This window comes from Vicia villosa, unplaced genomic scaffold (genome assembly GCF_029867415.1).
Source record: "Vicia villosa cultivar HV-30 ecotype Madison, WI unplaced genomic scaffold, Vvil1.0 ctg.002451F_1_1, whole genome shotgun sequence".
Lineage (NCBI taxonomy): Eukaryota > Viridiplantae > Streptophyta > Magnoliopsida > Fabales > Fabaceae > Vicia > Vicia villosa.
In genome coordinates, this window is record NW_026705932.1 from 116,561 (window position 1) to 188,649 (window position 72,089).

The 72,089-nt window shown below is 36.0% G+C and overlaps 4 protein-coding genes across 4 annotated transcripts; 2 read left to right on the forward strand and 2 right to left on the reverse strand.

Annotated features, from left to right (window-relative positions):
- The first annotated feature begins 25,345 nt into the window (after positions 1-25,345).
- LOC131638854 (uncharacterized) lies at positions 25,346-25,970 on the forward strand. The gene is made up of 2 exons (XM_058909399.1): positions 25,346-25,599; positions 25,694-25,970. The coding sequence occupies exons 1-2, from the start codon at positions 25,346-25,348 to the stop codon at positions 25,968-25,970; spliced, it is 531 nt and encodes a 176-aa protein (XP_058765382.1).
- Positions 25,971-35,315: 9,345 nt separating this feature from the next.
- On the forward strand, positions 35,316-37,844 carry LOC131638852 (GDSL esterase/lipase At1g29660-like). The gene is made up of 5 exons (XM_058909398.1): positions 35,316-35,624; positions 36,145-36,272; positions 36,503-36,748; positions 36,833-37,073; positions 37,360-37,844. Exons 1-5 carry the CDS (start codon positions 35,375-35,377, stop codon positions 37,593-37,595), a joined length of 1,101 nt encoding a protein of 366 aa, XP_058765381.1. The 5' UTR covers positions 35,316-35,374; the 3' UTR covers positions 37,596-37,844.
- Positions 37,845-38,079: 235 nt separating this feature from the next.
- LOC131638855 (uncharacterized) lies at positions 38,080-38,730 on the reverse strand. Its single transcript, XM_058909400.1, has one exon. It carries the CDS (start codon positions 38,728-38,730, stop codon positions 38,080-38,082), a length of 651 nt encoding a protein of 216 aa, XP_058765383.1.
- A 3,142-nt stretch (positions 38,731-41,872) lies between these two features.
- On the reverse strand, positions 41,873-43,321 carry LOC131638856 (uncharacterized). Its single transcript, XM_058909401.1, has one exon. It carries the CDS (start codon positions 43,319-43,321, stop codon positions 41,873-41,875), a length of 1,449 nt encoding a protein of 482 aa, XP_058765384.1.
- Positions 43,322-72,089: the final 28,768 nt, after the last annotated feature.

The following is a 72,089-nucleotide window of genomic DNA, read 5'->3' on the forward strand; positions in this document are numbered from 1 at the left end:
CAATTCAGAGATGGTGGAGGGCGTGATAGAAACTTCAGCCCCTCGAACTTCAGAAACTATAGTAGTTCTTCCTTCAGGATCAATGCGTAGGTACGCAAACATCCAGAAGTCAGCAAGCATTTTGGGATAAACATTCCTTTCTAAAATTGTTGGGTAAAATCCCATCCCCTGGTTGTGGAAAAGAGCACGAAGGCTGATGTGATGCCTGCTGAATTCTTCTGGGCAAGGTTTGAACTCTTTTTTAATAAGAGTTCTAATGTTAGCATAGGTTAGGTTGCTGTTGAGTGCCATGCTAGAGGTTGAAAAAGATTGTGGTTGAAAAGAGCACGAGAGGGAAGAAAAGAGTTCTGAAGTGAAGGTTTGAAAAAAGCATGAAGAAAAGAATGGGACACTAACCCTTTATATAGTCAAAAGGAGCGATAAGGAAACGTTTCAGTTTTAATGATTGATTAGACTGCGTTTGGTGTTTCCAGAGAGAAGTTATGGTCACCGCCGTTTCCCGCCCTTGGAAGTTGGAACTTAATCATAAAACTGATGCACGCACGTCTTAAAGAGACGTTTGAGAGGAAATGACGTCAGCAAATAATGATGATTACGGCTAAGGGGAGGAGAAACGTCAAGTCTAGGGCTGCGAAGGGCAATCGAGCCACGTGAGGCATTCATTAAGATTACTGTGGCGTAAAAAGAAATATATTGATAATATTTTGAAGTATTGCTAAACATTACCATTGGTCATCTCAGAGCAAAATGTGAACACATAAAAAGACGAGTTTTGCATACATATATTCTGAAAATGAGCGATTACAAAACAAAGGGATTTACGCCACAAAAAGTAATACAAAGTTCGAAGAAAATTAACTGAAATCCCTAGGAAGGCTATCTTTGATCTTCGAATACTGAGCCTCCCACGAAGACATACGAAGCTCAAGCAATGCTCGTTGCTTCTTTAACTCTTCGATCTCTGGCACCAATTTCTGCGCAGCTTCGAAGTGTTGGATACCTAGTCGCGCTACTTCAGCTATCTCTTGATCATTGGTTTGTTGAATGGTTGCTTGGCGAGACTCAGCTTCCTGTATCTTCTCTTCGAGTTTCTTAATCTCTTGCTTCCAAGATTGTATATTTTTCTCACACTCATCATATTCTTCTTGGTTCTTCAAACGTTCCAACTTAAGAGCGTCACCCTTGTTGGTTGCCTCAGTGGCAGCTTTCCATGAAGAACTATGAGAGGCCATTTTTGCAGCAAGCTGCTCATTAACTTTGTTCTGTCGAAGAATGTTAGACTGAAGCTGGTCGATTAAAGAGCCCAGAAGTACAATCACATCTGAGACCTCTCTCGAAACCAGAAGTAAATCCACTTTCTTCAAGAGTTGCTTCAAGCCATGACATCTCGTGGAGTCCTTACTTAAGATTTCGACGAGGTTCGTTTCGAAGAAATTCTCCTTTATTTGATGAAGGAGGCCAGGGGTGTCCTCTTTGTCTCCAGACTTGGTTTGAACAGTTGGAGAAGCTTCGGACGCAAGAGCTGAAGTACTATCAATGATCATCATGGTTTTGAGAAAGCTGAGAGGATCAGTTTGCCTAAGTTGCTCCAATTCTGAAGGAGTAGGTATGGCTGGGGCAGGCATTGGAGTAGTTTCAGGAATAACTACAGTTTCGAAATTTGAATTTCCACAGAGGTCAGTTTCGATCAACTTAAAGGTTTCTTCCACGACACCTTGATCAGATACGGTGGCCTCACTCCCAGTCGATGGTACAGCTGCATTATCTTCGCCTGAGAATTGGTCCTCCTCACCCATGTTTGCGTCTTTGCGAGTAGGAGGAGAATCATCAGTCGAATGGCTTCCTTCAACAGAGGATACAGTATTGATAGTGGCAAGAGGAGGAGCGTCTTCGAGGACTGGTGAAAGTATATGAGAGGTGTGTTGAGGGACATCTGCAAAAATGAACAAATATGGTTAATTGTGGTGTAAGAGTTGCAAGAGAATTATTCGACATAAGCAAAAGACTTCTTTGCTCACCTTGGGGATTACCAAGGACAATGGCAGCGTTGAAGGAGTTGAAATCAGAAGTAGCTGTTCCAATATCATCCTGCAATCATAAGGTGACGTTAACTTAATCATTCGAAATAAAAATTATAGAATTGATTATGTTGTAAAGCCTAGATACCTTAGCTGTATTAGTGGCTGGACTTGAATTGTGACTTTCCATCACGAGAGCATTACTAGTGGCTTTTAGAGGCGATTCTTCAGAAGACCCCTTATCACTCGAAGAAGTGATCTTCAAAGACCCAGGTCCTTTCCCTTTGCCCACAGGTGTGGTGACCTTCTGTCTCTTTTTATGCCCTTGCCTGGTATGAGGGGGAGACTTGTCTTCCTCATCCGAAGCAACGTCTGGAGTAGTAGTTGGAAGAACTTTTCGCTTCGAAGGCATTGGAGGCTTCGAACTCTGAAAAGTGAAAAGGAGAAAAATAAGCGCTATTCGTAAGACATGCAAGTTGGAATATGAAATGTGTGTGTACCGTGGGTTTCGCGTCACTCGTAATAGAATCGCTCCCACTTGGCTTATTGCTCTTCGAGACCTCAGAATCTTTCTGCGCAGGAGTTGCTTTAACCTTTCTCTTTCGAGCAACAGCTGTAACAAAGATTGGAATTATTATTTCGATAAGAGAAAGAAGAGTCAGTCTAAAGGTTAACTAGACCCAAACCTTCGGGTATTAGAGTCAAGACACGAACGTTTTCAAGATCTATATGAAGATGCCCTTTGAAAGTATCCAGGGTATGCTTAGTCAGGACCACTCGTTCAGCACGTTTTTTGGTACTCTCTTGAAGAATTTTGAAAGCATTCCCACACACGAACCAGTCTGGGAAAGGAGGACATAAAGCCACACCAAAATCAGCACTTGGTAGTGGAGGGAATTTTGGAGGATTAAGTTTAAATGCCACTTCATAACGTAGTTCTGGTCGAACAGACGGGGGCAATTTCAACTTATTCAGTTTTGCAGAAAACTTTTCACGTAAAATAACAGCGGCTTCGCGAACGGTCCGACTAAGATCATCAGGCCTGTAAATAGTTTTAAAGAACTTTTGAAAAGCTTGGATTTCTTTAATGTGAGTTGAGGTACCTTTGTGGAAATTATCCTGCACAGCAGTAAAAGCTTCAGTTAGTTCTCGAGTAAGGCCTTCGACATCATAGATTTGTGCGGTATAATAATCTGACCACCATTGTTGAAAATCTGGAGTGGAATAGAAAGCAGGAACGAAAGAGATAGGAGAAAGGGTGAAAACATCAATATATCTGGATATCTTCGTATCACATTCATCTTCAGTTAGGTATAAAGTACGGAAGCACATGTGGTTCCTTTTGTCATACAGACACTTGGGCTTCACTTGGACCAACCCAAACTGTCTCGACACGAGATTTGGCTGGTAGCAAACGAGGATACATTGACCTTTGGAAGGTCGAAGGCGGTGATAGAATAACCTCGGGGTAAGAAAAGCTTCCCAAATAGCCAAAGACTCAGCTTGGTGATCCGGAGATGTTGCAGGAAACTCTCGAGTAAACCATTCAGGACCTACAGTTCTTCGTACAAATGGAGCCATCGAGGAACTGAACTGGTAACGTTTAGCAAACATCATTACATATGCTAAGAAATGTTCACGAAGTTTCCCAGTTTCTTCTTTCGGGGTTAACAAGGCCAATCTAGTCCCTTCGACAGCTCGATTTTTGATTTCTGGAACTTCTTCGTTGACGACGCCTCGGAATGGGAGGTGAGCTTCGAAGGTGGCATTAAGCCACAATTGTAATAACCAGAAGGGACCAGCAAAAAAGAGAGATCCTGTTGTGTAAGTCTTTACAAGATCTACAGCTTCACCAAGGTTTTCGTAAAGAAATCCTAGAATCAATTGGCTCAGGTTCAGTTTCTTACCATCATGTAACTGATTAGCCATGCAAAGATATCTTTTCGCTACTTGTATGGACCTGGAGCAGAAAACACACCTCGAAAGCCATAATGCCAGGAAAGCAATATGTTCTACGTCAGAGACTGCAGCTTTTGCCTGATCATGATATTGCTACGTCAAATGTTTCGCCAGTCGGTCGAAGCCCTGTGATGGCAGCTACGTCGAAAAGGGTTGGAGTAATCATTCCACATGGAAGGTGAAAGGTATTGTGAGAAGCGTCCCAGAAATGGACTGACGCTACTAACATAGTTTGGTTATACTCTAAACCAGTCTTGGACAATTGAATTAGGTCGTAAATCCCTAACTCTTGCCAGAAAGAAGCCTTCTGTTTCTCCACTTTGGCTAACCAAGAATAGTACAGTTCGGGATCTTTTGCTAAAGGGAGTGACCTAAAAACCTTCACAAAATTGGTTACATAATCTAACCTAATTTTCTCTAAGGCTACGGGAGGCGCAGTCGAAGCCCCTTCTGCAGGGTTAGAATCCTCTAAGATTGGATTACCTTCATCGTCTATTTTAATCTTGCTAACCAAAGGCCTAGTCTTATAATACGCAGGAAAGAATTTACTTGGTGAACTATTTTCTCCTGGTAACGGGCCCATGAAAGCATAAGTTTTTCCAGAAAGTTCAAAAGGGATGATTACCTGAGAAGCATAAATGGCGCGTTCCTCCGCAGTATTCAGATTTGGTATGTATTCTTGGTTCCCCATTTGCATAGGTTTCTGAAGCTTCATAACTGGTTGGAGAGCATTTGAAGAAGACGCCATTGAAGGATGTTTGACTTGAGGAAGAAGTTTGGAGGCAACTAAGTACGGTCTTTTCTGAAAAGAGTTTGAAGGAATAGAACTGAAAGGGAAAAGAGAGGAAAAGACTAAGTATTTAAAGGTTTAACGGAAACCCTTTCAAATCTTTTGGGTAAAAACTAAAGGACACGCGGCAAGTATTGATTTAATCCAACGACGGTCGAATAGTCACCAACTCTATTCCTAGGATATAGGAGTAATGATCATAAAGTAAGGTCAAGACGTGGGAATGTAACTGTTGAGGAGACGTTTTTGAAAGCGACAAGACGTTTTGATAATGTGTTGGTTTAGTATTGATATTCCAAAGGATGGGAAATCTACCTTGACTCATTATGTCAAGTGTTGGCTTCTTATCTCGGTTAGACCGTTTCTTTCTTTAGCTTTTATTTTACGCACTAGGGTAGCCTCTTCGTCTCTTGCCGCATTCTTAGATTTTCAAAATCTTCTCCCTTTTTCAAAAACCTTCTTATGTTTGTAAAACCTCTTTTAAAACTTTTTTCTTTAAAATATCTTTTGGCCCTTAGTGGCCTTTCTTCAAAAAGTTTAGACACGACTAATTGTTGTAACGAGTGGCGATACCCCATGATTTTGAAATTGATTGATATAATGAGATCTTTTCCGCGTGAGAGAACTAGTGGCATATTCGTTGATTTCTATCTGAGTTGGAGCCCTTCTTTCATTTGCGATGCAAAGAACTCATTTGTTCTCATGCCTAAGATCAATGGCTGAGTATTTCTCTCCGACGACGATAAAGTGTTTATTCACTTTTTAAAACGTTTTTCCCTTTAAGAGGAACTACATTAGCTCTGACTTCTCCATTGCACCGAGGAGGTATGTAGGCACAAGACTTAATGCTTCGTCGAGCTTATTTTAGAAATAAAACAAACTCTCTTTTTTAGCACACACGATACAGATTTTCAAAAAGGTTCCTGTGGAGTACCACAGATATGAGGGGTGCTTAAAACCTTCCCCTTGTATAATCAACACCCGTACCTAAGATCTCTTCTTTTTGTTTTAAAAATAAACTTTGGTTTTTCTTCGTTCTTTTCCCTTTTCCTTTGGAAATAATAAAGCGCGGTGGCGACTTTCATTGAAATATTGAGTCGAGTCAATATAATGGCTTCGATCTCAGATTTTCCCCGCTACAGTAGAGGTACTCAACGTCGCTTCAACTATGGCCATAGGCCTACAACTTAATCAAATTATCAACAAAAACTTATAACATACAACTCAATCCAATCAACATTGGTCATAAGACCTGCAACTCAGTAATGCCCATAAATTGGGACAAAACAACTTATTCAACTGTACCTGCAAATCAACTTATTCGACATAGTTTCAACAAAAGAAGGCAACCAATAATATCTATAAATATATATGAACTACTCAGAGAATTTTCAACTAATTCCGGTTAACTAATTATACTGCTTAATTTGGCTAATTCGGCTAATCGACACTGTTTCCATCAACTGTTATCACCGCTACTTACTTACACAGCTTCTGTTAATTAACTTACCGATATAATGTTCCTGCTATAACAACTAGATTACTACTAAATTACTGCTAGCTAATTATTCCAGTTTCTAACATATCAATTCCTGCTAAAGTATGCTATTATACTGTTCCAACATTTACTGCTATCAGTACTCCAATCAACCACTGATCCTGAAATTATTACCATAATATCTCTGTTATTTAATTCCCTTGTTATTTACTCATTAATACTGCTACTCGTTAACTGCCATACTACTACTCTAATAATGCTACCACGCCTTTATCCTACTTTGCTATTTGACTGGCTTTGCAGATTAATTACTAAGAGCCTTGCTAATAATTAATTCATATTGCACATAACTAATAATTTGATTATACTAAAATACCAATTTCTAACGATTTCATTAAAACTACGGTTTTCTGCTGAATCTACTAACATATTGCTTCTACTGCACATCCTGACTTATCATCATTATTATCCAATCATTATTATTATCCTTCAACTAATCAAATTATATTACTTTACTAAACAATATATTGCTACTAGATAATATATATTAATGACTAAGTGGTCTTATTAGTTACTAGGATAACGCCTGAACCCAAAAGTTATACGTCACAACAAAACAAAAGTCTGCCCCCCACCATATATAGGAGGCGCCCTCCCCCACTTGCTGGACCATGGGGCGCCCGCCCCTAATGCTATAGGGTACACCACTTTCCTCTTCTCCCATGGGACGCCCGTCAATTGTTACTGGTGGCCGCTGCCACCTTCTGCAAACCTCACCTTCTTCATCTGTTCCCAGAACTGCTACTATGAACTTTTGAGAAATTTCTTCTTTGGTCGATCCAACGAAATTGACACAACAACATTTCCAGCAACAACATAGATTACTTTCTATACTCCCAATATTACTACTTTCAACAAAACAACCTAAGACCACTTAAAATTGATCTTATAGAATAATCTAATAATACTTCTAATATTATTTAATTAAAATAACTTCATCAATTAAAATAATACTTTCATGTAATATGCCAATAATACACCGCTTTGTCAATAAATTCCAAAACTCTCAGAATATATTTAAATATTAGACGTGTGATTATTGGGATGGTTGAAAGATTGATGGGTACTAAAACGGTTTTCAATTAGGAATAGGGGGTTGAGACGTTAGTGAGAAATAATTCCAATCCTTTAATCCTGTAACTGCTAATTAAATGAAATAAAAATAATTAGAAAAATCGAATATTTGGATAATAAATGGGGAGACTAGGTGGAATTTTGTGGGAAGAGTATCTGATGTGGCAGCATGAGGAGAGTGGAAATTTTAGACTTTTCTTATATGATAGATTTGTATTTAAGTTATTCTTTATTAATACTAAGTCACTTTTATTATATTATAACTATATTATAAATAAATTTCTTTTTAAAATATAATCAAAAGAAATTTGGCATATAGGTTAATTCGGATAAACCTATTTTAGTTATCGATTTTTCTATCACTAAATCAATCACAAAAGTTGAATGTTGTAATATCGTTACTTATATTTTGGACGAAAATGACTAATGCGATTCAGTTTCGAAAATCAATGGATGAAAAAGTATTTTTAAAATTAGAGATCAAATTGAACCCCAAATAAAAATATGAGATGAAAAATGATATTTAACTTATTTATTATATCTGTTCAGTGAAATAGTAAAAGGAAATGAAATAAAAAGTATATAAAGGTAAAATAAAAAAAATTTGCATAGTATTTTAAACTTTTAATCAAACAACATTTGAATGAAATGGTAAAATTCTCTTTGTTCTTTAGATTTTGAACATAAATCCTAAGAATGCATTTGTATTAAATCTTTTGAAGGAGAATTGTGTTGCCCTTTGTAATTTTCTTCGGCTTAATGAGTTAGTCATTGAAATTGCGCGTAAGATACTCGCTTTATATATAAAAATTTAATATTTAATTTTTAATTTAATTTAAAAATTTATCAATTAAACATTTATGGAAAAGGAGGGTAACAATTATAAAAGGTGTTAAATAATAAAAAAAATTTGCATGATAAATTAAAAAATATCTTACCACATTAAATAAAAAACAATATTATTGTAAAGAGTTTGTTGTGAAAAACGATGTCAAGAACAAAATATAACAGGGAATTAGGGAAGATAAGAAGAACACAAGGAATTGGTTATAACTGCTATTCTTTTACTTTCTCTTAAAACAAGATTAAAAGTTTACAAGAATAACAAATAACCTCTCTCACCCTAAATTAGGATTTGCAGCTTAGCAGTGATGAGAGACTAGTATGCTATTTATAATAAAACCTAACATACTAACTAATGGGCTTTTTCCACAAGGCCAATTACACAAGCCAACTTAATAAACAAGCTAACTTAACAAATTAGGGTTTAAACACTAAATCTAATTTAACATGCTAACAACCATAGCATCTTCGACACAAGCATGCGAACAACCTTCGACTTCATGCTTAATCCTTTCGACCATACTAGAGTTCGATCCAATATCTCACAAATCTCCACCTTGGATCTAACTCTACAACATCAAGGGAACAAACTAGCTTTCTTCATGCAGCTTTATCAGCTGCATACAATGGAAAAACTTGCAACTTGGCAATGTCTTGGTGATCATATCAGCAACATCGTCTTCAGTCGAAACCTTCAGCACTTGGACTTCTCCACGCTCGATTACTCCTATGATGAAATGCAGCCTCACATCAATGTGCTTAGTTCGCTCATGATAGGCTGAATTCTTCGACAGGTGTATTGCACTTTGACTATCACATTTAACAGTGATACCTCGACCTTGAAGTTTCAGCTCCTTCGCAAAACCTTCAAGCCACAATGCTTCTTTCACATCTTCAGTTAGGGAAATATACTCCGCTTCAGTAATTGATAGAGCAACAACCTTCTGAAGTGTTGCTTTCCAACTAATTGCAGTGCCAAACATAGTGAAAACATATCAAGAAATAGATTTTCTGGAATCCATACAACCTGCATAATCAGAGTCGACATATCCTTCTATTACTGCTTTACTATCTTCACCCAAGGCTCCACCATAAATTATGACTCTATTCAGAGACCCATTTATGTACCTTAAACTCCACTTCAATGCTTGCCAGTTAGCCTTTCCAGGGTTAGTCATGTACCTGCTTACAAGACTTATTGCATATGCTATGTCGGGTCTAGTACAGACCATAACATACATCAAAGAAACAACTATATTAGCATATGGGATACTATTCATATAGGCTCTTTCGACATCAGTACTGGGACACTGATCAATACTTAGCTTGAATTGAGGGTTTGTTGGAGTCACAACTGGCTTCGAATTCGACATACCAAAATTTTCGAGAATCTTCCGTAGATATGCCTCTTGAGATAAGCATAACTTCGACTTCTTTCTATATCTTCGAATGTCAATTCCAAGAATCCTGGAAGCAGCTCCCAGATCCTTCATATCGAACTCCTTATTGAGTTCAGCCCTCACCCTCGTCACATCTTCAACATTGTTGCTTGCTATGATAATATCATCCACATAAAGCAACAAAATAACAAATGAATTACCAGGTCAAAATCTGAAGTAAACGCAGTGGTCGAACTGACTTCTAATGAAACTTATGCGTCCCGTGAACTTGTCGAATCTCCTATTCCACTGTCGAGGAGATTGTTTCAGCCCATATAAAGATCTCTTTAACTTGCAAACATAACCTTCCTTCCCCTTTTCGACATACCCTTCAGGTTGCCTCATCAGGATCTTTTTATCTAGATCACCATACAAGAATGCAGTCTTCACATCCATCTGTTCCAGTTCAAGATCGAACTGTGCCACCATGGAAAGCAACATTCGAATGGACCTATGCTTCACAACAGGAGAAAACACGTCATTGAAGTCGACACCTTCTTTCTGAGTGAAACCCCTTGCAACTAACCTTGCCTTGTATCTTTTCGACGTCCTTCCTTCAATTTCTTCCTTAACTTTGAAAATCCATTTACAGGTGACTAACCTTGTCCCATCAGGTTTCTTGATCAGTTCCCAAGTATGATTATCATGAATATATTTCATCTCATCATCCATGGCCTTCAGCCATTCAGTCTTATTTCGACTCCTCATAACTTCCTTGTAGTCTCTAGGTTCTTCGTCTAGAACCTCACTTGTAGAGATTAAGGCATAAGCTATAAGATCTGCATACCCAAGTCTCTGAGGTGCCTTGATGACTCTTCTCGACCTATCTCTCGACAATAGGTAGTCATCGTCAGTTTCCTCAACTTCCTCAGCATCTTCTGCTTCTTCTTCGACTTCATCAGGGATATGCAATTCAACATCAACATGCTCCACCTCAACAAGAATCTCTACCTGTTCCAGCTCTTCGTCAGATGTTTTTGTACTTCGACCAACATCATCAGTTTACTTAAAAGCCATTTCAGCTTCATTGAAAACTACGTCTCGACTGATGATACACCTCCTGTGACCTGGCTCTAGGCACCATAGCCTATAAGCTTTGACTCCTTCAGGGTATCCCATGAACATGCATTTCAAAGCTCTAGGTTCGACCTTGTCTTGCCTAATGTGAGCATAGGCTACGCAGCCAAATACTCTCAGTCTATCGAGATCTGGTGGATGTCCTGACCAAACTTCTTTAGGTGCCTTCATATCTAACGCTGTCGAAGGACATCTGTTTATCAGATATGTTGCTGTCGAAATAGCCTCAGCCCAGAATACCTTCTTTAACCCCGCACTAGTCAACATGCATCTGACTCTCTCCAAAATAGTTCGATTAAACCTTTCAGCCAAACCATTTTGCTGTGGAGTACTTGCAGTAGTTCTGTGCCTTGCAATACCAGAGTCAGCACAAAAGCTGTCGAATGCCTCATTGCAAAATTCAAGGTCATTGTCGGTTCTCAACCTCTTGACCTTTCTGCCAGTCTGATTTTCAACCAGAGTCTTCCAACTTTTGAAATTCTCAAAAGTTTCATCCTTAGTCTTCTGGATGAATACCCATAATTTTCTGGAATAATCATCTACTATGGATAGAAAATACCTTGCTCCTGATGTGATGGACACCTTGCAGGCCCCCAAAGATCAGCATGGATGTAATCAAGGGATCCATGTGTTCTTTGTTTGCCTTTGTTAAACTTCACTCTGCAAGATTTTCCAAGTACACAGGGTTCACAAAACTTTAGCTTTTCGACTTTGTCTCCACCAAGCAGATTTTGTTTCCCTAATTCGACCAGACCCCTTTCACTGACATGGCCTAATCTCATGTGCCATATTTCTGTCTTCGACAAAGGTTTCGTGGATGCAACATTTGTCGAACCACTTTCAACTTCACCCTCAAGGGTATACAAGCCTTGTTTCTTCACGCCTCTCAAGACTTCATTCGACCCCTTCATGACTCTTAGGATACTTTTCTCTCCTTGGAAAACATACCCTTTCTTGTCAAATTCACCAAGAGAAAGCAGATTTGTCTTCAAATCAGGAACATACCTGACTTCAGTCAACAACCTTATTGACTCATCATGGAGCTTGAATCTCACAGATCCAACACCTGCAATCTTGCAAGCTTTGTTGTTTCCCAGCAGTACTGATCCACCATCTTGATCACATAATTCCTCGAACAAGTCTTTGTTTGTAGTCATGTGTCAAGTGCAACCTGAATCCATAATCCACTCTCTTCTCGAGTCACTACTTGAAACCACAAGAACATCATATGATTCGAAATCATCTTGAACAATGGCTGAATTGCCATTATCCTTACCTCCATGATCTTTCAGGCGTTCAGGGCACACCTTTCTCGTGTGACCCTCCTTCTTACAATGATAGCATCGAATACCAGATGCTTCACCACTATAAGACTTCGACTGGCTTTTTCCCTTATTCTTGCCGAACTTACCATCCTTTCGCAAGAATTTTCCTTTAACGGCCAAACCTTCACCAACAGCCGAAGGTTTATGCTCCTTTCGTTCATTCAAGTCCTTAGAATACAAGGCTGATTGAACTTCTTCAAACGCCAGGGACTCCCTTCCATACAAGAGAGTTTCTTTGAAGTGAGCATGTGATCGAGGCAAAGCGCACAATAGTAACATCGCTTGATCTTTATCATCGATCTTTACATCAATATTTTCAAGATCAAGAATCAGCTTGTTGAACATATCCAACTGCTCAACCAACACTTTGTCTTCAACCATCTTGAATGAATACAAAGCCTGCTTCAGGTAGAGTCGATTTACCAGCGATTTGGTCATATACAAGCTTTTAAGTTTTGCCCATAACCCTGATGCCGTCGTCTCCTTTAATACCTGTCTAAGAACCTTATCACCAAGGCTCAACAAAATTGCGATGTGTGCCTTCTCGATCATAGTCGTCTTCTCCGCTGCCGTTAATGCTGAAGGATAGAAAAACACTTAGAAAGGGGGGTTTGAATAAGTGTAGTCTAAAAACTTGAACGATAAAAACAAATTGCACAGTTATTTTTATCCTGGTTCGTTGTTAACTAAACTACTCCAGTCCACCCCCTTGGAGTGATTTACCTCACTTGAGGATTTAATCCACTAATCTCAACAGATTACAATGGTTTTCCACTTAGCCCGCGACTAAGTCTTCTAGAGTATCCTGATCACAACTTGATCACTCCAAGAACAATTGCTTAGACACAAGCTAAGACTTTCTAGAGTATCCTGACCACCACGTGATCACTCTAGTTACAACTGCTTAGACACAAGCTAAGACTTCATAGAGTATCCTGATCACACTTGATCACTCTAGTTACTTACAAATTAATGTAATCAAATTCTAAGAGTATTACAATGCTTCTGAAAAGCTATAATCACAACAATGATATTTCTCTTAAAGTTTAAGCTTAATCTCACTAATATATTACAACAGCAATGTAGTGAGCTTTGATGAAGATGAAGTTTGTGAGCTTTGATTTGAACAGCGTTTCAGCAAGTTAGTATTCACAGAATTCGTCAGAATCGGTAACCTTGCTTCTCATCAGAACTTCATATTTATAGGCACTTGAGAAGATGACCGTTGGGAGCATTTAATGCTTTGCGTATTCCGTACAGCATTGCATTTAATGTTTCACTCTTTTGTCAACTACCTCGAGCCTTGTTTACGCTGTGTCTACTGACGTTGCCTTTAATAGCTTCTAACGTTCCTTTTGTCAGTCTGCGTAGCCTGCCATCTTGTACTTGCTTTTGATCTGATGTTTGTGTATACAACGTTTGAATATCATCAGAGTCAAACAGCTTGGTGCAGAGCATCTTCTTGTCTTCTGACCTTGAAGATCTTCTGAGCGTGATACCATGAGAACTTCAGTGCTTCTGCTTCTGAACTCAAGTTCTTTTGATGCTTCCATAGACCCATGTTCTGATTCTGCTTTGACCATCTTCTGATGTCTTGCCAGACCATGTTCTGATGTTGCATGCTGAACCTTCTGAGTCAAAGCTTCTGAACGCTGATTTATGCATACTCTTTATATATTTCCTGAAAGGGAAATTGCAGTGTATTAGAGTACCACATTATCTCATCCAAAATTCATATCCTTGTTATCATCAAAACTAAGAATATTGATCAGAACAAATCTTGTTCTAACAAATGCAGCATTCATGGCTGCCTCTCCCTTCAACGCTTCCAAACAACCCTGCTAAACCAGTAGGGCTTTCATCTTCAAGCGCCACAGACCGAAATCATTCACTCTAGTGAACTTTTCAATCTCATACTTTGTTGAAGGCATCTTCTCCACGCTCACCGCACCAATTTGTTGTGAAAAACGATGTCAAAAGTAAAATATAACAGGGAAGATAAGAAGAACACAAGGAATTGGTTATAACTGCTATTCTTTTACTTTCTCTTAAAACAAGATTACAAGTTTACAAGAATAACAAATAACCTCTCTCACCCTAAATTAGGATTTACAGCTTAGCAATGATGAGAGACTAGTATGCTATTTATAATAAAACCTAACATACTAAATAATGGGATTTTTCCACAAGGCCCATTACACAAGCCAACTTAATAAACAAACTAACTTAACAAATTAGGGTTTAAACACTAAACCTAATTTAACATGCTAACAACCCTAACATCTTCGACACAAGCATGCGAACTACCTTCGACTTCATGCTTAATCCTTTCGACCATACTAGAGTTCGATCCAATATCTCACAAAGTTTGTATAAGGTTAATTATCTTCTAAGTAAATGGGTTTGGATGTTTCTCTGGTTAGATCGCCATCATCAAGATTGAAAAGTTGTTGCCACATTTTTAATAATTGTTGTTTTCATCATAACTTCAGAAGGATCCTCTTCGGGATTGTCAACTTAATACCTGCAAGCACATAGATCCACATTTTCCTTTTCTTTTATGATGACAACACTTCTTTCAGGGAAAATGGTAAAAGAAACAAACAAGTATACTTGGAGTGATTAAACTCCCTCTCAATTAAACAGAGAGTACACTTTACTTCCCCTGAGAGTATACTTCCCTCCTTTGTCATAATCAAAAAGGTAATAACAAAATAAAATCACATACATCCCATATAAAAGGAAAATAGTTTTAAAAATTAGGATCAAAGATTTTATTTCTATCCAAGAAAAGTAGCATCCACCTTTAAAATAAACTGGTAGGTAAGCTTTCGAGGTCTTATTTCCCTTGATTCTTTCATGAACAAAACTCAAAAATCTTTGATGCTTTCTAAATTAAAAGGGAATTATGTTTTCTACTCCTTTCTTGATCGGATTTCTCCAAGGGATAACTATTTCCCGTTAGGAGTGTTTTGGACAATTTCTTTTCATTCTCCTTGGGCCTTAGATTAATTTTGGGTTTTAGGTACATTGCATTTGGCACCCCTTTGCTCAAAATTTACTGAAAGACTCAACCACGAGTTAGTATAAAATAAATTTAATTGACTAGGCTATTAATAAATTACTTACTAGAGAATCAATCAGAGTTTTCTGATTTTACAATCTCTATTAAGTGTACCACAGAATCTCAATGTAAACATTGTCAATTTTACTACTTTACGAATAGTTTGATATGAGAGTTGTCCAACTATGGGGCTGATAAATGAATCATTTATCTTTCTAATATGTTCGATGATTTGCAGTCACGAAATGATACTATCACTTTCAATACCTAAGGTAGTACAAAATGATCTCCCATCTTTTGATTTTAATCTGCTTCATATTAAAAGCTTCCTTGCACAACGATTCGTTAGTAGTAATGAATCGACAAAAGCATACACAAGAAAACATATGTTAGATTTGAAAAAGAGTAATATCATCCTTTCTTGTTGGAAACATGTTTTCAAGCAGGAAATTGCCCAGACTATCAAATCGTAGAGATCCATTTTCATTTTTAAAACATGAGTAAGAAGAGTTTTACAAAATCATAAGAATGATCAACATGCACTTCCTTATGGAAGTAATAGTTCAAGAATGCACTACCTTGTGGAAGTAACAGTTCAATAATGCACTATTTACATGTGCTTGAAAGATTTGAGATTCATGATACAAGAGAAAGCCAATAACATCCTTATGGTTTCTAATCTATCTTCATTGAGATCTATGATTTGTTATTGATTGAAAACATTTGTAACAAACATTTCACAAGCATGAAGCTTGTTGCAAAAGTCCCACTTAGGTTTTAATCACTAGATTAGTGCAAGCTTTAGGAACAAGTTCCCAAAAGTTGTTTGTCTCAATTTAATTTAAACTTTTTTGCATCCCATTAGGCCAATGTTATTTGATGATGGCTTCATTAATTTTCTTAGGCTCAATTTATAAAGAAAAAGTCATAAGGTTACATACCTTCCTAAAGGAATGTTGAAATGTAATTCCCTTATAAATATCTTCATTAACATTCTAAATGAGATTATCCTTTATGGCCATCCGTTCTAAGGATGAGTTTGATTTTCAAAATATGAAGAACTAGACAGAACAATAGTAAACAATACAAGACAACTTTTTGTATTATACTGTGTTTGATGGTCAATGGAATGATAATTTTTTCTCTATTTTCTTTATGTTTATGTAATATACAAAATAGTATAAATTTAACTCTAATATTTTTTTATTAATTGATATTATCCTTTATGGCCATCCGTTCTAAGGATGCATTTGATTTTAAAAATATGAAGAACTAGACAAAACAATAGTAAACAATACAAGACAACTTTTTGTATTATACTGTGTTTGATGGTCAATGGAATGATAATTTTTTCTCTATTTTCTTTATGTTTATGTAATATACAAAATATTATAAATTTAACTCTAATATTTTTTTTATTAATATATAAAATATTGATATTTATAAATCAAAATATTAAATAATGAGAAGGAGGAGAAAAAGGATGAAAAGGGAGATTTATATTACTCTACTATGTATGATAAGTCGATGCCCCAAACAAAAATACTATAACTTTTACTATAATATTCTTTATTGACTATAAAATATAAATATCATATTTAAAATCAAAATATTAAATAATATGTATGTGTGCGTGAGAGAGAGAGAGAGAGAGAGAGAGAGAGAGAGATGACATTTTGATTATTTTTAATAATTTGTGCTTGGAAAGAAAATTGTCCCATCATTTAGTAAGAGACGAGAATTAGTCACTCACTATATGTTTTGTCATTTGCCATGATTGATTTAGACATAAAAAACGATACAAAAATGTTGTTCTTTTCAGTCCCTCATTTTTTAGCAAATCAAACACAGCCTTAGATATTGATTATCTAAGTCAACTTCTTCAACTTGAGTCTCTCCATTTGGACTCCGGACTTCCTCTTGTTTTTGATATTTTTGCAAGACGCCCTTTGGTTTCCTAATAAAAGATTCAGGTTATTTGTCCCTTTAGTGAATTTATCAAGTGTGTTTTAAAGATCATCGATTTTATTTTTCAAAATGTCACATTGATCATACTTGATCGATTCGTCCGAGGCTTTATGAGATAAGGAAGAGTTTTGAATTATATCATATTGTCTAATTTATTAATATGATATTGTCTAATTTATCATATGGATGTAGAGATAGTTTGTTCTAATTTACTCATTTCGTTTGTTAGCTTCTTACAAAGTCAAAATAAATGTTGATATTAAAAATGATATGTTACCCCATCGTCTTTATATGAAGATTTCATGTCATCGTTATCCCCCGATATGTATGCTCTCTTTTAGGATTTCTTGAACTTTTTATTTTATTTTGGGTTTTTCTCAGGTTTTGAGGTCAGTTTGATCTTATGTGCAATTTATCCATATTGACGACATGTAGGAATGGACGGGGAACTTTCTTCACTTTCCTTATGGAGCCTTCAGGTTTCCTTTTCATTCTTTAGGATTTTTTTTAATTTACGAAACATCAATTATATGAATTCATTAATTTTACTTTAAAATTCTTTATCTCTTGGTTCCATATCTTTATTTCCCGTGGCTTTTAGTGTGATACTTTTCTTATTTTTTTTGTCATATTCTTCTTTATCGGTGAGTATTTTTAGTTTCATCTCATGTTCCTGCAATTTTCCAAAAATAGTGTGTGTCCATAGTCGATAAATCCTTAGATTCAAAATCGTATCAGTGAATGTACGGTCGATGTGAAGAAGTGTTACCATTGCGGAAAGAGTGGGCATGTGATGGATGATTGCAAACACAAGGCAGTGATATGTTTCAATTGTGGTGAAGAGGCGCATATCAGTACTCACTGTCAGAAGCCAAAGCAAGCACACTCCGGTGGGAAAGTGTATGCTTTAGTAGGGAGTTAGACATCCACTGAAGACAGGTTTATCAGAGGTATATGTTTCATTTCAAGGTCGAGAAAAACACAAGAAACGGGGGATTGAATTGTGTTCTTTATCAATTAAAATTCTCTTTCTTTTCATTAACGTATTTTCTTTCACTTAAACATCTATTGGATTATGCTTTGATGTTGCGGAAGCATGAAGTGTAGAACTACACAACCAATACGATGTTCATTTTAACTTCTAATGGATATCAGAACTTCTGACGTGTTCAGTACAATTCTGCAGACTAAGGCTTGGAAGTTCTAAGTTAAAATGACATGTGAAGAAAGTAAAAGACACATTCATTTTTATCCTGGTTCACCTTCTAACTAAGGCTACCTCCAGTCCACCTTCTTCAGGTGATTTGACTCTCAACTGAGGTCTTAATCCACTATAACCAAACCATGAATACAACTGCACGAACCTCCGTCGTGACTAACCATCATGCACAGCCAACTGCTGTGACTAACCATCTGGACAATGACCCGTTCGGTGATCTCCGCAAGATATGACGTCCATTGACTCAGGCACCCTGTACAGTCTACCTACTATGACTAACCCTGCACAACCAACCTGTTGTGATTAACCCCACATATCAAACCACTATGACTAACTTCTGATAATGAACCGTTCAGGGATCCCAGTAGGATATAACGTTCATCTATCTTCTGGAGAATATAGGTGTGTATCTTAATTAAGCAGATGATCTCCTATTCTCAATACTTATGTTTACGACTCACTGACTAGAAGTCACTTCTGGAGCCTAAACCATCTATCAGAAGTTTCTCAGACGTAACACACTGCGAGCAACAACTCTATGTGTTTTACATTTAAATTCAAGAATAACAAATAAACTTGTAGTCTTCTTTTCTTGAACTTTTGGATTAGATCTTCTTCTGAAAGCAAATAAAGAGCATTAGCTCTTATAAAAATAGCTTCTTCTTCATTGATCTTCATCTTCTTCTTCTCAAGCAGATTTAGATCAACAGCTCTACTTTGATTTGCTTCTTCAGGTGATCTTTATCTTCTTCCTAAAAGCAAATTAAGAGCATCAACTCTTGTATTAATTGCTTCTTTCAGTTTGGTCTTTTCTTATCAGAGTAAGGAGATTAAAGCTTCACCTTTTGACATTAATTCCTTCTTGTAAGACCATCTTGTTTTCTTCTTTAAGCAGATATGGAGCATTAGCTCTCATGTTGATTGCCTCTCATGCGTAGATCTTCATCTTCTTCTTGAATACTGATCATGAGGCTTGTTACAGGTGATGATACATTTAATGATCATATGCAAACATGAAACACCTCTCGAGCAACGACTTAGTGTATTCAGTTTCTCAAATTATTCAATGTGAGCAATGTATGAACTTATCAAGTATTAGTAAACTTCTGATTACTCTAGTGGAGAATGCTGCTTAACAGCAGATTTTCTTCTTCTTCATCTTCTGAGATACTTCTTGTAGGCATGTGATGTGTATCATTTGATTCATCATACACTCCGTGTAAGTTGCCTCTTGTGTAACTTCTGATGTGTCTGTACACATTTTCTCTCTCTGTCTTTATATAGGCATATGATTGATGTATAACAACACTATACCTAATTTCTACACATACAGATTATGTTGTGCCTCTTCTGATGACATCATACTTCTTCTCTTATGCTTTCATGCTCAATTTCTCTCTACAGATTTTTTCCATAGATATTACTTGTTCTTCACTCTGTAAATGTATCTTGAATACATACTCTGATGCTCATTCTAGATGCATACTCTGATACATACTAGAACGCATACTTTCAAGTCTGAAGCTTTGATCTATTTATAGAGCTTGGTATGTTACCGTTGGAATCTAGCCGTTGAGACTTATTTGAATGTTGTCTTGAATGCTTCGTCTGGATTGAGCCTTTTGTGACATGTGTTGTTCTTGGCAGAACCTTATCCTCAACATGATGATTACAGTTGATGGCGTGCTTCTTTGGTTGAGCTTGTCTTTCCAAAGCGCTGCATGTGGGTTGCTTCTTCTTTCAGCCTTGGGAGTTGTTCCTTTTAAATGTTGCAACTGTTTTTCATGTGATGATATTTCTAGTGACTCTTCCTTTGATTCTAAGCGCTTGTATTTTATTTAATTGTTATGTATGCTGAGCTGTAGATTCTTCATTGGTTCACAAGTGACTCTTTTGTTATTTGCTCTTTGAATCTCGCTGCCTTGTGTCTTCAGAACTTCTTGCTTAAGAACTTCTAATCTTTCTTCTTACATGATGTTCTGATCTCAACCAAAGCTTCTTATAGTTGCGTGCTCTTTCTAAATGAGCTTGTTTTCCTTCTTTGCTTGTTTGCTTCTTTATCTGCTGTCTTTGGTAGTTGATGTGTTCTGGATCAGAACATCTGATGAATGATGTTTGGCTTCTTCGATCTTCTGGATGTAGTTGTCGTATTCTTATTCTGATGAGTCCTGTATGAGATTTATAACATAATATCTGCACACTAAATGAAACCATTAATAATAAAATAATTACTCACAAAATATATGCTTGTTTTCATCAAAACTAGATTCTGAACATAGATTCTCAATCTTGTTCTAACAATCTCCCCCTTTTTGATGATGACAAAAACCATGTATTTTGATGGAACATTTTTATGAGAGGATAATAGTTAAGCAAGTAAACGTCATCTCATTTTTCATGTTCAATCAAGCAACTTTAATTTTCATCAAAATGTACTCTTCTTTCTCCCCCTTTTTGTTATTATCAAAAAGCGTTTAAGAGGGTGGGATCAGACTTAGAACTAATTTCTCTGTTCAATCAAGCAACTGATTTAAAAATCAAAGATCTAATATTTTCCTTTTCCTTTTCTCCCCCTGAGATATATAGTCTCCCCCTGAGCTAGATACCCTTATGAATTACTTTCTGATTTATGGCTCCCCCTGAATCACGTAATCCTATTTGTTTCTGATTCAGCCACTCCCAAGTTTAACCATCTCCCCCTGAGATGAATAATCATTAGGATTTATTTGGCAGATGTTTAAACTGTGTATGCACGTATCTTCTGGGAATTTGAATAAATACTTCTGATACACAAGTTTGGCTTTTAGAATTTCAGTTTTATCAGAACATGTTATAATTCCAGAACATCTATTTTTATTGATTCTTCTCTTGTTTATTTTTCAGGATTCAGGCATTTTAGCATAAAATATATGCAATAGTTAAACAAAAACACAGGCTTTCATTATAGGTGATAGATAATATCTTAAAAAAACTACAAATAGATAGAGCTATGGAAATATAAGCAAAGAATGGTAAACACTCTTCTTCCATAAGAATGTAATCATTTTTCTCAAACTCTGCATTTCGAATAATCTGAACTAATTTAGCAGAAACAAACAGAGCTGGTAGAACCTTTCCATGAGGGATGTGGAAACTTTGGCCGTACTTAAAAGCTATAAGGGAGTCCCTTAGCTGATGGAAGATGATTGCAGGAAGATTTAGTGGTCGACCATTTTCAAGCCAATGAATCATGAAACGATCTCTGCTTGACACAAGATGATGAAAAAGTCCCCTAGGTGTTAGGTTTGACAGGACAAACTTAAACAAAACTTGTCTTAGAGGAGATAGGAAACCTACATTGTTGAAGATATGTCTGGCTACACTGTTAGAGACAGGATTAGTAGCGTTCCATTGATCAAATATATCAGGACACATAGCAGATGGGTTAGCCAGATAACCAATTGTTTCAGCAATTGATTCTTCGGAGATGACAAACGGGATGCCATGAATTTTGGCGGAGATGCTGCGATTGTCATTATTGACAGAGGCTTCCTTCGAGAAGGTTTTTAAAAGATTCGGAAAGACCTATCCATGAAGAAGAGCAATATAGTTAGACCAGCCTTGCTTTTCTAGACATTCCTTGAGAAATTCACTGCTTTCAGTGGGACATATGTAATTTTCTTTTAGAATAAGAAGGTATGGTTGGAAATCCATTTTGAAGAAGGAAGACGGTTGAAGAGAAGTAGAAGCTAGGTTAGAGAAGGAAGTGTATTGGATTTAGAAGAATTAGTGAAGAGGTGAAGGCTAATGAGAGCTTAGGAAGTATAAATAACGGTGGATACAGTTTTGAAAAGGAACCCCTAGTTAAACCTAATTACTATTTGCACTTGATTATCCTGACGGTTGGGAGGAGATAGCGTGATACGAGGAGATTTGGAACAGATACCTAGGACATAGGACTAAGAGATACGCCGACTTTGCCGTTTTAAAACATTTGAACACGTGTTTAGAATCCAAGGGTTTTGCGTGTATGAAACACCAAATGTTAGAATTTGATTGTCAGAGGTTTTAAAAGCTCATAAATACTGAAAACTTCAATCATCCTTTTTAAAATATAGCTAATCCTTTTATGCCCTGTTTTCTTTTTAAAACCAATTTGACGAGGACACACTTATATCGAGCATATCAGTAAGAGAGAAAATGATAATGAGGTGTTAGTCATTTGTGAGCATGTAGGAGCAGATAAGTGATGGAGACATACGCTAAGAGCACAAAGATGGATTTTAGAGACATCTACTAAATATGAAAGGAATGTAGTAATTAATGTTAAAAACAGAGATGCAGCATATGCATGGATAATGTGACATATAGTAGAGTAGACACTAATTAAAATAACAGAAGAAATCTATGTCAATAAACTTATTTTGGTAAAATTATAAAAGAGAGAGTTTTAGAAAGATCTGAACATATTGAGTGATAAACCTTCTTTCTTTGTCTTGAAGTGTCTTTCTCGACTTGATCTTAGCTGAATAGATTTTATCATTCTGGCTTGAGTCAGATTTGCTCTTGATGATTTTAAATGTCTTCATTTGAGCAGATGTTCTGCCTTTCCTTGCTACAGAGTCTTCATTTTTAAAATTTTGTTCTATCATATCTTCTTCCTCTGATTGGTGCTGGTGAGTCTGAGATGAGTCAGCTACACTTATTTATCTTTGAATATTTTTATTTGAGCACATATTCTTCATTCCGATGTCTTGAGCTTTGTAGAATATTCTTTTGTTGATTTTCAAAACTCCTTCTGCTAGGTAGATGATATTTAGAGTCTTGAGATCTTTTGCATTGACATCTTCTGATTATACTGAGTGTTTGAATTTGACATTGATTTCAACTCAGTGTGGTTTTTCTCCTTCTAGATCTCTCTACACGGTTATGTGTTTGATCTTGAGATCAATACGGAGCCATGCTCTGATACCAATTGAAGGTGGAGAAAAACACAAGAAAAGGGGGATTGAATTATGTTCTTTATCAATTAAAATTCCATTTCTTTTCCTTAGCGTCTTTTCTTTCACTTAAACATCTATTGGATTATGCTTTGATGTTGCGGAAGCATGAAATGTAGAACTACACAACCAATACGATGTTCATTTTAACTTCTAATGGATATCAAAACTTCTGACGTGTTCAGTACAGTTCTACAGATTAAGGCTTGGAAGTTCTAAATTAAAATGACATGTGCAGAAAGTAAAAGACACAGTCATTTTTATCCTGGTTCACCTTCTAACTAAGGCTACCTCCAGTTCACCTTCTTCATGTGATTTGCCTCTCAACAGAGGTCTTAATCCACTATAACCAAACTATGATTACAACTGCACGAACTTCCATCGTGACTAACCATCCTGCACAGCCAACTGCTGTGACAAACCATCTGGATAATGACCCGTTCAGTGATCTCCGTGAGATATGACGTCCATTGACTCAGGAAACCTGTACAGTCTACCTACTGTGACTAACCCTGCACAACCGACTTATTATGAATAACCCCGCACATCAAACCACTGTGACTAACTTCTGATAATGAACCGTTCAGGGATCCCAGTAGGATATAACATTCATCTATCTTCTGGAGAATATAGGTGTGCTTCTTAATTAAGCAGATGATCTCATATTCTCAATACTTATGTTTACGACTCACTGACTAGAAGTCACTTCTAGAGCCTAAACCTTCTATCAGAAGTTTCTTAGACGTAACACACTATGAGCAACAACTCTATGTGTTTTACATTTAAATACAAGAATAACAAATAAACTTGTAGTCTTCTATTTTTGAACTTCTGGATTAGATCTTCTTCTGAAAGCAGATGAAGAGCATCAACTCTTATAAAAATAGCTTCTTCTTCATTGATCTTCATCTTCTTCTTCTCAGGCAGATTTAGAGCAACAACTCTATTTTGATTTGCTTCTTCAGAGTATGTGGTGCCTCTTTTGATGACATCATACTTCTTCTCTTATGCTTTCATGCTCAATTTCTCTCTACAGATTTTCTCCTTAGATATTACTTGTTCTTCACTCTGTAAATGTATCCTGAATACATACTCTGATGCTCATTCTAGATGCATACTCTGATACATACTGGAACGCATACCTTCAAGTCCGAAGCTTTGATCTATTTATAGAGCTTGGTATGTTACCGTTGGAATCTAGCCGTTGAGACTTGTTTGAATGTTGTCTTGAATGCTTTGTCTGGATTGAGCCTTTTGTGACATGTGTTGTTCTTGGAAGAACCTTATCCTCAACGTGATGATTACAGTTGATGGCGTGCTTCTTTGGTTGAGCTTGTCTTTCCAAAGCGCTGCATGTGGGTTGCTTCTTTTTTCAGCCTTGGGAGTTGTTCCTTTTAAATGTTGCAATTGTTTTGCATGTGATGATATTTATAGTGACTCTTCCTTTGATTCTAAGCTCTTGTATTTTATTTAATTGTTATGTATGTTGAGCTGTAGATTCTTCATTGGTTCACAAGTGACTCTTTTGTTATTTGCTCTTTGAATCTCGCCGCCTTGTGTCTTCAGAACTTCTTGCTTAAGAACTTCTGATCTTTCTTCTTACATGATGTTCTGATCTCAACCAAAGCTTCTTATAGTTGCGTGCTCTTTCTAAATGAGCTTGTGTTCCTTCTTTGCTTGTTTGCTTCTTTATCTGCTGTCTTTGGTAGTTGATGTGTTCTGGATCAGAACATCTGATGAACGATGTTTGGCTTCTTCGATCTTCTGGATGTAGTTGTCGTATTCTTATTCTGATGAGTCCTGTATGAGATTTATAACATAATATCTGCACACTAAATGAAACCATTAGTAATAAAATTGTTACTCACAAAATATATGCTTGTTATCATTAAAACTAGATTATGAACATAGATTCACAATCTTGTTCTAACATCATTAATAATACTCCTCTAATTACTACTATTGATACCGGTGTTAACATTATTTTATTGCTATTGATTGTGTGAAAAGGATGAATCTTGTATTGTCTTCTATGGATGGAGAGATGGTTATTGAGACTCAAGCTAAGGGATCAGAGACTACTTCTCTAGTGTGCTTGAGATGTCCTTTGTCAATCTTCGACAGAGGGTTTGCTGTGGATTTAATTCATTTACCATTGAGTGGTGTGGATGTGATGTTAGGTATGAACTGGTTGGAATTCAATTTTGTTCAAATTAATTTCTACAACAAGTCTGTTTGGTTTCTTGCTCCTGATGAGGAGGAGAAAGTTGGTTTATTGACTGTTAGGTGGTTGATTGAGTTGATGCAAGATGAGGCTCAAGTGTTTTCGTTGATTGCATCCTTTTCGGTTTAAAATCATGCTGTAATTGATGAGTTACAGGTGGTGCGTGACTTTCTTGAAGTTTTTTCCGGATGATATATCAGATGTGGCGCCAGAAAGAGAAGTGGAGTTCTCGACTGATCTTGTTCCTAATACCAGACCTGTTTCCATGGCACTGTACATGATGTCGGCATCTAAGTTAGCAGAGTTGAAGAAGCAATTAGAAGACTTGCTTGAAAAGAAATTCGTGAGACCAAGTGTGTCGCCTTGGGGAGCTCCGGTGTTTTTGGTGAAAAAGAAAGACAATAGTGTGAGATTGTGTGTAGACTACCAATAGCTGAATAAAGTGAGGATAAAAAACAAGTATCCACTTCCCAGAATAGATGACTTAATGGATCGGTTGGTGGGTGCACATATATTTAGAAAGATTAATTTGAGGTCAGGTTATCATCAAATCCGAGTTAAAGACAATTATATTCAGAAGACGACTTTTAGGACTCGATATAGGCTTTTAGTGATTCCATTCGGCATTTCTAATGCACCAGGTGTATTCGTGGAGTATATGAACATGATATTTCATACGTACCTGGATAAGTTTGTGGTAGTCTTTATTGATGACATCTTGATTTATTCCAAATTAAAGGAAGAACATGTGGAGCATTTGAGAATTGTTTTGCAAGTGTTGAAAGAGAAGAAATTATATGGAAAAATGTCAAAATATGAGTAATGGCTAGAGAAGGTGAGTTTTCTTGGTCATGTCATTTCAGGTGATGGTATTGCTGTGGATCCATCCAAAGTAGATGTAATGTTGCAATGGGAAGCTCCAAAATTAGTTACGGAGATTAGAAGCATTTTGGGCTTGGCTGGTTAATATGTAAGGTTTATCGAAGGCTTTTCTAAGTTAGCAAATCCATTAACTCAGCTAACTTGTAAAGGAAAAGCATTTGTGTGGGATGTCCAGTGCAAGGAAAGTTTTATAGAGCTAAAGAAGGAGTTGACGAAAGCTTTAATTTTGATATTACCTAGCCCGGAAGAATCTTTTACTGTGTATTGTGATGCATCTAAATTGGGTTTAGGTGGTGTACTTATGCAAAATTACAAAGTAGTAGCTTATGCATCGAGGTAATTAAGCATTTGTGAACAGAATTATCCTACTCACAAAAGTTTGATGTACTTGTTTGACCAGAAGGAATTGTATATGAGGCCACACAGATGGTTAAAGCTGTTAAAGGATTATGACTTTGGTTTGAATTACCATCCATGTAAAGCTAATGTTGTGGCAGATACCTTAAGTAAGAAATCGTTGCATATGTTTTTTATGATGGTTAGAGAGCTGGAAAAGATTGAGCAATTTAGAGAGTTGAGTTTAGTATGTGAACTGACGCCGGAGAGTGTTATGATAGGAATATTCAAGATTAACAATAATTTTTTGAATAACATTAAGGAATATTATAAGTTAGATTAAAGTTGATATACTCGATGGTTGCGAGTTATCAATCAAAAGAAAGTGATTTTAAAGTAGATCAGGAAGGTGTATCCAGATTCCACGGTAGAATTTGTATTCTTGATGATGTAGGAATGAAGAAGATGATTCTGGAAGAGAGTCATAGGAGCAATTTAAGTGTCCATCCGGGAGCTACTAAAATGTATCAAGATTTGAAGAAGTTATTTTGGTGGCCAGGATTGAAACGCGATGTGGCACAGTTTATGTATGCGTGTTTGACTTGTCAAAAGTCGAAAGTCGAACATCAGAAACCTGCAGGATTGATGCAACCATTAGATATTCCAGAGTGGACATGGGATAGTATATCGATGGATTTTTTAACACTCCAAGAGGACATGACACGATTTGGGTGATTGTTGAATGACGAAATCGGCTCATTTCAATCCGATTAATATCAGTTTTCATGTAGCAAAGTTAGTGGAGATTAATATCCGTGTGATTGTGAAGCTTCATGGAACTCTGTCGAGTATTGTTTGTGATAGAGATTTGAGGTTCACTTCTGAATTTTGGAAGAGTTTGCAAGATGCGTTTGGCTCTAAGCTGAGATTAAGTTTTACATATCATCCACTGACAGATGGTCAGACGGAGAGGACTATTCAGTCATTGGAGGACTTGTTGAGAGCTTATTTTCTTGAGAAGAGAGGTACATGGGATAATTATCTTCCACTAATAGAGTTCACTTATAAAAATAGTTTTCATTCGAGTATCGGTATGGTCGGAGGTGTAGGAAACCTTTGTGTTGGTATGAATTTGGTGAAAGTGTAGTTTATAGACCTGAGATTGTCCTACATACTAGAGAAAAGGTGAAGGTAATTTGCGATGAGATGAAAAATTCACAGAGTAGGAAAAAGAGTTCCCATGATAAGAGAAGGAAGGATCTTGAGTTTCAAGAGGGAGACCATGTATTCTTGAGAGTAACTCTGGTGACTAGTGTTGGACGCGCTTTGAAGTCGAGGAAGCTTACTCCTCGGTTTATTGGTCCTTATCAGATTTCTAACAAGGTGAGAACTATTGCATATAGGGTGGCCTTTCCACCTAACTTATCAAATTTTCATTATGTGTTTAATGTGTCGCAACTTCGAAAGTATATTTCTGATCCATCTCATGTGATTCCGACAAATGATATGCAAGTGCGGGATAATCTTATAGTTAAAACCGTACTGTGAGGATCGAAGATCGTGAAATGATGAGCTTCCAATGAGCTTGCAATGAGAATGCGACGTGGGAATTAGAGAGTAAGATGCGAGAATCTTACTCGAAATCGTTTGAATATTAAGTTAATTTTCGAGGACGAAAATATTCTAATTGGTGGAGATTTGTAACACCTGAATATTATAATTATTATTTAATTATTTTGCTATGAGTTATATGATGAAATAAATGGTTTGACGATGCTCTGTGTGGGGTAGTGACGGGTGTGATTCACATTGAGAATTATTATAATTTAAATAATTATTGAAAATTAGGAAGAATTGTTAGAATTATTTTTAATTATTTAAATTGGATAAATATGAGTGGGAATAATGAGGATTAGTGAGGGTAAATAATGAATATCATAATAGGGGTCTAACAAATAATTGAGTAAAAAGGAAACGGGAGAAAGAGAATCGTATCATTTGGAACGATTGCTCAGAGGGAAAAAGAAGCAAAGAAACAAGGAACTGAGAAGAGGATAGGGCTTGAAGATTCAAACGTGGAAGTTTAGGAACCATCAATCTAAGGTAAGGGAGGGGTTCCAACTTTCTAAGGGATTGTATAATGTTAGGTATGTGGGATGAATTATCATTGTTGTATGATTTTGTTCATGAGATTGTTTTGTGAATGTGTGAACCTAAATGATGAATTGTTGACATATTTGTGTTTGATTTGATGAATTGGTTTGTATAAAGGGTGTAGAAATGTTGTATAACATGCGTATGTAAAGGTTGGAATTTTAAAATATGATTTTTTATTACAAATTTGAGGTTTTGGGGTTGAGAGAAAGGGATTTTGTATTCTTAAAAATAGCAGATTTTTTGAACTAGCAGTGATGTAACCGGTTTCATGGTTGATGTAACCGGTTACCTTGTGTGAAAAAGGCGTGAAAATGTAATTATGGGGGAATGTAACTGGCTACATCATAAACAGAGGCGCATTTTTGTTGGGTTATAGGAAGATAATCGGTTACATGTTTGATATAACCGGTTACATTGTTGTGTTGGGAAATTTTTTTCAAAACTTTGAAAATTCGTAACTTTTGACTCGTGTGTCCGTTGATGCGCCATTTGAAACTACGGGAAGTTAAAAATATTTTCTATCACATAAAAATACTTTTGAAAACAGTGGATGAATATTTATCGTTGATGTCGTGTATTGTTGTTGAGCTGTATGGATTGTATGTTGTATGCATGAATAGCAGGTGGCCTGTATTGGCGTGTCGCATTGATGGACGTAGATATCAATGTTTTGTGTTTGTTGCATTGTTGAGTCGCATGCAATATATGTCGTGGACGTTAGTCCTGTTGTTAGCTCTGATCTTATATGGAATGGATATGGAGTGAGGTGAACCAAAGTGTTCACAATTGTTGGCTCCGATCCTAGATGAAGTGGATCTGGAGCAAGGTGAACCAAATCGTTCACGATTGTTAGGTCTGGTCCTAGATGGAGTGGATTCAGGAGCGATATTGGTACCACATGCATTAAATTTGTGAGTCGGTCTCATTGCATTGCATTGTTGTTTGACATTGATAAATAAGTTGTGTGATTTACGTGTGAATCGTATGATGATTGTTTTGAATGGTGTGAATGTGTGAGAAGTGGAATGTATAACTATGCATGATTGTTTTGAATGGTGTGAATGTGTGAGAAATGGAATGTATAACTATGCATGATTGTTTTGAATGGTGTGAATGTGTGAGAAGTGGAATGCCTATTATTATACATTCTTTTATATTGTTGAGATATCTCACCCTTCCGTATGAATGATGCTTTATACGACATCATGCAGATAGTCGGGAGTAGTTCCGAGGCTACGGAGTTTTGAAGAGGTTGCTTTTCATTTTCTTTCGAGTCGGCGTCATTGCTCTGATACGTAACGCTTGGGGGGTGAACACTTAGTTTATTTTGATGTTTGTTTTTGATGATTTGTTTGGAATCTTATGAACTCCCTATTATTTGAATAAATATCATATGTTTGTTGGATGCAAATGGTTTTAATATTGAATATGATTCTTTCCGCTGCGTAATAAAAGTAACATTGAGGATTATGAAACTGTTTTGATTCATCCGAAACCGTGTTATGCATCTATAAACAACCGAGTAGGTTTTATATGTTTGAAAAGTGTGACATCCTAATTGCATGTTTTATCACATGTTTATTATTTTGAAAAAAATTTACTCTGATTTTATATTAATATTGCCGGAGAAATTAGGGTGTTATATAACATGTATACCCCAACGGCTGCCTCAAACATACCTTGTTGCACTAGCTCGCCGTATCTATCACGCAGTTAAGATAGGTGAAAGCGAGCACTACTCATAAACCTAAACTCCTCTAGGTCCTTCTCCTTAGCAACCCCCAAATATCGCACAACTGTCATACGTGCAGTCTCCTAACTATTGATAGGAGCGATGAAGAAACTACCTGCCAGCAGAATATGGAAAAGAAAGAAGACTTCATCCAATGTGATCGTTATCTCACCAAATAAAAGATGAAAGGAAGACGTCTCCTTGTACCGTTGCTCAACAAAGGCTGTGAATAGTTGACCGTCGAGCATGTTAGTGAACGGTCAACCAATAGTAGGTGATCGCATGGGCGGGCACCTTAAGCAGCATACACTCTTGTAACAAACAAAATAAAATAAACACTTAATTTCAACGTATCATTAATAAATAAAGTCAAACCAGAGACATATCATATACGTACCTCTCCCTATCAATAGGCCCACCAGGAACCCCCCATATGTGTGTATAGACAGGTCTGTCGAAGCAAGAGCAATGACATGTGTATCCACAGGTGGAGTAACCTACACATCATCGGCATGTGTAACCTCATCAGTCGTATGTGGAGTATGCGGCTCAATAATTATCTCTGTAGTAACCTCTGTAGTCACTGCTACCTTTGCCTCAAAAGGATGAGGAACCTCTACCAGATGAGACACGTATGCCTCTACCATCATCTGAACGTCATCCTAAACCATTGCACATGGTACCCAAACTGGCTCATCCACATCATCTCTCGTCCATCCAGAACCAGATCTAGATCCTCTACGTCGAATAATATGGGGTGCACGAGACTGGGCATGATTTGCCAATCGTCTCTTGTGAGAACCGGCTAGTGCCACTCTCCCCGCCCGGAGTTGCGAGTCCTCCACATCACGTCCCCTATCTCGACCCCTACCAACTCTAGCTAGTTCACGCTGTTTACCGCAATCGAACCATTTGTGCCTCTGGTGTTCGTTGAAAATACAAAAAATTGTATAAACTACCAGATTTCAAAAAATATCCGAAAATTTTGGGCTTTCCGAATTTTTCTAAATATGTGGTAAAGAAGCAAAGGGTCTTCGGTTTTTTCTAAAAATGCAGAAAAATGTCTTATTTTTTTTCGTATTTTTCAAAATATCTGATTATTAACTTTAGAATTTATTGAAATGTTTTTTTGCATGTAAGCATTTTAACCGAATATTTTGAAAAATCCGTAAATATTTATGTATTTTTATTGTTTATTTTGAAATATTCATAAATACTTATGAATGTTTTCCGCAGCTTTCAAAATAATCGAAAGAACTTAAGCATTTTTAATGGTTCTTTTAAAATATGCGGTTGAACTTATTAGTTTTTACCGACCATTTTCAAAATATCCGAAAAAGTATACATTTTTTTGAACCTTTTAAAATATTCGATAAAATTTTGCGAAAAATTCGGAAAAAAATGCTATAAAATGTTCAATAATGTGTCTGAAAAATCTGTAAAATTAGAGAACTTTTTAAAAAATTTACAATAATATTTGTAAAAATATAAATATAAAATATGGTAAAAAGTTCGGGTGGAGACTTTTTCTCGATAGGCTTCCGGTGAAAGATATGTTGAAGATACGAGGTATTTCTATCCCTTTGGATGATTTAAAGTGCTTGTTTTGTGGTAATTGGTTGGAATCTAGTTCCCATTTATTTTTTAGTTGTTTGGTGGTGAAAAATATTTGGAGTGAGATAGCTAATTGGGTTGGTAAAGGGGATAGAGTAGATGTCGAGTGTTTGTCGAATTTTATGGATTGACACTTGTTTTTTCGTAGTAAAAAAGTTAAAGTTAGGAAGTTGGGAGTGGTTTGGCTTGCTACCACTTGGATTATTTGGTTGGTTAGAAATGGAGCTTGGTTTCGGAAGGAAGCTTGGAATGTGAACAATACCGTTTGGAATATTAAGCATTTGGTGTGGAGGTGGTCTTTTTGCGGGAAAATTACACACCCCAATTACTCTTTCTACGAGTTTTGCATGGATCCTTTGCATTTTTTGTCGTAGTCGTAATTGGTTTGTAATTCTCTTTTTGTCGGGTTATTCCCGTTTCTTCGTGTAAACAGGTTGGAGAACCCTTAGTTCTCCGGTTATTAATATATCTTGCTTAAAAAAAAAAAAAAAAAGCAAGGGGTGGTGCCAAATACAAATTGGAGGTGGTAGGAAGTTTCCTCCAATTGCCGTTTTGACTTGCATTACACAATCATTATCAACATTTTATATTTTTCATTTTTCATTTATCTCGTTTGACGCCTAGTACAAAAGGTCAAATGGGAGGTGAGGTGTTTAAACTGTTCAATAATTTACAGCACGGATATGAGAATCACGTAGCTATGCGATTTCCAAAAGACCTACAATAATTTACAGTACGGATATGAGAATCATACGTTAGTTATTTTTTGTCCTGATTACTGTCTATGTGTCGTAAATATTATGAAAATTTAAATTTATACATCATAATATAAATATTCGTTTAGTTATTTTTTGTCTTTATATATTTTATGCTCATTATTTGTGTTGATTTTTTGGGATGTTGAGCATTGCTGATGCTTTTATAACTTCCTATATAGTTCTAAAATTATTCGAAGAATTACACAAAGAAATAGATTGACTTAATAATAATGACTCCATTAAATATTCTTTAAAATTTTTTGATAGATAGAAAATTTTTATTATATATATATATATATATATATATATATATATATATATATATATATATATATATATATATATATATATATATATATATATATATATATATATATATATATATATATATATATATATATATATATATATTAATATTAGTTTATAATCATTTTGTATGTTATTAAGACGTGTTTAGATTAAATCTATTGTATAATTGAAATAACATTAATTTTAACATATGAAATCATGATGACATAAAAATAAGAGATAATATAATTAAAATGTATATGAATTTTAAAGTTTGATATATATATATATATATATATATATATATATATATATATATATATATATATATATATATATATATATATATATATATATATATATATATATATATATATATATATATATATATATATATATATATATATATATATATATATATATATATATATATATATATATGAACTTTGGAAAATGCTTGACCAGTGAAGAATACACATTTTAAATAATTTTTTTTTTAAACAATACAAACATGACCCAAGATGTCTACCAATATATTAATTTTTATATTGATAGTAATGTTTTACATTACAAATTTAGATACAATCAAAGTTATCAAATAATTTTGTCAAATTACTCTTAACTTTTATAACTTTTCATAGAGAGTCGAACATATTAAAAGACTGTCTCATTAATCAAATTCTTGTATTATTATAAAAAAATTGATAAAAAAAAGTGGATACATATGTTTAATAACTTAATAAAATCTCTAAGTTAAAAATTAAATTTATAAAAATAGTTGATTTTTTTATAATTTTTTTTATTCAAATTACTTTGTATTTAGTGTTATAATTTCTTTAGTTGATCTTCCCTTGTTAGTAAGATGGATTATTGATAGTTTTGCAAATAAGATGGTATCAGAATATTTTTAAGGTGTTAACAGTCTCAAGTAAAAAAATATGTAATTTTAACCTATAATAAAAAATGAAAGTAATTCTCATCTTAAAACTGATTTTTTTTAGGAATAAGTTAAATAAAACTTTAATTCTAATGTTTTCTCATAAACATATCATATTTAATGTTGAAACTAATGTTATTTACTTAAACATCTTTTAAAATTGTTATTGAGTAGTTAAATGGAGTGATATATAATAAATAAGACCATATTAATAAATAATAATAATAATGATAATATAATAATAATAATAATATTAATATTAATAATAAAAAATTAGAGGTGTCACTGTCTATCACTAAAAATCTATGGTTTTTAATCGTAATTTTTTTTATGGTTTTTTGTTTATCACTACAAATTTTTGTTGGTATATATAAACTTAGGTTAATGCACTTTTTAAATTAAAAGATGTGTAACTATTATTTAAACCAATTTTAAAGGATGTGAGTTTAATTTTTTTGTATGATATATTTTTCTTACACTGAAGTTCAATCAACCAAATTAACCACTTTCTTAAAAATAATTCACAACTTTAATATGTAATTAAATATAAGGGTTAAGTATGTTTTTTTTCCCTATAAATATTTTAAAATTCATTTTTAGTCCCTATTAAAAAAATGACATATTTTAGTCCTTATAAAATTTGTATACATACAGTTTTAGTCTCTACTATTTTTAAAATTTTTAAAAAGTATTTTGAAATCAAGTTTTGGGATTTTTTTTTAGGAACTTTTATAATGTTCTAAACATATTTGTAAAATAATCATTCAAATATATAAATCGGTTTAATAGTAAGGACGAAAATTACATGCATAATAATTTTATGGGATCAAAATATGTCATTTTTTTTTAATAGGGACCAAAATATGTCAATTTAATTTTTTTTATTATACTAAAAATGATAAGAAACCTTGTAAGTCATAAGTTTATTTAATTAAAATATGAGTAATTAGTATTACTATTATAGGATTATACTGGAAATCTTATCCATTGTGATCCATATGGATACTTCCTTGACACTTTGTTTAGATAAGTTTGGCATGTAAAACCCTATATATACCCCCTCCATTTTGTGATATCAACACACACTTCCATTTCTCATTCTTCTTAACATAGCTATTTTGAAATCTAGAGAAATGGCTGGTGAAACTAAAACATTGTTTGGTTTGTATCTTGTTCTCTTGGCTGCATGCTACATGCAGCATTGTGTCAATGGAGAATCTCAAGTGCCTTGCCTTTTCATATTTGGAGACTCTTTCTCTGACAGTGGAAACAATAACTATATTGAAACCACTGCAAACTCTGATTACTTGCCTTTTGGTATCGACTTTCCAACAGGACCAACAGGAAGAGCTACCAATGGGAGAACCAAAATTGACATAATTGGTAACGATTATTACAACTACTAAGGACTTTTTTGATAGGGTTTTTATTTATTTATAATTTTTGAGATTTTTTAATGCCTTCTAATTTTACAAAGTAACATCATCATTAAATTTGTTTTGAATGGTAAAATATTAATAGTATATATAAATTATAAAAGATGAGAACAAGATTACAAGGGATTATGAAGAATACAATAAATTCTTTACATTATTAATTGATCCATATCATCAATAATTACATAACAATGATATGACATAATTGATGAACCCAAGTTAAAAATTTAGATCAATTAACTTTCTTGCTGGCGGAAACACACCACATCGTCGTTGTTCATAAGATTGACTGAATATTTAATTGTTTTTGAATATTATGATATATATTTATATATATATATATATATATATATATATATATATATATATATATATATATATATATATATATAATAATTTTTTTAATTTAATTGGTTTTGAATATTGTGAATTTTATTTTTGCACAAGCTAACATTATAATTTTGTAGGCGAACTACTTGGATTTGAGAAAAAGATTCCACCTTTTGCAAATACCACTGGTTATGACATTCTGAAAGGTGTTAACTACGCATCTAGTTCGGGTGGAATTCTTTACGAGACCGGCAAAAAAACTGCGGTATTTATAATAAATTTGAATAAAATAATATATTTGGAGATTAACTTTGTTCCAACATGATATATAAAAGACGGATTTTACTATTTATAATAAATTTAAATAAAATAATATATTTGGAGATTAACTTTGTTCCAACATGATATATAAAAGACGGATTTTACTATTTATAATAAATTTAAATAAAATGTTATAATGAATACCACTAAAATAGTGTTACACAATCTATGCAGATTAATAATATCTACTTGGGATTGCAATTACAAAATCACAAAATTACAGTGTCCAGAATTGTTGCCGAGCTTGGCGGTTTGGCACAAGCCAAAGATCATCTCTCAAAGTGCTTGTATTATGTTTATATGGGCACCAACGATTACGCACTAAATTATTTCCAACCACAACACTATTCAACAAGTAAACAGTATAACCCTACCGAATATGCTCAACTTCTTATTGACCAATTATCCAATTATCTACAGGTATATACTAAAATTTACTTCAAGTCTAATATTTATCAACTTTAGTTTGATTGCTTATAATAAATTGGTATTTTTGGTGGACAGGTTTTGCATAACAATTATGCAAGAAAACTCGTGCTAGTCGGGTTGGATAAAATAGGTTGCTCACCACTTGCCATTTCTGATGAAGGGAAACCTATTGGATCATGTGTTGAAGAACAGAATGATGCTGCATTAATCTATAGTCAGAAGCTTAGATCTCTTGTGGAAGACTTCAATTCCCTAGTTCTTTATTCCAAAACTATCTTCATAAATACCACGGCTTTAGTCCCTGACAGCTCCGTTGGTAAACATTTCAAATAATTTCATTTCATATTTTAATATGGAAAATGCTAACCAGTGCCTACAGTGTAATGGTTAAAATTTTAAAATAATAAATTTTATTTCGATAATCTGTATATTTAATATCTTGAAATTTGAAATATTAAATTTTCTATAAAATATTATTTTTTTTTGGAATGCTTAACCTTGCCCACTGGTTAGCAACACCCTTTTAATATTAATAATGAAAACGTCTATGATTTAAGTTCTTAAATATTGTAATTTAATGCATATTATTTTTTGTGTTTTAGGTTTTACTGTTACAGATAGAGCTTGCTGTCCCTTAAAAGCTAATGGATTCTGTTTCCCTGACTCAATACCGTGCACTAATAGAAATGAATACGTTTGGTTTGATGGAATTCATCCCACGGAAGCTGTGAACAACTTTGTTGCATTAGCTGCGTACAACAGCGCTGATACTCCAGATGTGACTTATCCGTTGGATATCAACCAACTTGCTCAGTACGTTACTGGAAAGGGGACTTAGTCAGAATGGTATCTTTAAAAAAGCTATGTTTGTTTGCATGAAATAAAGATAATTTTAAATTATCATGTGTTAGTAATAAGTTGTCGTTTTTCTTTTCGGTCAATAAGCAATTATATTGCATAAGAATGTCCTAGTCCTTAATGTTGTCATAATGGCTTGGTTTGCTGGTTTGGTTTGATGTTGGAATTATTTCCTTTTCGTTGTAATATGGTTATTATCTTTAATGGATATGAGTCTCTTTGTGTTTAAGTTTATTTTATTTTTCGTAGTTGAAAAAATGGTTGAACATGACAGTACAAAGCTATGTCAAATCATATGAGTCGTCCATTTTATCGACTTACATTAAATGAAACAAGTTAATTTAAGTTTTTTTTTTTTAAGCAAGATGGAATATATAGGAGAACTGAGGGTTCTCAAACCTGTTTACCCGAGAGGCGGAAAAAAAACAAAAATCCGCCGAAAAGAAATTACAAACCAAATATAGCTATGAGAGGAAAAACAAAGGGTCTTTAGTAAACTCATAGAAACTATATATTGGGTGCGTAATTTCTCCGAAAAACGACCACTTCCATAACAAAGACTTGATATTCCAAACCGTATTATCAACAACCCAACCTTCATTGCGGAAGCAAAAACCATTTCTAGACAACCAAAAAATCCACAAAATAGCTAACCATATCACCCCACATTTACCTTCCTTAACTTTCTTTTTTTTACAAAAGAGGAACCAATCCATAAAGCTTTGTAAACAATCTTCTTCCATCCCACTAACCGGTTTTCCAACCCAAACCGCTATCTCTCTCCAAACCACACCCGCCTCTTTACACTTGAAAAAAGAACGATCACAACTTTCCGGAATAGTACCACAAAAAGCACACAAAGAATTCTCTATCGACAAAGAAACACCCCTACCCATCAATAAATCCTTGGTTGGTAACCTATTAATTAGAAGCCTCCAACCAAAAGCCTTAATATTAAACGGCACATGCACCTTCCAAATTAAATCCTTCACAACATCGAATATATTCGGAGGGCCAAACGGATAGTTAAAACCGGCCAAAAACTCGTAACAAGAAGCAATGGAGAACGAACCTCCTCCCAAACCGCTCCACTCCACCTTATCTCTCCCCTCCATAAGGACATTTCGGCCCAACAACAAAAGATGGAGCATGCCATGCTCGACCACCACCGAAGGGTCGGTATCATCACCCAAAACCACACCGTAATTCCCCCACTTCCACACTCTATATATCAACCCAACCTCCCATACTAGCCACCGATACCCTTTTCAAACAAGAAAACGAAAACAACTTGGGAAAAAGCTCCTTTAAACTATAATTATCCGCCCAACAAGATTCCCAAAACGGAGTGATATAACCATTTCCAACCACAAACCTACATTTCGACACTACCGGGTCTTCCGCCGAATAACTGCCAATCGAAATCAAATCTTTCCACCCCACCGAAAAAGAAGAAGAAGAAGAAAAAAGAGAAGAAGACATACCTCCACAAAATGAATTCATCACCCAATCACCATACCGGGCTTTTAGAACATTGTACCAAGGCGCTTCTTCCCCTTCTAAGATCCTCCACCGCCATTTATTAAGAAGTGCAAGGTTGAAAGTACCAACTTCCCTAAAACCAAGCCCGCCTTTAGAAGTCGGAAGACAAACATTCTTCCAACTAACCCAATGAATCTTCCTTCTCTCATCCAAACCCCCACACCATAAAATATTATTTTGAATCCTCTCCACTTCCTTAGCTACCGAAGAAGGCATCTTATAGAAAGACATTGTGAAAATGGAAAGGGAACTAAGAATCGATTTAACTAGAGTGATTCTTCCTCCCAAACTTAAGAAACGGTTTTTCCAACCCGACAACCTCCTCCTCATCTTAGAAACAAGATGAGTCCAAGACTCCTTTTTCCGCGGATTACATCTCACCTTAATGCCAAGAAAAAAGAAAGTACTCTCTTCCACCTTGCAAGACAAAACATAGGATGCGGCCTCCAAAAAATTAGCACTCACATGTATATCGATCAACTTACTTTTGTGATAGTTAATACCAAGACCTGACACCAAGTCGAACGCCCTAAGCACCGCCTTTATCGCCCACACTTGCCTCCATGAACCATCTCCCACTAAAAGAGTGTCGTCCGCAAATTATAAAATGTCTACCGTGCATCCCCCATTAAAATCAAGACCTTTAAATTCTCCAATGTCAATTGATTTCTTAACTAGACCCGCTAAACCCTCCGCCACCACCACAAAAAGAAACGGGGATAACGGGTCACCTTGCCTCAATCCCTTCTTCACAACAAACTCTTTAGTCGGACTCCCATTCACCAAAACGGATATAGAACTACGAAAAATCAACATCTCCATCCATCTTAGCCACACACCTCCAAAACCCATCCTTGCTAACATATATCTAAGTAAATTCCACGAAACTCTATCGTAAGCCTTTTCAAAGTCGACCTTGAAAAGCAAGGTAGCTCTTCCTTCTTGCTTCGAAAAATGCAACACTTCATTAGCCACTACCACCCCGTCTAAAAGTTGTCTTCCCGGTACAAACGCACTTTGACAAGATGATATAATCGAATTCAAAACTTTCTTCAATCTCCCCGCTAGAAGTTTTGAAATAGCTTTATACAAACAACCTACCAAACAAATGGGCCTAAAATCGTCCAACCCCACCGGATTAGAAGATTTAGGAACCAAAGTCAAGAAAGATGAAATAATAGCCTTTGATAACGTTCCACCTCCATGAAAGTGATTAAAGAAACTCACAAAATCCTCCTTTAGGAAGAACCAACATCTCTTAATGAACAAAAAAGAAGTCCTCTTATTCACCTCATTTCTACCATTCAAAGTGTCAAGGAAGTCCTCCTCCGCCACTTCCTCCAATAAAGCGTCTCCCTTATTCACCTCCTTCAAGCATTCCTCCAATTCCAAGTCGATCTTACCAAAAATTGAGGCGTTCCACCATCTAAGTCTCTCTTTTAACCTTTTCAATTTTTCACATAGCACAAAATCGGCTCTACCCACCACCGTCATCTCCTTCCATTCCGATTCAACAAAAGGAAGAAAAGAAGGAAAAGAGAACCATTCATTATTAAACTTGAACGGTTTAGGCCCCCAATTAGAATTATCCTTCACCAACCAAACCGGACAATGATCCGAAATATCTCTACAACGAACTAATTGACCAACCAAACTCCATCTATCCACAACAACATTAGACACTAAAAACGATCGATTCTACTCATGGATCTCTCGCATCCACTATACCAAGAAAACTTCTTACCTTTACAAGGGATATCCACCAAACCTATGTCCACAATGAACTTACCGAACAACTCCTCTCCACTTGAAAGTTCCCCATCCCTCCTACCTTTCCTCTCCGTGGGATTTTTAATAGAATTAAAATCCCCACCTATAATCCACTCCCCATCACAATATAAATTCTTCAACGACAAAATATTGGCCCACAATTCTTTCTTCTTAGCTAGAAGACAAGAAGAGTAAACGCTAAGAATATAATATAATTCCCCCTTCCACTTTACTTTGATACCTAAAAAACCTTCACCTTTGAAACTTAGTATAACCTCCATAACACCTATCTTCCATAGAGATATCATACCTCCCGACATACCCACCGAATTTGAAAAAGAGAAGCCTATATCCTCCTTGGTCCAAAAACTATGAGCTAAACCTTCCGTCGTGTTTGTGAACTTAGTTTCTTGAATTAAAAATATGTCAGTCTCCCCTTTTTTAATTATATCACATATCCTCCTTCGTTTTAGAGCGTTTCCGCCCCCTCTAATGTTAAAAGAACCAATGATCATTTCAACACAACCGGAGTCTCCTTCTTAGACAAAACACTCTCCACCTCCAATCCTTTTAATTCTTCCATTTTCCAAACAAAGTGCTCCCTTCCTTTAGAACATCCCACCCTTAACGCCTCAATCGCCATTCTCAACTTTTGACCATCTTCGGCATTCACATTTTCCCATTGTCTCGCATTGTTAGCCAAGATGAAGTTGTTCTCGGAGTGATTTCCATGAAGCTCCAATCCTCCCCCTCCGAGAGACCCTCCTCTCCTCAGACTGGTTTCCCGCCCCTGAACAGAAAAATTCACTTCCTCCACTGAAGCAGAAACAACATTCCTGCTAAACTTCAAAGCCTTTTTAATATTACCCTTCCTACTCATCCCCTTCATCCTTCTTAGAAGTTTGTTTTTAGAACACCCCCCCAACTCAGCCACACTTCTGAACTTCACCTTTTTAGAGCAATGATCTTGTCTGTTCCTAAAAGAACACGGAACAGTAGTAGTTTCCACTTCCTCCGACACCGAAGAACCTCTCGCCTGAGGGTTCGTGTTTCCCACCTCCTTACAACTAGAACAGACTCAGCGGCTGAATCTTCGCGCAAAACACCTACCGAAACTCCCCCTTTCGCCTTTGCAGAATCAGAGACAGGAACTAAAACGGTTCCACCCAAAATCTTCACATCCAATTCGAAATCCTCAATAGAATCCCTATGCTCAAGACTACTACCAGACTTCAGAACCGATTGTTCACCCCACGACTCGCAGTCATCAGAATTAATGGATTCAGAGGAAACAGACTCATCAAGCGGAATCGGGTAACAAGAAGAGTGGAACGCAAACTGATGCTCTACTAAAAGAACCAGCTTAAAGACTTTACCATCAAGCTGCAGATCAACAGACTTAGGAATGGTAGAATTAAAATCAATGCAAACCTGAATTCTAGTTACTTCGAATTGACGACCGCTTGCTGTTGCTTCATCCACACTAATGAATTTTCCAAAACGATTGCCCACAGACGAAAAAACAGCTGAATTCCACCCAAGACAAGGAATCCCAAAAACACGAATCCACGCCGCTCTCGAAACGTCCACCACCTCCTCGCTCCACTTCGACATCCCTACAAACCAACTCTTCCACCACCCTTCCTCCTCCCCCAAAAATTCATACAAAGCCCCTCCCTCACATTCTTCCACTAAACACAATTTTGCCCCAAGAGGCGACGTCACAATACCGTAAAAACCAGCCTTTTCGATACTCTTTTGAATGCCATGCCCAGATCCAGGAATGTAAAGTTCTCCTACCCAAGCCTTTGAAAGTCTCCCTTTATCCTCCACAGACGAAGCACAAACCACAGGAACCTGAACAGACGCTAATCCGTCCCCTCTAGCAACGTTGTTCACCACCTCAGTAAAAGATCTTCCATTAAACCTTGCCCCTCCCCAAGACTTGACCAGAGGGTCGTTCACAGGTACGCGGCGAGGAACGGTTCTAGAGGAACTATCCAGATTAACAGGCTTCACAACCCCGTATCCTTGCCTCTCAAATCTTGGAATGTTCGCGTGAATCTTCTTCCCTTCGAAAGCCACATTATCCAACTTAACCCCCAAACCCCGAGCGTCCTCCACATCCGAGAATCTCGCAATTCCAAACCGCTTGCCCAACTTGTTCCTCCTAGGTGCAATTGCAACCTCCACGGTATTACCAATACATCCGAACAACACGAAAAGGTCTTCCGCCCTGCAATTTTCCGGGAACTCAGAAATGGTAAAAGAAGTGACGCCAATGACAACCTTACTCTTTGCCAGAAACACTTTCCAACGAGGGACCCAGTTACGAAAGTGACGACGAGCCGCCTTGAACCACCCTCCCTCTCGATGAACACCACCACCCTCCATAAATGTCTCAAAGAACCCTAGAATCTAGATAGCAGCGAGAGGAAGCAGAAACGGCACAAAACGAAAACGACAGAGAATACCAAAACAGAAAGCACCAATATACGGAAGAGGTCGCACGGAAACACGTCCCCCGGAAATCCCAAAGGATCCTAGATCGATATCGAAATGAACCTACTCACCAAGGTCCCTGAGCCCTAAAGCCAGGAGTTTAAACCGAAGATGAGAGAGAACAATATACCTCTCTAAGAGCTTTAGAGATCCACCGAGAAGAAGCGTTGAAAGACACTCACCGTAGCACGCCGGAGAGCTACTGGGAGCCCCCAGGACTGCGAGTGAGAGAAGCAGGATTTTCTAAAAGTGTGTGAGTGCTTTTTAGTTAATTTAAGTATTACTTCTAGTTTATTCGCAAAGATAATAAAAATTAAAAAATACCAATAATATAATCTTATTTTTATTATATTTGCTTTCATTTTTATTTTTCTTATAAAATATAAAAATTTAAAACAATTCTTTATTTTAAATATTAATTTTTAATTACAAAAATTACAAAGTGATAAAAACAAAGCATTACTAAAAATATTAAATTTACAGAGGGTAATAATAATCTGCCACTAATCTAATAAAATTTTGTCACAAATCCTATTAATGACAAATTTTGCGATGACTCAATTCGTAATGAATTTACACGTAGGAAGAACCACGGTACGATCCCCCGTAACTGTGATTGGGAAGAGACTGAAACTACTTGATGCAACTGGACTAAACTGATGGTGATAAAAAAAAATTGTAAGGGAATTTTGATTCATCACAAATTGAAATGAAAATCATCACAAAATAAATAGTTTTCTGTCACTAACAATTGACTAAAAATAAAATATTTACTCAAAATTCCGTCATTGATTAACGATGTGTATAAATTCCCTCACTAATTAGTGACTGATTATAGTTCTCCCCCCAATTAGTTACATATTTCAATTCCCTTAATAATTAGTGATGATTTCAAAATCCCTCACTAGTTTAATTGTTTATTAAAAAACATATATGATTTTCTTGAGCAAAACTTATAATATAAATATGATTTTCTCAAACCAGACATAATTCCTCCGTGGCAAACTTTCTATACAATATACAATTCATCTTCTCATTTATCTAGAACTGTGTGTCATCTCTATATACATATAAAAATAGCACAAAGATGAAAATAATACATAAAAGGCATACATATTAACTTAATGACTTAGTTTTGAAGATATAGCACAAAGATAAAAATAATACATAAAAGGAATACAAACTAACTTAATGACTTAGTTTTGAAGATATAATAAAAAATATTGTAAAATTATAATAATACATAAAAAAAGTTAATAAAAGATAAATATTGATGTGAAACATGACACTATAGATTGAAACCTTTTGGAAACCATGCCAGAATCAATAAAATTAGTTTTAAGTAGGGGTGCTCAAAACCAAACCAACCCAATAGAAAACCGCAAACCAAACCAAACCAAACCGAAACCGCAAAAACCGCATTTGGTTCGGATTAGTTTGGGTCATTTTTTAACAAAACCGCACGGTTCGGTTCGGTTTGCGGTTTGTATTTTGTAAACCGAACCAAACCGAATCAAACCGCATTATGTTACAACCTAAATTTTAGTTAACTCACATCCAACCAAAATTAAACCTATTATACATTAGCCTTATGAATACGAACAATTTTCTCATCCTTACACATATAATTTCAGTCCCGATCTTCTCAAATCTCTAATAACATTATTTCACCTTCTTTGCCACATACATCTTCCCTCTTCTTCTATAATCTTTATTCTCCTATATTCTTTCTTTTTCACCTTCTCATTTTTATGTAAATGTTCCGTATTTCAGTTTCATTTTTATCGCACATCTTCTTCTCTAATCTCTCAACACTTTTTCTTTTTCTTTTTCACCTTCACTAATCTTTCGTCTCTTCTATTTTTTTTCATCATAATAATTTTATATTGTTTTATGCTATTATTTTATGTTTAATATTCCACTTTTGTCTAATTTAATTTTTACATATTACATGGAAAATTGTTGTCAAAATATGACGAGTTTTGTTGTTATTTGTTAGTGTATGAATGTCTAAATATAAAATTATGTTGTCATATATATGTGTATGTATGACTCAATAAAATATTTGTAAAAAACCGAACCAACCGAACCGAATCAAACCGCATTAGTTTGGTTTGGTTTGGTTCGGATTTTTTTTAAAAGTCAACCGAACCAAACCAAACCGCACTATTTTTTCTCTTGCGGTTCGGATGATTTTTTTCGTCAAAACCGACCAAACCGCACCGCGAGCACCCCTAGTTTTAAGTGTGTATGCCAGAATCGATTCCTAACCACATAGGGAGTAATTGATGTCGATAAAGAGGTATATAATGTTAAACTTTACAAACGGAACTACGACAATGAGGTTATAATATTTAGGGCATGTTTCAGCTTTAAAAAATGAATTTTTTTTTTTTGTATTTTTAAAAATATATTTTTCAAAATTGTTTTTTAAAATATTACAAGTTTTTTTATATTCTTTTTTTCGGAAATGAAACACTTATTTTGACATCTTATAATATAAACACACATTATTGAAGACTAAAATTTTGTCAAAATCACAATTTTTTCACAAAGTTGTATTTTAATAATTACTTTTATGAAAATCTAGTTGAAATAATTTCAAAATTAAGTGATTTTTTAAAATTTTTATATCCAATTTTTTCCTATAAATAGACAAAATATCTAAAATTACATTTTAAGAATAACTATTCAAACAAAATTTTCATTTGAAGCTTTTATAAAAAAAAAATTGTAAAATTATTTTTCACAATTTATTATTGGAACGTTCTTCCTCTTGCATGCTTAAAGGGTAAGTTGTAATTATTTGTGATTAATACCATTACTTATTAAAAATAAATAAAATTAAGCAACACATAAAAATTATTTTAAAAAAAAACAAAACAAACGGCCGTACAAAATTCCATTTTCGTTTTCATTTAGGCTTATAACATTTAGGCTTCGGTAAATCATTTTCATTTATCTTTTTTTTATTTATTTCATCTTCCATTGTGAGAACAAGATTTTTATTAGCAACTTAGCATAATAACTTGGTTTTTTATATTGAGCTAAGAAAATGTACTTAGATAATGAAACAGAACTTGGTGGCTCTTTTTTTTATCGTGCAGTATTTTCTTTCCTTGTCAATTTGAATATTCTCCTAATATATAAAGTCAAACAATAAATTATAATATGAAATGAAAGTGTTGCAATGTGATGTCCTTATTGAGTTTTTTCCCTTGTGCTAGCTGTTGAATAATTTGAATTCTATATATGAATTATCATTGGAGTGTTTTTGCACAAATTAACATGTAAAACCAGCGAAACTTTAGTTAGCTTAATTGATAATTAATTGATAATGTTAATTAAACTTTCTGAAAACAATTTGAAAAAAAGCCTCGTTGTGGTGGTGTGAAGTAAGGGCTATATGTAGAGTAAAAGAAATGAGCAGAAGTAGTTTCTAGAGTCTATCGCGTGCAATACCGGAGGGGAAGTTATATGGGGCAGCGGTAATGATGATTTTTCCGTAAAAAATGCTTATAAAAGATTGTATGCAACAAGTAGTGGGGAAGTTAGACTGGATGATGTTAAGGTCCACACTATACCTAATGTTTGGATGGCGAAGGTTCCCGGGAAAATCAAGTATTTTGGGCGGCAGTTTATTCTTAATAGCCTTCCTACGAGAGAAAAATCATGGCGGAGAGGTGTTATCATTGGCTTGAATCATGTAGTACGCCCTTTATGTAATACTTGTGAAGAATCAAAATCTCATCTATTTTTTGGTTGTTTCGAATCGGGTAAGGTGTGGACGGCGGTCTTAGGGTGGTTGTTGGGGGAAAATTGATATTGGGGTCGGTAATACGGAGCTTGATGTCCTAGAGCTTATTTGTGATTGTTTAGAGGTTTGCGTTCGTACGCCGTTTATTTTCTGCAAACAACCTACTATGAGGGCTACCAAGTCAGGGAGGGAATCCAATATAAGCAGAATTAATTCGGAGTTAAACTCCGCCGTTTACAACTCCTCACTTAAAACCTACCCAATACAATTCCAATCTATTCCTAGACCTGAGTATCTCCACTCACTCCCCCTCAATCACAACAGTGATTACAGATAAACATTAAACAAATTCAGAGAGAAGACACACTTCAAAAACACACCTTGATCTGCTTAAAAGCTTCAATCAAGAGACACACACCCGTGCTTAAAAGCTTAGAGTGACAATTAACACAAATAACCTATTCCAACGCAATCATCAAAGACAATTGCTTGGAGTACAAGAGACAACTACATAACTATGGTTCTTCACAATTAACAATTTACTCTCTCTGCGTTCCAAATTAGGATTGCATACTTTTTATATGCAGCTCTTAGGGCTTGGGATTTTTTTAGAAACAAATTAGGGTTAACCAAGTTAACCTAATTTACACGCCATCTGGTTGTTACAGAATGTGCTCTCAGCAAAATCTTCTGGACAAAATATTCAGCACACAATAAAAGGTTTCCTAAATTATAGATTGAGAGAAAGCAGGAAACACAATTAATAAAATATAACATCTCCTGGTGTCATAGATGGATGTCATGACATTACGCATATGCAGCCTGTATTAGCTTAACACATATGCAGCCTGCATAACACAATATCAAACATGTCATGACATTAGTTAAGACATTAAACACTCAGGTATGTTTTACCACAAATGCAGCCTACATGAAAACATCTTCAGTATTCTTGGCGCATCACACTTACCTTAACCGTCCATGAATCCAAACATCAAGATAATTCATCTTCACAGACTTCTGACATGTAGTTCCTTGCTCCCACAAGTCTTACAACAACAGTGTCGCATAAAGCTTCCTCTGCGCAACTCTGATAATTCCTTTTTTTGAGTCACTGCCTTGTTAAAATTCCGTCAATTGTACAGTTCGCTAATTTTCAATCCAATGTAGACTTTCTTTAATACTCATCCTCACATCGTTGTTTCACTTGTTACATCCATCCCTTTCACCTTGCGACATCTGCTTGCACAAAACTCACTACTACGAATTGTTCATTTCGTCCAATTCTTACTCAACCACTTCTCTCATCAAGTTATACAAACTGGTGAGCGACTACCTTCGCGATATAACATCAATACTCCTTCTCTACTATTAAGATAGCAAGACAGATTTATAACATTCAACACGATTGTCATCTACCAAAAACAATGGATTGAGGGTGATCAGTTCCTCAATTTGTCAATTAGTATTCGACAACCATAGTGGAGTTTAAACAATCGTTACTTCATAATAGCGTCATTTCCGAATTTTCACTCAAATCCACCAACACGTCATAATACAATATTTCACTTTGGGTTTTTACAACTCCCACAACTTCCTACTCATTATATCTCATCGATGAGACTTAAACATCCAAGCATATTACGAAATCCGCTTCATAGTCACTTAGCATCACACAATCGTCAACACCTTTCCATTTTCAAAATTACTACTATACTCGTACTACACAATTCGTATCATCTAAACCAAAGTCCTCCTCACGTCAAATTGGTGACAAAAAAATTCTCTACAATCCTTCTTATAATACAATTCATCTCGTTATCTTTCTGACGCTTCAGACGGACCTCGAATCGGATATCTGGAACTCAAGTTATGAATCCTCAAAGTTTCACAATGATTATAAATTTCCTAAGACTCGTTTACGGAGATCTCTGAAACTCACTCTTCTTCGACTTACGTATGTTTCAAACAGTCTCTAGCATAACTCCTTATAACTCGAGAGGTGCATTCTTTCATCGAAATTCCAGTCTTGACATCACTGAGACAAAAATTCTATCCACAAGCTACGCGCATCTTCGAGTTTCCAACTCGGACTCGCGATTCACAACACTTCACGCATCGACTACATCCGACAATCACTTATGTGTGTCCAACATAAAGTCCACTGCAACTTCATTACTCTATTACTCATCAAACATCAACATCTCACACAAAGGTTATTCGCACCGACAACTTCACAATCCTCAATCGTGCTGAACATCGCAGATCTCTAAATTCTGCTTCCCAAAAATCATTCTTAACTTCGCGTCACCTTCGTATCTGGGAAACATCCAAAGCTCTTAACAATACTTGCATCGTCGTTTACCGACAGTATACCAGACTATCTCTTATGACAGAAACCTCTTCGAGACGCAAGGCTTCTCCCCCACTTATCGTCAAACTACTTCCTGCAACAAGACAAATAAGTACCAATAGTGTTTCACACACATGTTGCGTACTACAGGATAAAACATTGACAGCATTCAACTGTCGTGCAAACTCAACAGACTCGACAACTTGGCCGGATGGACCGACCTGCTCTGATACCACTATTGTAACACCCAATTTATACCAGGCAAATATTCAAGAATCAGAGTTTCAAAATTTCTCAATGAACAAATGAGGCGTCACATATTCACTTAAAATAAATCACTTAATCGCATTTAGCGAATACATAGCACTACCTTTAATCAATCAACAAGTACTCAGGCACATAATACTTTTTTAAAACAGAATGACTTCTTTCATTAAAGCAGTGGATTCATAATTCTCAATCTTTGATCAATAATATCATATTCAGCTAAGAGAAAACAGTAAAATAACAACATCATAAAAATCATAAATCATCCCCCTGAGTGCTACGAATCAGAGCGAAAACCAACTCGATAAACAACAACTAAATCTTCATACTTGAACACCTGCACGTTACCAATATAAAGGCAACGGCGAACAAGAGAAAAGGGTGAGATATCAAATCATATAAGTAAACGTATGATAAATCGTATATTAGGATTCAGACATATATGGTTATCACATTGCAATTGTTAATATTTCCATACACTTCATAATTTCACTAACTCACAAATCCCACACACTTTTCATCGCATCATAAGTCACACTACTTCACATTCGCATCAATTATATATAAACATATCAGTCATTCACTTGCAAGTCAAATCATGATACATCACGAGTATAAATCAAAATTTAAGTCTCAAAACATCACAACATATAAGTCACTCATTTAGTCACAAAACATCATATATACATTTAATTACAAAACATCACATATACGGCTAATCCCAGAACATCACATATAAGTCACACCAGACATATTCAGTTAATCGCATTCACAAATATTAACATCATCACACTATTAATAAAATCATCAATTCACATCTTCACATACTTCCATCATTTAACAAGTCACAATATACAATCACGATATAGTCACAAAACGTCACAACTATGAATCACATAAGACACATGGGACATGATGTAACGCCCCTGATTTACTTAGAATTATTTTCGATTAGTTGTGATTAGATGATGTGTTAGTGTTTGTGTTATCTATGATTTCTTGATGTTTTGATACCTTGGATAAGGGTAGTTGCCTTAGAATTTATAAGGAATGAAGTTATATTCTTTGGTGTGGGGTAGTGCCTTAAGATTTATAATAATTAAGGTCTTGTGAAAGATTAGTTGGACTTGAGATGTTTTGAGAATATGAAGTGTAGTTGGAGAATAATTATTTTATAATAATTATTATTAGCAAAATAATAGAATGAATATTATTATAATATTTGGTTTATTTTAATTAGAGAAGGGCATTGCTGGTATTATGATTTAAGGGTATGTTGGATAAAAGAAGAAAAATAGAGAGAATAGGTTTTATTTTGATGGATCGTGAAAACAAGAGGAAAAGGCAAGAGAAGAACGAAAACCTAAGGGGAGAGAGTGCAAGAAGCCATGGCAAGAGCTTGAGGAATCCGAAAACATAAGGTAAGGGGGGACTCTTCCGGTTAATTTCTATTATGCAATTGTAGGTAATAGAATAGATTGATATGTGATTCGATTCGATTGAGTATATTGGGATTGGGATTGTTAGGTTTGGAGAGATTGATGATATTGCATGAAATGATGATTGGAAAAATGTGTTTTAATTATGTTTGACGATGTGTGATAATGTCTGCGATGTTTTTAAACCTTTATATGATGTTTGGAATGCATTTTGGGTGAAAGGAGTGTGAAATCGCAGGTATGTCGCAGAGCAGAGAATCTGCAAAATCGCACGTTCTCTAAGTGGAGGGGGGTCTGCTAAGCGGAGGTCCCAACATAGTTCGCTTCTGCCTAGTCCTGCTGGTGCTCCGCTGAGCAGACCCTGCTGGACAGAAAATTTTCTAAACTTAGAAATAGCGTATCTTTTGATCCGTGTATCCTTTCTTGGTACCGTTTTGGGCGTTGTAAAGCTAATTAAATATTTCATATGAATAATGGGTGATTGAGCGGTGGCTCGACTTATTTTTAAAATTGATTTAATCGGTGTGATGATGGACGAATAGTAATTATTATTACTGGGATGGATGTGTAAATAATTTAATGATTGTGCATGATTTGGTTAATGAGACAATGTGGTGAGGTTGTAATGGTATAACTATGATTTTGACGTTATATGTAGTGTGAATTATATTGATATAATTATAGACAGTGTTGAAACTGAATATATCATTCGGTGTTGTTTTGGTGAGTTATTGGTGATGACATTGTTCATTTTGATCATGTGGTGATTGTCTTGATCGTATGATGATGATTGATTTGTTTTGAATGATGCATGATACATGCACATACTTGTTGGTGATATTTACGAATTGTGTTGTGTTACATGCGTCGAGGAGACACTGAAGAGAATTCTTGGATGTCATGCTCAGGTGACTTGAGCCAAGTGATAAAGTGCGCTATTATAGTTTAGTAATGATGGTTTATACTTCCTTATGATTGGTGGATATCTATTGACAAATTGAGGACTTGATCACCCTTAATCTATTGTTGATAGTATACGAAATTGTGTTGGATATGATGAACTTGTCCTGCTAGCTTGGCAGTGTGCAAAGTTAATTAACTTTCTATTAAGAGTTGGATACGAGGCTTATAGATATGATAGTCGATGGCAATCTAGATGAAGACAAAGACCTTGAGGTAGGTAATTGGAGTGTCGCAGCGGAAGCGTGATGCGGTAGAATTTCGTTTGTTACAGTGTGACTTGTTTAGAGTCGATGGATGAACGTCAGAACCTTGAGAAGATGACACAAACCAGTGGGTAATTCGAGATGAAAGATTTAGGCGACGAGTTATATGTTTTCGTTCTACTGACATGCCAAAGGAATACGTTGATTTGCATGTTGGATTGCTAAGACGCAGGATTTTGGTGCTCGAGTGTGTGTCAACATTATTGATATCACGGTTGTGATAATGTGACGACGAAGTATGATGATAATTATGAACTATTTGATTAAATGGTGTTTTGAAGATGAAATGTGTATTAGTGATGTTATGATGTGTTGTGTTAACATGAGGTATTGACACAGTTTGATGATATGCAGGTTTAATATGTATATATACATGTATGCCGTGTGAAGATAATTACATGATGATATGTGTATTATGAATTATGTGATGTTATGACTTGGTGTATGTTCTATAATGAATATGATAAATTAACGGTATAATAATAATAATGGTTGTGTTGTGATAATAATGACGTGAGACAATGATGTTTGATGACGAAGACGATGATGACCTGTAATGGCAAGTGACGTGGCCTATGCCTTATGATTGCAGTATTATGTGTACTTGTAGATGTCGCATATATATTGCATTTGTTGTTATTACCTTGATGTTGCATGTAATGCTAAGTGGCGTTGTGTTTCCTTGTGAGAATTGTGATGTTTTTAATTATGGATTGGTGTGTTTTGATGAATGAAGGTTAGAGGTATCGTAAACCGATGAGTGGTAACCTATAACAATAAGATTTATGGGATTGTGGTAGTTGAATAATTAAGATGTTATTTGTGGCCTTTTGGAATGATGACAATACATGAGGTAGGAATTAGAAGAAGGACGCGGGAATCGTATCCGGAGTGATTTGTATTAAGCGAATTTTCGAGGACGAAAATATTCTAGTGGGGGAGAGTTGTAACGCCCCGGATTTACATAGAATTATTTTTGATTAGTTGTGATTAGATGATGTGTTAGTGTTTGTGTTATCTGTGATTTCTTGATGTTTTGATACCTTGGATAAGGGTAGTTGCCTTAGAATTTATAAGGAATGAAGTTAGATCCTTTGGTGTGGGGTAGTGCCTTAAGATTTATAATAATTAAGGTCTTGTGAAAGATTAGTTGGACTTGAGATGTGTTGAGAATATGAAGTGTAGTTGGAAAATAATTATTTTATAATAATTATTATTAGCAAAATAATAGAATGAATATTATTATAATAATTATTTGGTTTATTTTAATTAGTGAAGGGCATTGTAGGTATTATGATTTAAGGAAATGTTGGATAAAAGAAGAAAAATATAGAGAATAGGTTTTATTTTGATAGATCGTGAAAACAAGAGGAAGAGGCAAGAGAAGAACGAAAAAATAAGGGAAGAGACTGCAAGAAGCCATGGCAAGAGCTTGAGGAATCCGAAAAACATAAGGTAAGGGGGGACTCTTCCGGTTAATTTCTATTATGCGATTGCAGGTAATAGAATAGATTGATATGTGATTCGATTCGATTGAGTATATTGGGATTGAGAATGTTAGGTTTGGGTAGATTGATGATATTGCATGAAATGATGATTGGAAAAATGTGTTTTAATGATGTTTGATGATGTGTGATAATGTCTGCGATGTTTTTATACCTTTATATGATGTTTAGAATGCATTTTGGGTGAAAGGAGTGTGAAATCGCAGGTCTGTCGCAGAGCAGAGAATCTGCAAAATTGCACGTCCGCTAAGCGGAGGGGGGTCCGCTAAGCGAAGGTCCCAATGTAGTTCGCTTCTGCCTAGTCCCGCTGGTGCTCCGCTGAGCGGACCCTGCTGGGCAGAAAATTTTCCAAACTTAGAAATAACGTATCTTTTGATCCGTGTATCCTTTCTTGGTGCCGTTTTGGGCGTTGTAAAGCTAATTAAATATTTTATATGATGAATGGGTGATTGAGCGGTGTCTCGAATTATTTTTACAATTTATTTAATCGCCTTGTGAAACGAAATATTGTGCCTGTGTAATTGTGTGAATATGACATTATTTCGGTGTGATGATGGACGAATTGTAATTATTATTACTGGGATGGTTGTGTAAATATTTTAATGATTGTGCATGATTTGGTTAATGGGACAATGTGGTGAGGTTGTAATGATATAACTGTGATCTTGACGTTATATGTGGTGTGAATTATATTGATATAATTGTAGATGGTGTTGAAACCGAATATATCATTCGGTGTTGTTTTGGTGAGTTATTGGTGATGACATTGTTCATTTTGATCGTGTGGTGATTGTCTTGATCGTATGATGATGATTGGTTTGTTTTGAATGATGCATGATACATGTACATACTTGTTGGTGATAATTATGGTGAGTTATGGTGAGACGATGCGGTGCATCGGATCGGTGATGTTTTTAAGTATGTTATATGTCTGCATTCATTCATATGCATTCGGTGATGGATCCCGGTAATGTTTGGATCGATGGTGGACATATTTCCCATTGTGTGGAAATTGTGTCGGTGGGACGTATCTCGATGAGGCGTAGATCGGTCAGGGGGATTGATTCCACGAATTATTGGTACCACATGCATAGTGTCAGTTGGTCATATGCATCTTTGTCATAACATGATTAAGTTGATTTCAGTGTTATGTTTGGTGTTGTATTTTTTGTGATAGATGATTGATAATTGAATATCTGAATATATGCCAAATTAGGTGAATGATATATTATGATGTTTATTGCTTATGAATGCATAACATTGATTAATTGAGAATGAGACTCACCCTTACTTGTTGACATTAGCGCTCGGTGAGGATGACTCGTAGAGTTTATCCGTTTATGTTGGGTCGTGTCGGTCATGCTCTGATCTTGTAACACTAGGGAACGATAGTTTTAGAGTTTTATAAGATTACTATATTTATTTGGTGTTGAATTATATTTCCATTGGGTGTATTAACCATGTTTTCTTATTCCGCTGTGATAAAGATGATTATGTTTTGGTAAATCGTTTTCTAATGAAGCATGACTTTTGACCATAATTGGTTTATTTGTTTTAATTAATTGTGGCACACTTGTGTTTATGTTTTTACTCTGATTATTTATTTAATTGCCGCGGGGTTTAGAGGGGTGTTACACATGACACATGTATATGCATGTGGTACCAATCAGAGCTTCAGCCCCCGCCACCAATTACTTGAATCTGAGGCATAGGGCATAAGCCTTCTTCACTAATTTGCCAATCCAGGCCGTCACAGAGTATGCATATGCAATGTGACTCGACAAGCAAGACATAAACAACATACTCATCACAATCACACGTCACTGTGAGGCATACACCTACATCACTGATAATTACCAATTATTAGAGGTAATTCAACGTCACAAATAATCTTTCATCTTCACATAGAAATAAAATCGTCACGGTATCATCATGCTTCGATATAAACACATAACTTCACATATCAATAAAATCATCACAACATCATCAGGTTTCGGTATATCACGACAAACATATAACTTCACATATTAACAAAATCATCAGAACATCATCATATTTCGGTATATCACAACAAACAACACATTAAGTCAATTCACATTAGTCTCATAATTCTCTATAATTAGTCGTTTATTTAACTCACTTATCCACCATCAACTAACCAAAATTATTCACATAATATACTCTAATTAATCAGATACATTCTGCGAAACTACCGGTTATCTAACTTCTGGTTAAATCTTTAATATTCATGACTTTACGGATTTTCGGGTTATACTCCCAAGTCACTAAAACATCGACTCAACCGGTTAATTTAAATACAATTCTATTCTTTACCGGTTATCTAAGTTCAAATTTATTCCAATTAAATAGGCTTATTAAAAATTTTGATTCAACTATTAATTTAATCGACTGATTAATATCATAATTTCGACAAAATAACACCATCATGTTAATGTACTAATTAAACTTAACTACCACGTAAATTTTCATCAAATTTCGGATAACTGATTATACTGCTTTATTCGGCTCTATCGATCAAACGGGACTGTTTTGTATTTTATTAGTTCTATATTCACTACTGTTATACAATTCCTACTGTTTTTAATTATATAAAATTCCATAACCATGATTCATTACCATACCATTATATATATATATATATATATATATATATATATATATATATATATATATATATATATATATATATATATATTATTATTATTATTATTATGAACACATGGATGAGAATAGAGTATATATATGCTAAATAGCAAAGAAACAACCATCCAGGACATTTCTTGCCGGCCGTCACAGGCTGTTTATTTGCCAAGATTTATAGAATGAAGAGTAAATAAAGAAGAGACCATCGAGGCATATTGTCATATCCCAATTTTTGACCCTAAGATCATACATCATTTGCATTTCAATCATCAATCAAGATCACAATCTTGAGGTATCATTTTTCCTTTGAGGGGAATCATCAAGCACTTTTAGCTTTTTATTTGTTTTATACTAACCAAAATCCAAAAATATGTATTTTGTCTCTTTTGTTTATATTTTACAGGTAAAAGATCGGGCAAAAATCAAAACAGTGCAAGAAAACAATTTTTGGAAATTTGAAGGTGGAAATCGATTTCCTACAGAGGTAAATCGATTTCCTGGGGCGAAAATTCAAAAAATTAAGGAGGGAAGCATGACATCATTTTGGCACCAATTATCTTTGATCATTTTTATCATTCTACCAATTTTCCACCTCATCAAAATTAATTCCCTTCATTAAACCTTTTTTAACCCCATTTTACCATTTTTACCATTTAAATACCATTTAAACACCAATTAAACACAAATTAATTACCAAATGCAAAAAGACCAAATTGCCACTACTCTTGCTCCAATTCTATAAATAGAGGTCTCTACTCTCTCATTTCTCAAGCTTGGAGAGCCAAAAAATTGCTTGCAAATTCATTTCTCATCCTTTCCAAAACCCTCACCCAAAGTTCATTTTCATAGAATTAGTGAGATTCACATTGAATCTTACTAATTTTGAACTAAGCCTCCTACATTTCTCTCTTTTCTTTGTTTTTGCATCTCCAATTTTGAAGGATCTACAAACTTTGTGCTTGTTCTTGAAGCTACATCAACAATTTGGTTCAAGAATTGGTAAATTCCTAAACTCTAAGATGTAGATCTTTCTTGCTTGTGTTCAATGCATCTTTGATGCTATATTGGTCCTATTTGATGGTGATTTGATGGAAATTTCGTGCTCCAATGGATATGTGATCATAAGGTGTTTGTATGTTTGCTTAAATCAAGTTTTATGCCTCCTAATGCTGTTTTTTTGAAAGCTGCGTGCAGGAAATCGATTTCCCTCTATAGGAAATTGATTTCCACTTTGTTTTTATGCCAAATTTGAACTCTGAACTCAGGAAATCGATTTCCTACAGAGGTAAATCGATTTCCAGTGAGGCAGAATGCTTTTTTTGCCTTTTTTATGCTTGTTTTGCCTTCCTTCTTCCTCCACTTCATTAATATCATTGGATCTAGGATGTTGATAGGTTTAAAATGACCAAATCCATAATATTAGATGAATGATATTAATGATAGTGTGAGTTGATTTTACTTTATGCATTTTATCTTCTTCTTGTCTTTTTTTTTTCTTTTGATCGATGAAAGTCTTAACACCTTGAGAATTCTTATGGATTCTTGGTAAAGACTAGATCGCTACCTATTTTCTTTTCGTGCGGTGTTGCTTTCGGAGAGTGATCTACATATCACTTATCTCGCATGCATTAGCACATAAAGTTTTGACCGGCCTCGTTGTAGGGTGATTTCTACATAAATCATTTGGCGATCTGCTTAACATAGCGCAATATTTCGTGTCCCGAATAAAAAAAGATCAAATATGGAAGAGAATTGTATGCGGTTGATTTATGACTTATGGAGGTTTATCGTGTAGTCGCTATAATTTTATCAAGCTTCTGATAAATGTCCATTGAATTTAAATCCGAGAACATCCTTCACTCACCATCGATCTTTATCACTAACTTTGATAACATACTTGACAAGTTTCAAGATGGTTATCTTTAACATCTAACAACTAATTTTAATTTCCGCAATTTATTATACCGCTCTTTATATTTCTCACCTTATCGCTTTATTTTATCATTTCATCATGTTTATGTTTCCGCCATTTTCTCTTTGTCCATTTGGACGTTTATATTCCGCTATTTTCTCTTTGTCCATTTGGACACTATGTTTATGTTTCCGCTATTTTCTTTTTGTCCACTTGAACCATACTTTACTTTTATGCTAAAACACTAATAAACAACAAAAATCTAAAAAATGTTTAAGGCTCTCTTTCGGACTATTGGTTACTATCCCGAGCATTTTAGAGATTCGGACTTATGGACTTAGTATCTCTGGACCCTTATTCTGTTATTACTCTGTGATTGTTCTGTCTGTCTGGCATTGGATTGTTGTCTGTTTGTGTATGCAGGTATTTCCTTGAAAGTCCCTGATGGTTAATTCCAAGGCATTGAGATAAGGATTTTACCCGAAAACAGCCGTTACTCTGCCCGATTTTCGTCAGAATTTTAATGTGCTTAATGCAAAGTTGTGCTAAAGTCAATAAGTTCATCTGGATCCCCAAGTGATAAAGTGTTGGTTTAGTATTGATATTCCAAAGGATGGGAAATCTACCTTGACTCTTAATGTCAAGTGTTGGCTTCTTATTTCGGTTAGACCGTTTCTTTCCTTAGCTTTTATTTTACACATTAGGATAGCCTCTTCATCTCCTCCGCTTCTTTAATTTTCAAAATCTTCTCCCTTTTTAAAAAACCTTCTTATGTTTGCAACCTTTTCAAAACCTTTCTCTAAAAATATCTTTTGCCCTTAATGGCCTTTTTCTTCAAAAAGTTTAGACACGACTAATTGTTGAAATGAGTGGCGATACCCCACGATTTTGAAATTGATTGATATATTGAGATCTTTTCCGCGTGAGAGAGCTAGTGGCATACTCGTCGATTTCTATCCGAGTTGGAGCCCTTCTTTCATTTGCGATGCAAAGAACTCATTTATTCTCATGCTCAAGATCAATGGCTGTGTATTTCCCTCCGACGACGATAAAGTGTTTATCCGTTTTTAAACGTTTTTCCCTTTTAAGCGGAACTACATTAGCTCTGACTTCTCCATTGCACCGAGGAGGTATGTAGGCACAAAGCTTAACGCTTTGACGAGCTTATTTTAAAAATAAACCAAACCCTTTTTTAGCATACACGACACAGATTTTCAAAAAGGTTCCTGTGGAGTACCACAGATATGAGGGGTGCTTAAAACCTTCCCCTTGTATAATCAACACCCGTACCTAAGATCTCTTCTTTTTGTTTTAAAAACAAACTTTGGGTTTTCTTCGTTCTTTTCCCTTTCCTTTGGAAATAATAAAGCGCGGTGGCGACTTTCACTGAAATATTTAGTCGAGTCAATTAATGGCTTTGATCTCAGATTTTCCCCGCTACAGAAAAAATGGCGACTTCACTAGGGAACTAGTTTTAAGTGTGTTAAGCCTATTTTTGTTTATCTGTGTGTTTTTATCTGTATATATTATTGTGTGCTTTGTTTGTTTATTTTCTTTTTTTATTTTGGTGCTCGATGGTTCCATTGTGATGAGATAAAGTCCTAACCCGGAATTTGGTGAGTAACTTGAGATAGGAGGTGGTAAGACCAATAGTCGCATGTCAGGAGCAATCCTTAGCATGAGCGTCATATGGTGGAACCCCAATCAGTGGAGGCCTCATGGAAGGTAGTAGATGTTGTTACGAACTATCGTAAGAATGCTATTACTTTCAATAGTGAGTGTCCGTAGAAACTGAATGGCCTAGAACCCTTTTAACCCATCTAAGCCTTTTTTAGGATGTAGTGCAGAATCAAGATCAAGTACCAATTTGAGCTTGTTGTCATGCGATACTACGCTCAGACGAGGTCTTTTTAGGCATATTATTGGCGCCCATGAGCAATTGTGCGTGCCGGTAGTATCCGATAGAAGATTGAAAACTTTGGGAACCTTTGTAGAACCCGTTCGGCAGGTACAAAATTCCCTAGTACAAATCTTTGTGGGTGGTTCTTAACTTTGACTCCATGCTCGTGACGTCGAACCTTTGAATCCTGTTTGTGCGACCATGTGTGATCTTGATTGTGATTGATGCATAAACCATACATCCATGCATTCATTTGATTTCCAAGGAACTCATAGGTCTTTCTTTGTAAACATCATAAGTTTCATCAAACTCAATGGATCTTGGGTGTTGATGGGGTGAAAACCTTAATCCACCAAAATGGATGATTGATCTTGATGATAACTTGATCAAAGCTTTGATCTAATATAGGATTTACCTCCTTCATGTTTTGATGTTTACAAATTAATAACTTGAATTCCTTGAAAATCAAATAAATAAAAAAACAAAAAAAAAACAACAATTGCATCATTTTCATACATACATCCAGGTTGTCCAGAAAACTTATCTTTGTCTGTCTCCATCTTCAGAGTTGTCTGTCTACTGTCAAGCTGATTCCTCCACACAAGTACGAAACTAGAGCCAACTTCAGATTGAGAATGGAATACCAAGAGCAACACAATGCAGAGGTCAGGATGGAAATTGATGAGTTGAAGTCAAGCATGACCAAGCTCACTGAGATGCTGCAAGTTTTGATTGCTAGAGGAGAACCGCCTCAGAAGACTGTCATTGTTGAAGTCTCAAGTGCTGATGTTGACCCTCAACCTACTCAACAACCACCTTCTACATGGCCTGAGTTTGGTTTGCCACCTGGTTACGCTCCTCCCTTTGAGAAAACTCCTGGTATTGATCAGTCTTCACAACTTGTGATTGGTAAAGCTTCAAATCCAGTGTTTCATGCTCCTATCATGACTGAATCTCAGCCTATTGTGCACACTGTTGCTCAGCCTACTTATGTGAATCCTCTGTTTGAATATCAAGCTGCTCGTTCCCAGAATGGAAGTCAAGGAGATGCTGGAGACATTGAAGATCTCAAAGAGCAGTATCACACTTTAGAAAAGCGCCTGAGAGCCATGGAAGGAAATGATTACTTTGGGGTTGCTGCTGAGAATATGTGTTTGGTTTCCGACTTTGTCATGCCTGCAAAATTCAAGACTCCTGAGTTTGAGAAATATAAAGGGAACACTTGCCCAAGAAGCCATTTGACCATGTACTATCGCAAGATGGCTGCTTATACCCAGAATGACAAATTGCTTATCCATTGCTTTCAGGATAGTTTAAGTGGAGCTTCGCTGAAATGGTATATGGGACTTGAAAAGAGTCACATTCATTGCTTCCAAGATTTGACTGATGCTTTCATGAAACAATATAAGTATAATCTGGACATGGCACCTGATCGCCGACAACTACAAAACATGTCTCAAAAAGAGAAAGAATCTTTCAAGGAGTACGCTTAACGCTGGAGAGAGCTAGCTTCTCAAGTGGAGACACCTTTAGCTGAAAAGGAATTGACTGGCATGTTTATGGACACTCTCTCACCTTTCTTTTGGGAGAAGATGATTGGCAGTGTATCTTCCAACTTCACAGACCTGGTAACCATTGGTCAGAGACTTGAAGAGGGAATCAAGAATGGGAAAGTTACTCATGTTGCTGAATCTTTTGGTGGATCGAAGAAACCTTATGGAAACTTCCACAAGAAGAAAGAGAATGAGACTAATTTTATGTCAGATGACAGAAGGGGATCTCGCCGTAGATCTCAAAATGGTGATCAACCTTATGTAGCCGTTGTCGCTCCTGTGCAAGTTCAAGTTCCTCAACCTCGGGTTGCTAATCAGAATCAGAACCGCGATAGGACTCACTTTGATCCTATTCATATGACTTATACTGAACTGTATCCTTCTTTGGTCCATAAAGGGTTGATTACAACAAGAGCTATGCCTCCTCCTCGAAACCCTCCCTCAAAAGGATTCCGAGCTGATCTTCATTGTGAATTCCATCAGGGTGGTGCTGGCCATGATTTAGAAGGTTGTTATGCTTTGAAGACTAGATTTCAAGAGTTGGTGAGATCAAAGATGCTCTCTTTTAAGGATGTTGGTCCAAATGTTGTCACCAATCCTTTACCATATCAGAGTGGCTGAAGACAGGTCAAAGCCCGATTCTCCTAAAGCCAAGTGTTTCAGACGAGATAGCTCATCTTTGTTGCTGATTAGTCACTAGGCCTTGTTTCTTTACTGTTTGCATTTCCATAATTGTATTATTTGCTTTTGAATTTTGTTTGTTTCTGAATGGTGATTTTAATGAAATGAGCATTGCATATTTTGAATTCATTCACATCCACTATGTTTATGCTTATGCCTTCTTTTACAAAACTTTTTCTTCCATTTTCTTTTTCTATCAAACTTGTGTTTTATGCAAAGATTGGAGGGAGGATGATGACAACGAAATACCCAAGTTGTTGAACTGTATGCTTTCAAATAAAACTTTGCTGATGATGTACATGCATTGTTTCAATTCCCAAACACTAGAGAAATAAGGAAGTTAATCCCTTGTCAACCCCTCTGAGCCTTCGAAGTTGGTGTTTCTTTTTGTACGAAAAAAACCGCATTTTTAACCTGGGGCAGGGTAGTTCTCAGTTAATTTGGCTGTGCATTCTATTTTAAGAGAATCATTCAGTACACCTTTCAACAAAGGTTTCAATTACAAGCGTTCCTCCGCATACATTAAAGAAATGTTGGAGATGTCAATCAAAAGACAAAGATGGTTCATCTTAATCATTAAGCAAGGCAGTCACTATCTTTCAAAAAAAATGTATCAAAAAATATAATCAAAGAAAAGCCTGCTAAGTCAAAACCAAAAAACGACTTAGGCAAAAATAAGGGCATCCCGCTGACTATAAGTTCAAAATAAACAATTCGGGAAAAAGTTAGGGATATCAAAAGAAAAAGATGAAAAAAGAGAAGTCAATAAATTCCTCAAGCAACAAAATGTTGTGACAATACAAAAGGAAGAAGTGACTGCAATCTCAAAAGTTCTCTTTGCTTGTGAACTATCATCATTATCAAAGGTGCAATTCCAGAAGTCTCTTGGAACCTGAATGCATAAGTCGAATTAACTGAGTTTTAGGACTGGAGATCATCACGAAGATGGGGTGGGTTACAAAAATTTTGAGCCTTATATCCTTTGTTTCTAAAACCGTGAACCAGACCACGTTACAACCTTTAAAAGACCTAATTGAAGCAAGGTTTGTTTGAAAGCATACTACAACAAGGTTGCGTAAGCTGACTCCCATGAGATTTGCCAATCATTTGTTTTGATATCATACCTTTGCTTTACCTTTCACTTTGAATGTCTTAACCTTTATGTTTTGACCAGTAATTCCATTTGCTTTACATCAATAATATCATTTCAATAATGACTTTGATTTCAAAAATATGCTTTGAGCATTGCATTAAAATTGCCATTCTTGAATGAACATTTTATTTGCAAGTAAGCACTCATATTTGAGGAAGTTCATACAGTCGAGAAACTTGATCTGTGATCCCATCAGGGGCATGTTACTTCAAGATCTGGTTGTTCAGATGTTCAGTCAAGATTTGTTGATCAAAATATCCTTTCAAGACTTATATTGGGGCAAGCCATCCCAACATGCATTTCAAGAATTGAAGCCATGATCAGTTCATCCCCCAGTACAGTTCAACTGAAGCTATGATCAGTTAACTTGCAACAAATTAGTCAATAAGGGGAAATCTTCTTCAGTAATCCCCAAGCAGTTTTATCAGTCCTTCTCAGAGGATCACCAGTCTAATACAGTTACCAATATGACAAGAAGTGTGTCCAAGCATCTTCTTCATAAGTAGAGTTGGCAGAGCTCCCGTGTTGAGGAATCAGAGTTCCTATCGTGCCTCACAAAAGAGTCTACCTCAATCGTCACAAATTATCGCATTGCATTAAGCATTCATCATGCATAGAAAAATATAACATCATGCATAGAAACAAATTCATACTCATTTACATTTTTCTGAGGTCCTGTTGTTATCAACATCTTACCTTGAGATCAAAGTCCAACTCACTTGGCACCTACCAAAAACAGATACTTGTTTGTCTTCTCCGTCTAGTGCTATTCCTAGATATCTCATTTCTTCTTTCAGTGCAATTCCTGAAAGATGTTTCTTATCTCTTTTTTCTTTCAGTGCCATTCCTGAAAGATGTTTCTCACTTTATTTAGTGCCATTCCTGGATATTGTGATTTCTTACCTCATTCAGTGCCATTCTTGAGTGTTGTGATTCTTCTTTCTTTCAGTGCCATTCCTGAAAGATGTTTCTCACTTTATTCAGTTCCATTACTGGATATTGTGATTTCTTACCTCATTCAGTGCCATTCTTGAGTGTTGTGATTCTTCTTTCTTCCAGTGCCATTCCTGAAAGATGTTTCTCACCTTATTCAGTGCCATTCCTGGATATCGTTTTCTCACTTCATTCAATGCTATTCTCGGATGTTGTGATCTTCACTTTATTCACTGCTATTCTTGAATATCGTGATCCTTTATGTGGTGCCATTCCTGGATATCATTTTCTCACTTCATTCAATGCTATTCTCGGATGTCGTGATCTTCACTTTATTCACTGCTATTCTTGAATATCGTGATCCTTTCTATCCAGTGCCATTCCTGGATGTCCTTTCCAAATTCAGTCATGTTTACTCTTGAACGCTTCTGTCGACTGTCTATTTCTCCCATGAAGTCCAGTGCCATTCCTGGATAACACATGCCTTTTCCCCAGTGGAATCCTTTCTTATCTACCCAGTGGTGTTATATTTCTCTCTATTCCATAATCATACTTGATGCATCCATTAGCATCGCATCATACCTTAGGTTCAAAAATTGTGTGTTTTATATTTAAGTCTCTTCAATTACGTCGAGCCGAGGATTTCAACCCTCACATCTCCGGATAGAAGAAACTTAAATAGGGGCATCTCTTCAATTCCTTTGAGGGGAATCATCAAGCACTTTTAGCTTTTTATTTGTTTTATACTAACCAAAATCAAAATATGTATTTTGTCTCTTTTGTTTATATTTTACAGTTAATAGATCGGGCAAAAATCAAAACAGTGCAAGAAAACAATTTTTGGAAATTTGAAGGTGGAAATCGATTTCCTACAGAGGTAAATCGATTTCCTGGGGCGAAAATTCAAAAAATTAAGGAGGGAAGCATGACATCATTTTAGAACCAATTTTCTTTGATCATTTTTGTCATTCTACCAATTTTCCACCTCATCAAAATTAATTCCCTTCATTAAACATTTTTTAACCCCATTTTACCATTTTTACCATTTAAATACCATTTAAACACCAATTAAACACAAATTAATTATCAAATTCAAAAAGACCAAATTGCCACTACTCTTGCTCCAATTCTATAAATAGAGGTCTCTACTCTCTCATTTCTCAAGCTTGGAGATCCAAAAAATTGCTTGCAAATTCATTTCTCATCCTTTCCAAAACCGTCACCCAAAGTTCATTTACATAGAATTAGTGAGATTCACATTGAATCTTACTAATTTTGAACTAAGCCTCCTACATTTCTCTCTTTTCTTTGTTTTTCATCTCCAATTTTAAAGGATCTACACACTTTGTGCTTGTTCTTGAAGCTACATCAACAATTTGGTTCAAGAATTGGTAAATTCCTAAACTCTAAGATGTAGATCTTTCTTGCTTGTGTTCAATGCATCTTTGATGCTATATTGGTCCTGTTTTATGGTGATTTGATGGAAATTTCGTGCTCCAATGGATATGTGATCATAAGGTGTTTGTATGTTTGCTTAAATCAAGTTTTATGCCTCCTAATGCTGTTTTTTTGAAAGCTGCGTGCAGGAAATCGAATTCCCTCTGTAGGAAATCGATTTCCACCTTGCTTTTATGCCAAATTTGAACTCTGCACTCAGGAAATCGATTTCCTACAGAGGTAAATCGTTTTCCAGTGAGGCAGGATGCTTTTTTTGCCTTTTTTATGCTTGTTTTGCCTTCCTTCTTCCTCCACTTCATTAATATCATTGGATCTAGGATGTTGATAGGTTTGAAATGACCAAATCCATAATATTAGATGAATGATATTAATGATAGTGTGAGTTGATTTTACTTTATGCATTTTATCTTCTTCATCTCTTTTTTTTTCTTTTGATCGATGAAAGTCTTAACACCTTGAGAATTCTTATGGATTCTTGGTAAAGACTAGATCGCTACCTATTTTCTTTTCGTGCGGTATTGCTTTCGGAGAGTGATCTACATATCACTTCTCTCGCATGCATTAGCACATAAAGTTTTGACCTGCCTCGTTGTAGGGTGATTTCTACATAAATCACTTGGCGATCAGCTTAACTGTTAGCTGAAGATTTCGTTTTGCAAATATATGGATCTTCGAAGAATAAAAATTCGAAGAAGAGATGGTTACTGATGACCATCGTTTGAAGATAAGAAAATGGCTCCTGATGGCCATGCTTCGAGAGTGAAGATTTCTAAGTCACAGCGGAGATGATGAACACTGAAGCTCATAGGAGTGCATGTCTTCGAAGACTTAGGCAAATTTCATGAAATATGTTAAAGTATTACTAATTAGCGTGTTTTCGTAGTGTTTTAATGTTAAATACACTGCCACACGTCGAAGAAGGACTTAGGCGGGAAGATTTGAAATTCGAAGACGGTTTCGTAACTGTCTAACAACAGATGGCATCCCTGGAGTTCTTATGAGAAATGTGGCATTAGATTAGCGTAGGGCCGTTAAGGTCGAAATTAGTATAAATAGGAGTCTTAATGTTAGGATTCTGTGTGTTCATTTTGTACAAATCACTCACATATTACTCAAGTATCAAGTGTTAAAGAGAAAGAGTTCGCTGAGAAATGTACGTATGACACCACCATTTTAATACATGTGTATTCCCTTTTCTTTTTCAGATATCTTTTCAGTATTATTGCATTTCATTTACTTCTTGCCATTTACATTCTTGTACTATTATTTTCATGTCATTTACTTTTGAGGTATTTAATATTTTTGCAATTTTAGATTCTTTGCACTTTAAACAGTTTTCGTTTCATGTCTTATTTTTACTTACCCTTTTGTTGAAGTTATACTTGCATATAACAAAGTCACTATCAAGTTTACTTGTTTTATTCGAAGAAACTCTTATTGACAAAGATAAATCATAAATATGGTTCGAACGACCATTAATAACAATCTTTTTGACTATGTGTCCTAGGATCAATCTAGTCGATCCTGCGAGTAACCAAATCATATTTACTTATAGTTTGGAAGACTAGCGGTTGTTTACCGGAAATCACCGTAAACAAATTGGCACGCCCAGTGGGACTGTGTCAACCAGATTGTTTTTAATCAATTGTTTTATTTTTGTCTAGAAAATATCAAGACCTTGTATGAACCTTAGGAACGGTAAGTTAACGAACAGTGCACAACCGATTCCCAAACGAAGGTACAACAAGAAAATGGTCGTCACGACCAGTGCAGGGGGAGATCAAGATCCCCCACAAGGTTCAGGATCAGGCGCAGCAAATTCGACTTCCACTCAAGGAGCACGGGATATACCAGGTCCAAATGGGTCAAGACCTGCAGATAATTCCCAGGCCATCCCTGAGAATAATACAGGACCATTAGGGACTGTTCCAGTTTCAGTGTCGACCACTGCACCTTCATCCACAAGCACAGAGGATATACCGTTTTCCTCGACAAATGCTGCAAATAACTTGTTTAGTCAAGGAACAAACTCTGCTTTCGAATGGAGGCCAAATAACCCATACGGAATGCCATACCCATATGGAACAGGCGTACGAGGGGCAGGGCCTACATATGCTACAACTAATAATGCGACGTTTTCGCCAAATGTTGGTTCAGTGGGTCGAAGTGCACACAACACTAGTTTTTCTACCCAGATACCCATGTTTACCACAAGTAACCAAGCAGCATTCCGGCAAGAAATGGATGCAAGCAACCATGATATGTTAGGGGCTTTGGCCAAAGAGTTGGCTTCAATTTTGAACCCACTAGCGACGAATATTGCTAGTACAAATCGGGAAAACATGGAGACTTTCCAAAAGATATCATCTCAAATGAATCGAATGGCAGATTTCATGGGAGTGCCACCACCTAGAAGAAAAGACAAACAGCCTTCGAATCAAGAAGTGAGGCCTGTTTTGGAGCGTATATAAGATGTGGATCCCCCATCTAGGACAGCCACTAGGGATGTAGGCCCCTCACGAAGAACAGAAACGATCGAAGGAACTCAAGTGATTAATTTAGAGGCTTTGAATCAAAGAACCGTGCCCATTCGACAGGAAACGGAAGAAGAAGAGCGACCCAGATTAAGGATTGTGGGTAGGAACGAACATCCAGATGAGATTGTCTAGAGAGTCAGAAGGGAAAATCTGGCTACGGAAAATAACCTAACTGCCATGATAGAAAGGGTTATGGCCAATAATGGCCTTAGTACTGGACTTCGACGTCCAAACTATACGTCCCCCATATCAGATTACATTATGCAGACAGAATTGCCTAGGGGCACTAAGGTACCTAAGTTTACAAAGTTTTCAGGCGAAACTAGCGAGTCAACTGTGGAACATATTGCCAGATATTTGACAGAAGCAAGGGATTTAGCAGGTAACGAGGATTTACGGATCAAATACTTCCCTAGTTCGCTAACAAAGAATGCGTTCATTTGGTTCACCACTTTGCCACCAAACTCGATAGATGCATGGGCATACTTGGAAAGGTTATTCCATGAACAATTCTATATGGGTCAAACCAAGATAAGTTTGAAGGAATTGGCTAGTATTAAGAGGAAGTTTACAGAACCAATTGATGACTACTTGAATAGGTTCCATCTGTTGAAATCTAGATGTTTCACAACTGTCCCAGAACATGAATTAGTCGAAATGGCTGCGGGGGGTTTAGATTATTCAATTAGAAAGAAATTAGATACTCAGTATCTTAGGGATATGGCCCAGTTAGCAGATAGGGTTCGACAAGTCGAACGCTTGAAGGCGGAAAAGGTTAGGGCAAATAAAAACTATAAGAAGGAAAGGGTAGCGTATGTCGAAGCAGAGGACGCTGGTGATGAGTCTCTTAGCGACTCATGCAACCCTGAAGAAGTCGAAATAGATGTGGCTGAATTAAGAGAAGCGCCACCTTATGCCTGCAAATTACTCAACCCTGCAAATGGAAAAAACCCAGTAGAAAACGATAAGAATGATAGGTTCCATAAGAAAACTTACACATTCGACATCACCAAATGTGACGAGATATTTGATTTACCAGTAAAAGATGGCCAAATGATACTGCCTCCAAATTCCAAAATTCCTCCATTAGAACAACGAAAGAAGAGAGGTTTTTGCAAATATCATGGTTTTTTAGGCCATAAAACTTCACAATGTTTTCTTTTCAGGGATCTAATTCAAAATGCTATCAAAGATGGGAGGTTGAAGTTTGCTGACAAGACCAAGAGTCACATGAAGGTCGATACCAATCCTCTGAACATCGCTGATGCTAGCCTCTGTGAGCCAGTGGATGTCAACATGGTGGAGGCATCTGAAGTCGAAGGTGCAGAAGCTAAGGCAGCGTTCGATGGAGAGCAGGCTACTGAGAGTCTGAATAACCATATAATCTTCGGTACTGATGTCGAAGAATCTCCAAGGACAGAGATAACTGAAATTTCGAGGGGAGAGAACAGCGAGGCCACTGAAGACCTCAGAATGGAACTCCAGAAAATCCAGATCTCTGAAGTTCCTCCAGCAGTCGTTAACATGGTCAGCGCCAGACGTCCAGTTTCTGAATTTGGTGAGTTAGAGACATGGCTAACAAGGCAAAAAGGGGGTATTGAAGTTCCTTTAAGAGGAGAAAGCTTCAAGGACTACCTTTGGGGTTGTCATGAGAGGAACGGTGGAAAACAATGGATGTGTCCAAGATGTTCGATCATGCTGAATCGAAGGGTCGAAGCTAACTTCGAAAGGGCTCGACGCGAAAGATGGGAACACCCAGGAAGAGAACCAAATCCCCTACTACAAGTGTACCCAAGGATGGAGGAGAGCTTAGTAGGATTTTTGGTCAGATGTCACAAAGGCAATACTGAAGTTGCACTATGTCCCAGATGTGGGGCAGTCTATGATGAAATGCTGGCACGATCCTTCGAACGTGTGTACTGCTACATGGGTCGAGAAACTCAGGGGTTGCGTCCTAACCTATACGGTTTCGACATATGGACTCCTACGAAGAGACCTGATAGTCCACACCCCAGAGTTCGAAAGGTAACATTCAAAGTCCCTGCAGATGCACCCAGGGATAGATGGGTGCAAGCTGGTGCAAGAGAAAACAAATGGCGGAGTTGGGACCAAGGAGGAAGAACTGCAATGGCATACAGGAAGCAATTTCAAAAACCAAATTGAGAGGCGTATCGATTGGAGAATTACAAAGGAAAAAATCCTATGTCCCGATCCCAGTGGAGAATGCATCAGAGAATAAAAAAGGCTCAAAAGGAATACAGGCCAAGAGAAGCTGGAGAGTCTAGTAGCAACCAAGTCCCACGCCAGGGGGCAAAGTCAGACAAACCTCCAGTGGAACGCAGGCTATTCGAAGCTGAAAAGATCTTGGATGAAGAAGAAAAGATGCATTCTAGTTCTTGGAAAGAAGAAGATCGAATGACAAATGACTTTGATTCTGATGGAGTGTCATCCATAAACCTCAACTGCAATGTTGTGTCCGTGCTTCCTCATGAGTTCAATCAGGAAACGGAAGTTGAAGACTGCGAGGAGGCTGACATCGATGAAATGGAAAAACACAGACCTGTGTGTTATTATGTGCTGAATAATGGTGCAGTTGAAGAACAGAACGCTTTCTTCGAAAGGCCTGATGAAGGTATGTGAAATCATTTGAAGCCACTCTATATCAGGGCTAAAATTGAGAATGTTGGCATCAATAAAGTCCTAGTTGATGGGGGAGCAGCAGTGAACCTAATGCCTCAATACATGCTAAAAAGAATTGGTATGTTCGATACTGATATAAGGCCACATAACATGGTTTTATCTAACTACGAAGGCAAGATAGGACAAACACTAGGAGTTGTTCAGGTCAATTTGACAGTAGGCTCAATCACGAGGCCAACTATGTTTATGGTTATACCAGCAAAAGCAAACTACAACCTTTTGCTTGGTAGAGAATGGATTCATGGAGTGGCAGCTGTGCCCTCAACAATGCATCAAAGGGTGACAATTTGGAGGGAAGACGGTATAGTAGAGAATATCGAAGGAGATCAGAGCTACTATATGGCTGAAGTTAACCAGGTTAATAAAACTAACTTCGATAGGAATTTGGCAAACATAAGTCCTTGTCATGCGGCAGAAGAGATGTACACCCCAAATAAGAATGCGTTGTACTATTTAACTCTACACCCAAATGGATTCCAGTGGGATAGAGAGATCATGGATGGCCCAGCAGATCCAACACCATTGGAGAATTATCCAACAGAACGGCCGACAGGCTGGGACGATGACATTAATAATGTCTGAGTTTTCTTTCTTTGAAAAGATTTCGGCTTACGTGGCCGAG

What these genes read in the sequence shown, in the direction of transcription:
- LOC131638854 (XM_058909399.1), top strand. Translation starts at nt 25,346, where the DNA reads ATGGATGGAGAGATGGTTATTGAGACTCAAGCTAAGGGATCAGAGACT. An exon ending in GTTGGTTTATTGACTGTTAG is followed by an intron (nt 25,600 to 25,693) that starts GTGGTTGATTGA and finishes GATGAGTTACAG; the next exon opens with GTGGTGCGTGACTTTCTTGA.
- LOC131638852 (XM_058909398.1), top strand. Translation starts at nt 35,375, where the DNA reads ATGGCTGGTGAAACTAAAACATTGTTTGGTTTGTATCTTGTTCTCTTG. An exon ending in AATTATCCAATTATCTACAG is followed by an intron (nt 36,749 to 36,832) that starts GTATATACTAAA and finishes TTTGGTGGACAG; the next exon opens with GTTTTGCATAACAATTATGC. An exon ending in AGTCCCTGACAGCTCCGTTG is followed by an intron (nt 37,074 to 37,359) that starts GTAAACATTTCA and finishes TTTGTGTTTTAG; the next exon opens with GTTTTACTGTTACAGATAGA.
- LOC131638855 (XM_058909400.1), bottom strand. Translation starts at nt 38,730, where the DNA reads ATGGAGGGGAGAGATAAGGTGGAGTGGAGCGGTTTGGGAGGAGGTTCG.
- LOC131638856 (XM_058909401.1), bottom strand. Translation starts at nt 43,321, where the DNA reads ATGGAGGGTGGTGGTGTTCATCGAGAGGGAGGGTGGTTCAAGGCGGCT.